This window comes from Cryptomeria japonica, chromosome 1 (assembly GCF_030272615.1).
Source record: "Cryptomeria japonica chromosome 1, Sugi_1.0, whole genome shotgun sequence".
In the NCBI taxonomy this organism is placed as follows: domain Eukaryota; kingdom Viridiplantae; phylum Streptophyta; class Pinopsida; order Cupressales; family Cupressaceae; genus Cryptomeria; species Cryptomeria japonica.
This window is the reverse complement of record NC_081405.1, coordinates 64,763,998-64,836,086: the sequence shown is the minus strand read 5'-3', so window position 1 is coordinate 64,836,086 and position 72,089 is coordinate 64,763,998. Positions and strand designations below refer to the sequence as shown.

The 72,089-nt window shown below is 36.0% G+C and overlaps 1 protein-coding gene and 1 pseudogene across 1 annotated transcript; both read right to left on the bottom strand.

Moving 5' to 3' along the window:
• Nucleotides 1-33,507: 33,507 nt before the first annotated feature.
• Nucleotides 33,508-34,499, bottom strand: LOC131065278 (actin-2-like; annotated as a pseudogene).
• Nucleotides 34,500-61,975: 27,476 nt separating this feature from the next.
• Nucleotides 61,976-62,975, bottom strand: LOC131065277 (putative receptor protein kinase ZmPK1). Its single transcript, XM_057999741.1, has 2 exons — nucleotides 62,267-62,975; nucleotides 61,976-62,211 (listed from the first exon to the last, which is right to left on the bottom strand). Exons 1-2 carry the CDS (start codon nucleotides 62,973-62,975, stop codon nucleotides 61,976-61,978), a joined length of 945 nt encoding a protein of 314 aa, XP_057855724.1.
• Nucleotides 62,976-72,089: the final 9,114 nt, after the last annotated feature.

Here is a 72,089-nt window from a genome sequence, read left to right as displayed (position 1 = left end):
TGCATTAATGTTTTGATAGTTTCTATATCTACACTGATTTTCTCTATGACCATACTTGTTACAGTTAAAGCATTTCCCATTAAATTTGTAGGCATTAGGTTGTCTTACCGGTTTGCTATGATCATGATTGTTTGCAGTACCGGATCTTTCACCAACTTCAAAGCCAAGTCCATTAGTATCTCCATTAGGTTTCTAATTTTTCAACATATCATCTAGTTCTTCTGAAATTTTCTTGATTTCTCCTTATGTTGATTTGCAGTAGCCAACTCATTTTCCAAGAAATCTTTCTGTCTCATGAGTTCAGTTTTATCATGTTCCAAGTGAATTAGATCTGTCTTCAACATATCATTTTCATGACTGAGTCTTATATTTTTATTTCCAGCATCATTGATTCTCCTAGCCAAGTCATCTTCATTCTTCTTTTTGTCTTCAATATCTTTACAAAATATCATAGTCATATCTTGCATCTCATTCATCAAGGTCATGTTTTCTTGCTTCATCTTGCTTACAAGATCATTAAGAGTTTCTTTTTCATCATCATCACTCTCTATCTTCTCATGAAGTTCTCTTCTTTTTCTTCTAGGAATAGTAATATTGTCCTGAAGTCCTTGAATGATTTCCTTTGCAGCCTTCAGATCATCTTCAACTTTTATGCATCATAATCTGCAAGAGTTGTTTCCAATTGCTTTCTCAAATTATCCACCTATACCGGTGTCAGAATCTCCCTCAAGTTGTTAGGCTTTTGAAAAAAGAGGACTAGCCTCTGATACCAATTGTTAGGATTCCCAAAGATACTGAGAGGGGGGGTGAATCAGTATCTAACTGGTAAATGGATCTTCTGAACTTATTAAGTAAGTTGCATTCCAAAACAGTGTACCGGTAAACCAGAATTAATGCAGTAAATAAGAACAATAAGCACAACATAGAAAGAACACCATAACACAAGATTTTTAGCAAGGAAACTTGGTGTGGGAAAAACCTCGATGGGATTTGTGACCCACAATATTCACTCACTCGCCAATAAATGAATATTACTTACAATAGGGGTCTGCACATGCAGGAGGGCCAACTACCTAAAAGCTCACTGCTTAATTACAAAAAGGAAGTCTCACTGACTTACAAAATGGATTATGCAAATCCAATATAATGTACTACTTCGGTTCAACATCTTCTATGCCAAGTTCAGTACCGGTTAAGCTCACAAAATAACCATAAACCTTACTCCAAAATCTGCCTTAATATTTGCATGTTTGCATCTGCCTCTTCTTACTTACTCAAATGATCTGTAAGATCTCATACTTATATATGAGTCCTATTACAATTCGCCTTGTTGGCTTACAAAAAGATATTACAATTAAATACAAAATACAATAATCAAAATCATGTCGGCTAGGGTGCCAGTAATCATCTTTGCCACTATCGGTAAACTATCTACTGGTGTAGAGTCTGTCGATCCCGGTGCCATAGGATTGCAAGGTTGCCACCAATGACAATACCTTCAATCACCTACAATTTATCATTGGAGTGTAAATTTTCCAACAGCACTGAGATGAGTGTTTCAGGATCCAGGATTGGAGATGAGGGTCGGACATGTGGCTTGGGATACCATGGCACAAAGAGGATTGGTGCTACCGATGGTGCTGGTTGGAGTGATTAGTGGATTCCTTTGTTTGGATAGGGCGACTCGAGGATTGGCTATGGGGTGGGGGCAGACACTAGAGACATTGGTGATAGAGCACACGAGGTTTGCATGGGGACCGTGTCTGCCAACACATTTGTATTATGAGTTGCATTAGTTTGTATACCACGGGTCAATAGGATTGGTATGCAGAGTGACCTTGTTGCAGGTGTGGGAATATGAGCATCTGCTGGTTGCACGTCTAATACACTTTAGGGGCAGAGGACATGGGCATAGTTTTGGTCACCTGTATGATATCATCACATCACAGCCATGGATTGGGAGGATGGAGTATTGGTGCAGGGTTAACGATGAGATAGACAGTGTGGTATGGAGGCCATACTTAGACTGTGAGGAGTGGGAGGATGATGCAATGGAGCTGCAATATGTATTCCAGAGTAGGTATTGGATTGGGTGGACTCCATATGTCATTGAGAGGCAGTTGATTAATAGGGTATGCAGGCAGTTTGATAGGATATAATGGATTCCACGGGATTTAGGGATGTATGCCCAGATAGTGAGAGATCTGATGCATTTGGAGCCATTCCTTTCTTATGATCAGGCTATGACACAGATGGTAGAGATGGTTCCCATTCCTTGGGAAATATGGGCAGATATAGAGGATACAGGGATTGATGTAGAGCTCACTACATATTGGGCAAAGCATCCATTTCCATGACTGATGCATCTAAGGGAACCAATAGATGGAGATGGTAGAGGTGATGGAGATTATAGTGGGGATGGCGGAGGTAGGGGCCGACGGCAGAGGTAGGGTGCAGTGGTAAGGAGGATAGTGGCTCTGAGGAGAGAGGGTGAAGAGGAGAGACAGGCTCAGTAGACTCACATAGTGAGGGGTAGAGGTGGATTGCCTTTATAGGTTCCAGCAGCACAGGTTCCCAGACAGGCGCAGGGATGGGGACATGAAAAAGGAGTAGCCACAGGGACAGGGTGAGGGGGGAGAGGAGGAGGATGAGCTACTATCCTTGAGGGACATCTATCAGGGATAGGCAGATGAGATCTAGGATCTAGAGAGGGAGATAGCTAGACTCAGGAGACAACTAAGGGACACTGAGTGGTAGAGGGATCAGGCTATTTAGCGCTTTACAGAGGCTGAGACAACACTAAGGGATGGGAGGTAGTCAGCAGAGGAAATAGGGGCCGGATATGCCTATGTTCTATAGGCAGGGGAGGAGATAGCCTACTAGAGAGACCTATACTATGGAGTGGTACCACCAGATCAATGGGCTAGGAGCTTCCAGAGACCATCATGAACTACGACGACCTCTGCAGGGAGAGAGAGGAGACAGGCATCTATTGGTGGGGTCATAGGTCCTCCACCACCACTAGATAGAGGGGGCATGAGAGATGATCCTGGGGTGGGTCCTTTAAGGGCTCAGACTCCATCGAGGCTAGCTGGTTTCGAGGGAGGGAGTTCATCATAGCCTTAGAGGGCTCCCTATGTATCCGTTTTGTACCATTTTGTATGATGATGTAGACACCTTCGGATGATTGTAGCCATATGATTTTGATATTATTGTATCATGACACTTATGATTTATATATATATGTATGAGATGATTCATCCTTGCGGTAGCTATATGCATGTGTACCTATGTGATTTTTCTATGTGATGCTTATGATATGGATGCTTATGATATGGATGCAAATATGTACATGATGCAATGCAATATTTTTGTTCTTTTATGTTTTTAATATGTTTATGAAAATGCAAATTTGAATGTATGAAATGCAAATGAATATGATAATGCAAATAACTATTTACATGATGAGAATGTAAAATGTGCTAACATGTGTTGTGTGCAGGATGTGATTCAATTGTGATATCTATATGTATGTATGAAATGCTAATATGTGGTAATGCAGGTGAAGCTACATGAAATGCAAATTTTTTTGGTGTGTCATTATACTCAATCATGTGATAGCAAGCTACACAAACTCAGCAAGGACTATGGAGGTCAATCAAGAAAGAGGGATGGAAGATAGAAGATATGGAAGTGAAAGAGCTTCTTGTGCCTTATCATCATTGAGCTTTATTAAGGAAAATAGGTTATGACAATCGATGTATATGTTCGACACGGAAAGTCATTATACCTGTTTGCATGGAGATCAGACAGTCACTAACAAGGAATTCCCTAGTTCACACTAAACTCACAATGTCCTCATATGCTTGGACAAGTCATAACATTACCAAGAGACAATCCACAGACAGCAAAGAAAAATAGGTGACAATACCCCATCCTTGCCTTTCTAGTCAAAGACATCTTGGAGATAAAATATCTAGTCAGAGACATCCTAGAAAAGCTAAAAGACATGTCACCAAAGATAAAATCAAAAGAAAACCAAGACTCGACACCAACATTCACTACAATCCTCAAGTTTAGTGTCTCTTGTCACTTGTATAAGTCTTATTTGATTGTGGTCACAATGTGTACTTTCACAAAAGGATAGATAGCACTAAACCATAATGTTATCTGAGTTTGTTGAAAGATTTGATTTGTTGAAGCCCATTGTTGTTGTTGTGTCTCATCTGAAATTGATTGAATCCATACAACTGATACTTTATTGCGGAGAAGATGGAACTTTATTGTGGATTGGCGATGTAAATGTTGCTTTATTGTGGATTGTGCATGGATAGACTGAAGAAAATTGGAAGAAATTGTACTCCTTGGAATGTGTGATGCTCTCAATTCCACACCCATCACTAGACATAGGATTTTCCTTAGCCATAGATAGGAACTGATTTATTATGGATGGAAAGGGGTGAAAAGGGAGGTTTATTAGGAATGGCTAACCAATCTTGGGTAGATCAATAACAAGCCATGATGGGAATGAGTAAATTTATTATGGATGAAGAGGTTGTGAGTGTGTGCAAAGTGAAAGGATGAAATGGAATGTTGAAGGAGGGAGGTGCAATGTCTCTACTCATGGCATCAGTGACCCAGTTTTCACCATGGTACTTGCCTAGGGTGCCACTGAAGTGGTTTTCAGCATTGGACAAATTATTTCTTTTTACTTTTTTTATTTTTAAATTTTTTTGTGTCACAAGGCACCTATTTTCCAGGTTTTCACCAAATACCGATTTTTTATGTTTATGATTTTTTTGTATTTTTGAATTAGGATACTCTAAAGAGCTATGTGTAAAACCTGCGAAGGTGCATGTTGTTGATAGGATCCTCCAAAGCTTCTTCATCTAGTGTTGAATGTTGATATGCACCGGATCCATAGACTATTGTAATGATGTAAGGACCAAGCCAATTTGGTTCGAACTTAACCTTCTTCTCTCTGTCTTGCTGATTTTTAGGATGTTCTCTGAGAATTAAGTCACCCACCTTGAATGTACGAGGTTTTACCTTATGATTGTAGTTGTGTCTATCCTTGACTGAATGATGTGTAGCTCGAGTGACTGTCTTCCTTGATAAAGGAACTGAGATAGAATTACTAGCATGTGGACAACAAAGGCCCGTATGCATGTCACCTAAACAAGTTTGGGCATCCCTAACAACAAAGTCCTTCGAGGAAGCTCCATTAAAGGTCCATGATGTATCACCAGAAGGGAATGGATGTGTAGAACAAGTTGATGAGTTATGAAGGCTTATGATTGCAAAAAGAAGTGAAAGTAGGATAGCATGATGGAGACTTGGGATCAAAAAGTGTTCATTTTGACTTGAAATTGTAGAACCTTTGCCCCCAGTTATTTTGATATTACGGGAGATCATCTCTTGCTCTTTTTCTTTCATAGGATTTTTATCCTTGACCTTGATTTTTTCAGAGTCCAATAGCTTTTGATTTTGATTTGGATTGAAAGATATTTCTTTATTTTTGACTTTTAGATTTTTCTTTCCAAAGCTTGATTTTTGATCCCCAATGAGTAAGGACTTTTGTGATTCTTGTTGATCCAAGTCTAGGAGTAGAGTGGAAATGGAATGAGTGGATGAAATGGTAAGGCTATGTGAGTTCTCAAGAGGGATGGCAATACACTCAATAGATTCTTTTTTGGAATCACTCTTAGGACTATTGATATCAAGAGTTGCTTGCACCACTAGAGGAGATTTGCATTCAGACTTAGTAGCCACAACACTAGGTGGTTCATACCCAATTCCTTGGCATTGCAAATTGTTTGTAGGTTGTTCTTGTTGACTAAATGTCTTAGGAGATAGTGGGAGTTGATCAACATGAAAGATATACTCACCAGATCCCATGTCTTTAATCTTGAACTTTTCTTTGATCTCTGCTTGTTTTGATGTAGAAGCTTTCAAGGATTCTGGATCAACATATGTTGATGAAGGAACAACCTCTCGATTGACTAGGATTGTTATTTCTGATCTAGGGTGCAGATTGTTGCAATATATGAATGGGTTTGGATCAGCTTTGATGGTCACTTCAACTCCATATGTGGAAACTTGATACATCGATGATATGTAGATGGGACTGCACTCATCTCATGAATCCATGGGCATCCCAAGAGTATGTTGTATGTGAGATCTAGGTCAAGGACTTGACAAACAACATCCTTTTTAAATGGCCCAACTCTGAGAGGTAAGGTGACTATGCCCTTGGATGAATGCTCTTCATCATCATATGCCTTGATGGTAATTTTGTTTGTAGTATTCACAGCTTTATCTGAATATCCCAATTGTATTATTGTGTTCAAAGTAAATATATTGAGACCAGCTCCTCCATCTATTAGGACTCATTTTATTCAATTTTTGTGTAGGAAGGCTTCAATGTGTAAAGGTGCATTATGTGGTTGGTTCACGGAGGCATCATCAGCTTCTGTGAATGTAAGGGAGTATGAAATGGAAAGGTATCCCACCATGGCTTGAAACTAGTCCACATTTAGATTAGTGGGGATGGAAGTTTCTCTCAAAGTTTTGTCAAGAATGGCCTTATGTGCAAGGGATATGCGTAAGAGCTCAAGGATGGAGATAAGAACGGGTGTCTTCCTTAACTATTCTACCATATCGTACTCAGGTTTGGCTGACAAGGAAGCAGTGTTTTTAGTTGGAGCACCTTGCAAAGTGAATTTACCTTGATGAGTTGTAACATTACATTCAGAGGTAGGTTCAGAAGAAGATCAAATGCCTTTTAGGACAACCTTGGGTCTTTGGGTAGAATTTTCAAGTTTTTTGTCTTTGATGATAATGGTAGAGACATAATTGTCCATTGAAATGTGATTGACAGTTGAATCCACAGTTATAGGATGCTCTGGTATAGTTGGTTTGGTCATCTGTGGCTTTAGTTTTTCTCTTGTCATGTTTTGGGAATGGTTCCTTAAACATCTCATGTTCTTGATTGGATGAGTGTCCTTCAATATCAATGTCCCCTCTATCAATAAGATCTTGTATGATGTTCTTCACTCAATGATAATTTCCTATTTTATGTCCTTTGCTCTTGTGATATTCACAGTATTCATCATCATTGCACCAATTTGGTTTGACCTTTGGCTCATATGGAGGCATAACTAGAATTGTTATTATTTTGTTTACCACTAGCTTCTTGAAAGTTGACTCAAGTGGTTCTCCCAATGGGGTATATTTCCTTCATGGTTTTGAAGTTGTTTGAGTATTCACTTGATTGTTTGTAGAGCTTGATCCAGAAAAAACGATTTTGGGTCGTACTGTATTGGCATCAACAACACCATTATTGATTGTGTTCTTGTTTTTATTCCAAAATCTTGGCTTGTCTTTTCCTTGAAATTCCTCTTTGTTTTCTTTGAATATTTTGACAATGCCTTCCTCAATTAGGACCTTTTTTGTTGCTAAGCCTTTTTCAATGACGTCCTTGAAAGTTGACAAACAAGCTTTTCTCAGGTCATAACCAATGTCCTTGTTGACATTTTGGGTGAACATCTCTACCATTTGTTTTTGTGGAATTTCACAAGAGTATCTGCTGGCTATATTCCTCCATCTTTGTAAAAATGATGAAAAAAACTCTCCATCCTTTTTCTTGGTGTTGCACAAAGTAGTGACTGATATGTCTATCTCTATGTTGTATGAGAAATGTTGGATAAATTCCTCTACTAAGTTACCCCATGACTTAATTTTAGGTGGAAGTTGGGAGAACCATTCCATAGCTTGATCACCTAAGGTTTGTGGGAATGATCTGATCAAATATGTCTCTTCTGCTGCTACCTCAATGCAAGCTGTGAAAAATTGTCTTATATGTGCCTTAGGATCCCCTTTTCCTCTATACTTATTGAACTTAGGTGTCACGAAATGTGTAGGAAAAGGAGGCATTGGAATGATTTAGTCAAATGGATAGGGACATATGTCTCTCATTGTATAAGCTGGTTTCGATATATTTATGTCCTCCATTTTCTTTTGTAAGTCCTTAATTTGCTGCTCCAAATTGTTCTTAGGTGGAGACCATCTTCTTGGACCATACCCCATGCCTGAACCACCAGGTGGAGGCAGAGCATGTTGCATATATGGATGATACTGATCATACACATGCTCATATGGAGGAGGTATAGAGTGATGTTGCATATAAGGACCATTTGATATAGAGTCATGATGAGGAATAGAATATTTGTTTTGTCCATGTATACCATACTCTATAGGCATGTCATGAGTTTTTTCTAGTGTGTTGCCCCTAAATTTGATGTGGGGTTTCCTTGTGTCCAAATTTTGATCATGCCTTTGGATATCCAATTGCTTTGGTGGTTGGTCCTTAGCATTGGTATGTGATTGAGTATATTTTTCTGCATAAGACTTCCATAGTGGTTTGCGAAGGTGAGTATCATATGCTTGACCATGTGTATGTGGGACCTCAAGTTTTTGAAACAAAGATGATGGTGATTTGGGCACCATATGTGGTCCTCTATTGCCTCCACTATTAGGCCTCCTTTGATCCATTTTGAGGTGAGGTTGTTGCAAAGGTCGATGTTCCATTATTTGAGACATGTCAAAATCATGAGGAATCTTGGCTCCACTTTGTGCCATCACTTGTAGAAAATATTGTCTATCTATCCTCATTATTTCCTCAACCAATCGATTAAAATACGGATCCATAAGAGAGTCTTCCACCTCTGCTGAATGTACGGAAACGTTGTCCATATTGTCATTGTGTGTATCATTATTGTTTGTAGTGTCCATGTTCTCACCATTTGGAATATTTCTATAGGCATCCATGTTAGGTAATGTGGTATGATCATAATTGAAAAAGACATCATTGTCATACTCATAGGCACTCATGTTTGTGGACTCTTGAGCCTCTTTAGCTTCTCTCCTAGATTTTTGGGAATGGGTTTCAACCATGAACTAGGTATTGACCAAGATGTGTGAGACTAGATGAAAATGGAAAGAGTATGGAAGACCAAGAGTTGGATGAAATGTAAATGAATATGAGGTTTACATGCAATGTCCAAAGTGTAAGACCAAGTATGTATGTAGTAGAGTAGGTGTGGCTTCCAAAGAGATGATAGTTTCTCTTGATGAGGTAAGTTGACCTTGACTCTAAGTAGGACCAAATGAGACCCAAAGGTGATAGACCTTGATGAGGGACCACTTAGAAAAATGTTGTTGTATGTAGTGTGTTGACAAAGTAAGATGAGGACAAGCAAGTGACCTTTTGACTCAAGTTTAGACAAATGTGAATGTAATCCAAGGTGTAAAGAAATGATGAACTTTGTGAGACCCAAAGATAGGTTGAATTTTAGATGAAAACCTGGAGAAATAGCCTAGGAAGCTCAAGAATTCTAAAACTGATTGCTCTTGTTTGCTGGATTGTGAGTTTTTTCAATACTGAACACAGACATGCCTGTATACTTCACAAATACAATTAAATGATACAGATGTGGTTGAACACTGCACAGATGCATTTCTAAGATTTTGTAAATGCAATTTTCTTTAGGATAACATAGACGCATTTCTGTACTTCATAGATGCGGTTAAATAACACAGACGTGTTTCTGTCAGACATAGACGCGTTTCTAGAGACTGGGTGCAATTTTTCCAATTTGTGAAGTTGTTGTTGTGACCAAATCTGAATTTGTTTGACTATTTTTTATGACAAAAGGACACAATGTTGATGAAGACTCAATGTTTGTAAGTGACTCAAAGAAAAGTATGTTGTTTGATGTAAAAATGTTTTGCATACACTTGAAGACACAAAAGACACAATGTTTTGATGTTTGATCTTGAATGTTTGATTGTTCAAAAGAAGACAAGCACAATTCTTATGGTTGGCCAGGACAATAGTTGTTGATCCCACATGGGGTTTCCCTCGAGGCTATGCTATTCAGAGAGGATACTTAGATGCTTTACCCCACTGGCTCCACCCTCGGCACTCACTTCTCTGTGGAAGCCAAGCATCAGTCCCCATGAAAACTCCCCATTGTGAACTTTGTATCTCTACTAAGAACCGTATGTGTGTGGGCCACTCTAGAGGTCTGACCTCCAACCCCAAAAACTAGAAAGATTTTGGCTTTCTAAAACAAAAAGGTGCTAGTAAGGGCATCCACTCATGTGGCCATACATGCGTCACTTTCAGCTCTATAAATATAGAGCCGGTAGGGGTCACGCCCTACAACTGATCAAATAAATTTGACCAAATGGGTTTATATTGAGACATAGTGTCGGTATGAACTAATCAACACACATTACCCATGGCTTTCACCATGGATACAATTATTTATAGTGGTTCGGAAGAGGTGGGTTTTCCTCGCTACCACTTGGGTCGTTCTCTCCTCACTAGTAGTCCTAATGACCACACGGGGAGACAGGCCTTCTAGAGATTAAACAAAAAGAGCCTATTGCTGAGGACACAAAAGACACTGGTTCAATTTTAGTGCACCAATTGAATTGATTGGTAATCTATGAAAACAAGGCACACAATAAAGATCAAAAACACTTCCCAAAATTCTGCAACAAAGATTTGTTAGTAGTTTTGCAATAATACCCCTCCTGGAAGCACACAAGTTAGGTAAATTTTAGATCCAAAAGACTATGAAATAGGGGCCTTCAACAAGACTTTTTTTGATAGATTCAAAGATCTAATTTTCCATGAGATATTTTACATCATAAAAAACATACCAGAAATGTAAGAAAATCCAAAAAATGTGCTAATTTGCTCCAAAAATTAATTTTTTATGAACTCATAAATAATTCATAGAAAATTCAAAATTGATCCAAACAATCTGAAATTTTTAATGGACACTTGCAAAAATGTCAAGCAGTTTGTGCGATATGATCAAAATAATGTAAAACCCTAACTTTTAAAGATCCGGTTTTTTAGGAATTATTTTGCTTCAAAATTAAAATCACAAACACTAGATCCTGTGTATACTTATGAGATATTTCCAAAAATGTAAGAAACTCCAAAAAAATTTCCTAATTTTCTCTCAAAATTAATTGTTTATGAAAATGCGTAAACAATTCATAGAAAATCCCAATATGCTCCCAAAACTCTGATTTTGTTACTGAGCCCCTCTGATAATGTTCTTGACCTACAAAACAAATTTGATGCCAAAATTCAAAGTGGTTTGTGAGATCTGAGCAAAATAATGAAAAACCCTAATTTTTAAAGATCTGATTTTTAAGGAAATATTTTGCATCAAAATTAAAATCACAAAGAACAAATCCTATGTATAATTCTAAGAGATTTCAAAAAATGTAAAAAAATCCAAAAAATTCACTCATTTTCTCTCAAAATTATTTTTTTATGAAAATTCATAAAATATTCATGGAAAACAAATATGTGCTCCAAAAATTCTTAATTTTGGATAACAATCTCTTGATATTGTCTTCAACCTGCCAACAAAATTTGGTGTAAAAATTTCGAACCGTTTGTGAAATCTTGTTAAGATCTTGATTTTGTGTCCAAAACCCTAGCTGCATAAGGTTATTCTCCAAATTGTTTTACAAAATAGCAAAATAGGGTTAGAAAAACCTGTAAAAAACACAGATCTAAGAAAAATACATGTCCCATGGGGCATGTGAAATTTTTTATGGTGAAAAGTGGAAACAACGATATTGAAAGACTAAAATAGATTCAACCATGAAACCGTAGCCTAACAACAACAAAGATCCACAATAACATATGAAGATTACCTAAGACAATGCAAATCAAATAAAATCTCAAAGATTATACCATCACATGTCTAATAGGGTTTGAATCTCCATTCTTCCTATATCTATTGATCTTGCTTGATATATTTGCTCTTAGATTTTATGTGTGCACAAGAGCTCAACAAAGAACGAAAAATGTGGTTGCAAGTAGGCTTCGTTGCATATGAAAGTTCGAAAGCATAGTTGGGGGTGCTAGTAGTTGAATAGAATGATTAGTATGATTAGGGTTGATAATGAAATAAGCATCCTCTTATATAGAAGACACTATAAGAAATGGAGGGATAAGATTGACAGGTGTAAAAGATAAATGGTCAGCTAAGATTAGAGGGTAGGTAAAAGAAATAATAAAATAATGAGAGGGTGGGTAATGTAGGAATTAAGAGATGAATGACATGTGTCATAGGTAGAAAAGGCTAATGAATTAATTAAATAAATAAATATTTATTTAATTAATAGAAGAAGTGGGATCAATTAAATAAATAAGATATTTATTTAATTTAGGAAAAGGATAATTTAAATAAATAAAAGTATTTATTTAAATGAGAAATAAGGCTAGAAGACGATAAATTAATTAATGAAATAAATAAAGATTTATTTAATTAATAGAAGAATTAGGCTTAAAATAATTAAATAAATAAAGATATTTATTTAATTAGACAAGACAATTTTAGGTGTATACACTATTTTCTAGCTATTGTTACAACCAAACTATTTTGTTATGTGGCTAGTGTTGGGAAAACGGTGTCTCAACCTTGCATTTACATGAGGTTACTATTTATATTAAGTTTTCATTTGAGCACAAAATGGTGTGAAATTCTCCTCGAATCTTTTGGTTGGCTAGATAAGAATTCTGGTAAAGTTACGTCACGAGATCACGGCTAGTTTTGAAGATATTAAATTTTTCATTTTGAAGGGGTCCAATGAAAGGTTTAAATTTGATTTTGAGGACGCTTCAAACGGTTCTTCAATCGGACACATGGTTGTCAAGTTATGGCCTCTAGAAGTTTGTACTGGTGAAATAGGAAATATAAAATACATCGAACACATAAATGAGCTGTAAAAAGGGAGGGACACGTCATAGGAAATCTAGAAGGGAGATAAGGTTGGCTACACCTTATTAGGTGGCTTTAGCCCATGGTTTTGTAATATTTTTTGATGGTTTCTTGTAATGTATCTCCTATATATGAGGTGTGTGAGATAGAGGTTGTGTGTAAGAATCTGATAGGTATTGAGTTACCTCTGAATCTCTAATTAGTGGTACTCCTAGGAAGAGCTTTCTCTGCAAGTATATTGTAATCTATTTTGATTTAGAAATAATATATTGGGCAACTTTTGGAGTGTAGGGTTTTTCTCCCGAAAGGGTTTTCCCCACGTAAATCACTGTTTTATGGTTTGAATGTTATTTCTATTTCTATTTTCTGATACTGTTGTGATGATCTATAAAAGAAAATTCATTACCCTTCTCTCAAGGTTAGTGTAGGAAGTTGTTCCGCTACTTAACTTCCTTACAAGTGGTATCAGAGCTTGATCACATTTCGTTTCAGTTGTGGGTTGTTGGGTTTTTTGAACTAATCCAGATTTGAGTGGGAGCTTGTGCAGAAGACACTTTTTGATCTTGTTGCAAGAATTTTTAGATGGCAAGTTCGTCAGGGAAAATAGAGGTGGAGAAATTTAATGAATAAATTTTGAGATGTGGAAGCTGAAGATTTAATATCTGCTAATAGATCGAGATCTATGGGATGTTGTTGATGCAGATGCCCAAAGGCCCTTAAATCCTACTATGACGGCTCAGTATGATTTTATGGACCAGAAAGCTAAGGGTCTAATCAGATTGTTCCTGGAAGACTCTGTTCTGATCACTGTCCAAGAAGAAAACAATGCAAAGAAACTATGGGATAAGCTTGGTGAAATGTATCAAATGAAATCTTTATTAAATCAGATTTTTTTTTAAGAAGAAATTTTATTCCTTTAAGATGGAAGAGAGTGGATGAGTTGCAGACCACCTAGAAGAATTCAATATGTTGGTGGCTAAATTAGTATATGTCGGTGTTAAGATTAACAAAGAGGATAAATGCTAGATCTTCCTTTGTTCTTTGCCTGATTCATGGGATTCTTTTGTTATGGCTATCGGTAGTACTTCTATTGTTTGGAAGTCAGAAGATGTGGTGGGTGCCCTACTTAGTGAAGAGATGTGAAGGAATGTATCCCACATTTTGAATTAAATCCCTAACTGTTCATGGAAGACCTAAGGAGAAAGGCAAGAAGAATGAGAAACACAATAAGTCCAAATCGAGAGGGAGATCAAAATCTCCTAAAAAATCCAAAGTCATTTGCTAGAATTGTGGTAAACCAGGTCGCATCCGTAAGGATTACAAAGAAGAAAAGAAGAAGAAAAAGATTGATTCTAATTCTGAGTTCGAGAAGGAAGATGGTCATGCATTTATTGCAGTTTTAGCGACTCATGCAGGTAATGATGCCTGGTTAATTGACTCAGGTGCATCTTTTCATATGACTGCCAATAGATATTGGTTTTCTGAATGTGAACAATTTAATGGAGATAAGGTGTACTTGGGTGATGATTCACATTTAGACATTGTTGGTTGAGGTAAAGTTAGAATCAAGTTTTCTAATGGTAAAATAAAAAGGATTAATGGTGTGCTGCATATCCCTGGTTTAAAATGAAATCCATTATTTGTGAGAAAACTGATAGATGCAGGTGTGCACATAGTCTTTTCTGAAGCAGGATGTAAGATGAGTAAGGATGCTATGGTAATTTCTAGAGGTGTTAGGTTCGGTATTGTTGGTGTTGGAAATAAGCCACACTTGGGCCGATGATGGACTGGTCCAAGAGGGGCTAGTCGCTCAGTGGTAGAGCACTCCAGCAGCATATGGAAGGTCCTAGGCTTGAGTCTTAGCTGGTCCATGTCTCAACATGGTATCAGAGCCATTGGGGCTTCATTGATTGGTTTTTGGGAGACATCGTGGAAGGCTTCTATTTTTGGATCTCAGGAACTATGCTTTTTGGAGGCATCTTAGTGTGTTTTTGACCACACCATTGCATCCGGGAGGTCGTTTTCATAAAAATAAGTATAAACTCGACCTATTTTTGTGAAAGTCGAATTTTGGGTGTGGAGGAATTTTTTGCCCAATTTGGGCAGTACGGTACGGATTTCGGATTTTTATTTTTTTTTAATATTTGCAAAAATTTCTATTATTCTGCAAAAAAAAATTCTTTTGAAAAAAAAAAAAAAATTCGAAAAGGCAAAAGCCATTTTTTTGAAAAAAACAAAAAAAAAAGTTTTTTTTGGGGGTCCAAAGACCCCCTACCCCATCGTATCATGCAAGTTGTAGCTTCTTGTGCAGTGGCCATCGTGCAGGTCCTACCATCGGTTGCCAAGCCTCCCATCACCGACAGTTCCCGCGACCCCATACAACAACACCGACGTGATCTATCGGCCCTCCAGCCACCGATACCCCGACGGTCGCTCCACCGTCGGCCCCAGCTGACCCCTAAGTCATCGGCCCCAGCATCCTTCGGTAGCCCGTTGGCCCATCGGCCATGACCTTTGGCAGCCGGCCTCATTGCTTTGGCCGCCACCGATGAGCTCCGTCCTTATCCTCCGACCCTCTAGCCAACCTCTGGCAGTCGGATTCCGACCGTCGCCAGCCAGTTTTCTAGCAACCCCCGACAGAGCCAACCTACCAGCCACATCAATAGGCCACATCACCCACCTCCACCTGCCATGTCACCCACCTCCGCCTTTTTTGCATAGTCAACATTTTTTGCACAGTCAGTGCCTAGTCAGCATTTTTAGAAAAAAATTTAGAACCCTCTCCGTTGAGTAGTTTGGATTTTTGAGTCAACTTTGGAGGCTCATAACTTGCTCAATTTTGGTCCTTTTTGGGTGCAATTTTTTTTTATTTGGCTAATTTTTCATGTGCTTCGTAGTGATGTGGTTATTTTATAATTTTGGTATACAATTGTTTCGTAACTTTTGGATTAACTCAGCTGTACCTGTCTAATCCTCAATTTTGCAACTTCAAAGGCTTCATTTGAGCTCATATGACCTCCTTTTTAGGTGCCATTTTTTTTGAAAATGCGTATTTTTTTGTCTACTTTCATAATCTATGATCATTTTTTAGAGAGTTTGAGTGGAGATTGTACTTTCAGATATTGGTCTTATTTGGCCTAATTGGTACTTGTAATTTTCTTGGATCTTAGTTTAGATCTCTTGAATTATTAGTTTGAGTCTCAGCCTTATTGAGGCATTTGTAAAGTTTAAATCAGAAGTTCTCTTTGCCATTTTTTGCAAGTGGCCCATTGTACACACACTAAGTATAAAGTGTCAAATCATCATTTTGGGGGGGTGTCTTTTGTGATTGTGCCTCTCTTTCCTTGTGCTCTTTCATTTTTATTACAATGAGTCCTCATAAATTTCCACCTTTAACTCCACATAATTATGCATCATGGAAAATTAAAGTATGGAGCAAATTAATAGAAAAAGGTCTCATGCATTACATAGATGGAACTATAGTAGCACCACCTGATCCTAAGGCTGATCCTAATGCTTAGTTAGAATGGCTCACTAAGAATTGCATGGCTCTTGGAAATTAGTACATTGAGAAGTGTACTACAATCAAAGAGGCTTGGGATATGTTTCAGAAATTGTATGGTCAAGTTGATGAAATAAGAGGTTACAAGATTGACAATGAGCTCACCAACTTGGATCCCAAGAGTTTTGATACAATCCAAGATTATGTCACCAAAGCAAATGAGCTAAGAGAAAAGCTTAAGGATTGTGGAATTGACAAAAAGGATGCTCAATTGATATTCAACTTGTTGGACAAGCTTGCACCAGAATATGTAGCATTTGTGTCTAGCTTCCAAACTCATCGTTTGACAGTGGGGAGTTCCTATATTATGCCTTCATTTGATTCTTTCGCAGAAATGTTGATATTGGAACAATCTAAGTTGTTGAACATGGGGATTCACAAGTCTTCAAAGTCTAGGGCTTTGGTGGCTAATCAAGGGAGTCAAGGGAGTCAAGGCAAAGATTGCAACAAGAAGAAGAAGCAATCTAAGTCAAAGCCACAACAGGAAAAAGGGCAATCATCCTCTCCATCGCAAGGTGATTTTTCATCCTCTTCCAAGAAGGGGACTCCACCTAAGAAGGATAAACCAACTTGTGCATATTGCAAGAAGTATGGTCATGATGAGCATCGATGCCATGCCAAGCAAGTTGATGAGTTGACAAATCTTCTTAAGAAAAACAATATCAACTTGCCATCTGCCTACACAAAGAAGGATTCATCTCCTTCCTCTTCTTCACAGTCTAAGGGAAAAGGGAAAGCATTTGTGGCTACAACAGGTTCTTCATAGCAGTGGATACTTGACTTGGGTGCCTCTTATCACATGGGTTCTACAAAGGAGCAATTTTCTTCATTGGAGCCATCTAAGGTACCTCATATTTACATAGGTGATGATACACAAGTAGAGGTTGAAGGGAAAGTTTCAGTTGACATGGATGATGGAACATTTGAGAATGTACTTTATGTTCCTAGCTTGTCTACCAACCTTCTCTCTATCTACCAAATCACTCACTATGGGAATGAGAAAAAGGTTGAGTTTACACCTGATTTAGTTGTGGTAAAGGAACTTGATGATGATGCCTTGGTATCAGTGGGACAAGTCAATGACAACTCAAGGATTTATTCATTCTCCCACTTTGTGCCAAGTTATCCTTCTAGGGCCTTGCTTACTCATTCAAATTCAGAAAGTAAGCTATGGCATGAGCGGTTTGGTCACCTCAACTACCACTATCTTCAGCAGCTCAGCACTAAAGACATGGTCACAGGTCTACCTCGAATCCATTTTTTAGAGGGTGTATGTTCAGGTTGTTCCATGGGCAAGCATCCTGAGGAGAAGTTTGATAAGGGGAAAGCTTGGAGAGCTTTGGAAGTTCTTCAACTTGTTCACAATGATGTAGCAGGTCCATTTTCAGAACCTTCATTTAGTAAGGCCCGCTATGTCCTCACCTTCATTAATGACTACTCCTGCTTCACTTGGGTCTACTTTCTTATTCATAAGAGTGAAGTATTTGACAAATTTCAGGACTTAAAGACTCGTGTGGAGAAGCAATCTAGGAAAGTGGTCAAGATTCTTCGCACAGATAATGGAAGGGAACATGTGAACAAAAAACTTGAGGATTTTTGTACATTTGAGGTGATTGATCTTCAGCATTCTGTTGCATACACTCCACAACAAAATAGAGTTGCAGAGTGCAAGAATCAAACTCTCAAGTAAATGGCTAGCTATATGATACATGCATGTTCTCTTGATCCCACCTTTTGGGTGGAGGCTATCAATTGTGCCACACACATCCAGAATCGGGTTCCTCGCAAATCTTTGCAAGGTATTAATCCTTTTGAGGCTTGGGCTAGTAGGAAACTGATTGTGAGACATTTCAGAGTCTTTGGGTGTCCAACATGGGCTCGCATACCTCCACAGAAACACAAGGCATTGGAACCTTAGAGTCAGCCTTGCATTTTTGTAGGATATCCTGAGGGTGTTAAGGCATATAGATTGGTGGATCCTGAGACACCTGAGGTGTTTATTGAGAGGAGTGTTCACTTTGAGAAAATCTCTCCTAGCTTAGCCTCTCTACCTCCTCCACCTTCCTCCATTGTGGATAGTGATGCTAGTGATTCAGATGATGAGACTCCTTCAACTCTGACTCACAGAGTTACACCTCCGCAGGGTCCACTTGCAGTTGAGGAGCCTCGTTCTCCACCTCCACCTAGACCTCATTGGGCTCAATAGACACTTGAGTTTGTAGCTTCTCTTTTTGGGGATCCTTCAGATACACAAAGGACTCGATCATAGCATCAGGATCTTCCACATGCATTCATTGCTACCGCTTCTGATCCATAGACATTTCGGGAAGCATCAGTGGTTCATGAGTGGGACCAAGCTATGGAGGAAGAGTATAGTTCCTTGATGGGGAACAACACATGGGATTTAGTCCATCTCCCTAAGGGGAGAAAGATGATTTGATGTAAGTTGATTTATCGAACCAAGTTTGCAGTGGATGGTATTGTAGATAAGTATAAGGCTCGGCTTGTTGCAAAAGGTTTCTCTCAGGTTCCAAGTGTTGACTATACTGAGACCTTTGCACCTGTAGCCAAGATGAACTACATTTGCCTGACACTTGCTATTGTTGCAGCTCATGGTTGGGTTGTACATCAGATGGATGTGAAGAGTGCTTTTCTTCATGGTGATCTTGAGGAGGAGATTTATATGGAGCAACCACAGGGTTTTATACAGGATACTTCCTTGGTTTGCAAACTAAGGAAATCTCTCTATGGCCTTAAGTAGGCCACCAGGACTTGGTACACCAAGATGAATTCCTTTCTTCTCTCAGCAGGGTTCACTAGGTTTCATTCTGATCTGAATGTCTACATTTTGTGACAAGATGACTCTCACTTGATACTTGTACTCTATGTTGATGATTTGATCATTACAGGGAGCACCACATCTATCATTAGCAGGGTCAAATCTGCTTTGCATGACAAATTTTCTATGACTGACTTGGGTCCTTTGCACTACTTTCTCAGGATAGAGATTTCACAGTCACCTTCCGAGATTACTCTATCAAAGCCCAAGTATGCTCTTGATCTATTGCATGCTTTCATATGGCTGATTGTAAGCCTACACCGAATCCCTTTCTTTCTCGAGTCAAGCTTAAGGCTCAATATTCTTCTCCACCAGTTGATGCCACCTTGTATCGTCAGCTTGCGGGTAGTCTCATCTACTTGACTCATACATGCCCTGATATTTCATTTGCAGTTGGCTAGGTTTCCCACTTCATGCAAGAACCACATGGGCTTCATTGGAAAGCCACCAAACACATCCTTCATTACATCCAGGGTACACATTAGTATGAGATTTACTATGGAGCAGGCATAGGACTTCGCTTGGTTGGTTACTTAGACTCCGATTGGGCTGGCAATCTTGATGATCGTAAGCCTACTTCAGGTTAAAGTTTTCACCTTGTTTCAGGCCCCATTTGTTGGCAGAGCAAGAAGAAGCATGCTATTTCTCTCTCTTCGACTGAGGCTGAGTATTGAAGAGCTGTTAATGCAATGACTGAGACCATTTGGCTTCAACGAATTCTCACAGAGTTTGGGTTCACCACTCGATGGCCGATAGTTCTACATTGTGACAGTCAAAGTGCTATTGCCATCTCGAAGAACCTGGTCCAACACCAGTGGACCAAACACATCGATATCCATATGCACTACATCTGAGAGTTGATTTAGGAGTAGGTCATTGATTTGCAGTATTGTCCTGCAGCGAAGCAGGTTGCGGACATATTCACCAAACATTTCACCGAGAGTAAGTTCCAGCAGTTGCAAGCTGTCTTGGGGGTGAGAGATGTCTCATTAGGGGAGGTCAGCTGACTTCTCCTTCCTCTCTTATGGGGGGACTTTTTCCTCTTTGAGGTTTTGTCCTTCTTCTTTGAGAGTCTTTTGTACATTAATCTCTCTTTTAGGGGGGAGTTTTTTCCCACTGGGTTTTCTCCCTTTCTCTGTTTGTGAGAGATTGCATTGCATAGTTTTGCTTGCATTTTCATATTGTACATGAGTACCTATCATGGCCTAGGAGCTAGGACCCATCTTGCATTGTTGACTTGAGTCTTCATTCCCCTAAGTTGCACTTAAGGGGGGTGTTGGTGTAAAGAAATATTCATCATGGATATTATTACACTTTACTTAAGTTAATTTAGGATAGTGTATCTCTTCGTAGTTTGCATTAGAGACACTCAGGGAAGTGTGCACATAGGGATGTAGCTTGTAGGAAAAATTCCACCTTTTGTGGTCTTATTTTGTTGTTACACTCCACATTTAGTGGGTCACCCACCTCTTGTGGAATATTATATTATTTCTCCTACCTACCCCTAGTATTTCTTACCTACCCTTGTTTCTCATTGAGCCACATGTCATGATTGTGTGCTTGTATATCCATATGGCCTTGCCTATATAAGCAGGCCCATATTCATTGTATTGAGATCCACTTACATCGAACCATCTTTGTCCCCTTAGGGAGATGGACTAAATCCCATGTGTTGTTCCTCATCAACGAACTATACTCTTTCTCCATAGCTTGGTCCCACTCAGGAACCCCTGATGCTTCCCAAAATGTTTGTGGATCGCAAGTGGTAGCAATGAATGCATGTGGAAGATCCTAATGCTTTAATCGAGTCCTCCATGTATCTGAAGGATCCCCAACAAGAGAACCCACAGACTCAAGTGTCTGTCAAGCCTGACCAAGTCCAGGCTAGGAGCTCCAAGCACATGAGAGGTGTGGCTGAAGGGGGGGTGTTGGTGTTGGAAATAAGCCACACCCGGGCCTACGATGGACTGGTCCAAGAGGGGCCAGTAGCTCAGTAGTAGAGCACTCTAGCAGAGTATGGAAGGTTCTAGGTTTGAGTCCTAGCTGGTCCATGTCTCAACATGCACTTTGTATAAGCTAGATGTATACACTGTTGAGTGTAATAGAAATTCTATAAAAAGTAAATCTATGGAAGATTTGAGGTTTTCACGTTCAGTAGATGGAAATGACTTTTGGATACCTAATGGTGCTCTTTCTTCTGAAACAAAGTTACTTGTAGAGAAGACTATGTTATGGCACCAGAGGCTTGGCCACATTAGAGAAAAGGGTCTTAGGACCTTGAAAAATAAAAACCTTGTTGAAGGTTTGAATGATTGTAATATTTAATTTGATTTTTGTGAGAATTCCATTTATAGAAAATAAAACCACGTTCATTTTTACTTGAGTTCTCATAAAACTTGTGGTGTTTTGGATCTTATTCATTCTGATGTGTTTGGTCGTGTAGATGTTCCTTTGATTGTAAAATCCACATATTATGATTCATTTATTGATGATTTTAGTAGGACATGAGAGTAAATATGAAGTTTTCAGTTGATTTAAAGAGTTTAAAGAAATGGTTGAATTGAAGATTGGAAAGAAAATTAAATGTTTGAGAACTAATAATGGGGGTTAATTTTTCTCTAATGATTTTGATAGATTCTGTAAAGATTGTGGTATTAACAGACATAAGACAACTCCATATTCTCCACAACATAATGGAGTTGCAGAAAGAATGAACAGGACACTGATGGAGAAGGCTAGGAGTATGCTGAGTGGTGATGGCTAGAACAAAATTTTTGGGTTGAAGTTGTTGCCACTGCTTGCTACATGATTAATAGGTCTCCTACATCAACCCTTGTTGATAAAATGCCTATGGAAGCATGGTCAGCTCAGAAGTCTTCATTGAGACATCTTAGAGTTTTTGGTTGTGCGGCATATGCACATGTGCCAAAGGAGAAGCAAACAAAGTTGGATAAAAAAGATGTGAAATGTGTCTTCATCGGTTACAGTTATGGTGTGAAAGGATACAAGCTTTGGGACCCTGTTGCACAAAAGGTAATTCATAGTAGAAGTGTTATTTTTAGAGAAATTAAGTCTCCTTCTGTTACATTGCAGCCATAATGGACTAAAAAGGAAGATTTGATTAAATTCTCTTCTACACCTGAAAGAGTTCAATCGAGACTCCTAGATAGGCAGTAAGTTGAGGAGAGCTCGTCTAGCTCTAAATCTTCAGAAGAGGAGGAAGAACCTCCAACTCAGCTTGTTTGAAGGTCTATAAGACATATACAACCACCTAAAAGGTATTCAACTGATGATTGGAGATGTATTTTTTCTTTGAATACTAGAGTGGATGAACCAAAATCTCTAAAAGAGGCATTAGGTATGAATTATGCAGAGCCTTGGAAGATTGCTATGGAAGAAGAAATGGCAACTTTAAAAAAGAATGATACATGAGATCTTGTACCATTGCCTAAAGGATGGAAGCATGTTGGTTGCAAATGGGTGTTCAATAAAAATATTGGTTTAGATGGGAGCATTGAGAAGAATAAAGTGAGGTTGGTTGCAAAAGGCTACTCTCAAGTTGAGGGTGTTGATTATGGTGGGATATTTTCTCCTATTGCAAAATTGACATCCATTAGATTTTTTCTTTCCATTGTTATTGCTTATGATTTAGAGGTTGAGCAAATAGATGTGAAAATTTCTTTCCTTCATGGTGATTTGGAGGAGGATATTTATATGACACAACTGGAGCACTATGTGGTGAAAGGTAAAAGTAATTTGGTCTGTAAATTAAAGAAATCCCTGTATGGCCTCAAACAAAGTCCTAGGATGTGGCACCATAAATTTGATACATATGTGTTGAGTTTGGGATTTGAGCATTCAAAATCATATCACTGTGTTTATTATAAATTTTATGGTGATCATTTCATGTACATTGCATTGTATATTGATGATATGTTATTCATTGGTCAAGGGAAAGGTACAATTTCAGAACTTAAATCTCAGATTGCTACTAAATTTGAAATGAAAGTTCTTGGTGTAGCAAAACACATTCTTGGGATGGAAATTAGAAGAGATGGAATGAATAGAAAGCTATGGCTAGGCCAGAGTAAGTATGTGAATTCAGTGTTACAGAGGCTCAACATGTAGGATTGTAGACCATTGTTTGTTCCTTTTATAATTGGAATGAATTTATCTATTCCAGATTGTCCTACATCCCCATCAAAGATGGAATACATGAGCATAGTTTCTTGCCAAAGTGCAGTTGGAAAATTGATGTATGTGTTGGCAATTTGGAGGAATTAATTATCTGTTGCATTGATGTTTTGTCATTGATGGTAACACCAGCTATTTTGGTTGTCTACCAAGTTCCAATTGGTTTCGGTAGAGTGGTTGGATTATGATATTGATCCGGTATGCTCCGGTATTCTTTGGTTTGTAGAATTGTTTTGGATTTGTCATTCATGCTATCTAGATGCATATCACGATCAGATGGTTCAGAATTTGATGACTTAGGAGCTATCATTTGTTTTAGTATGCCTTTTGGTCACCAATAAGGGTTTTATTGGCAGAGCTTTGTTGAAGATATCTTGATGCACATGATAAATGGTGTTGGTGCGGCTTCTAGATAGTTCTCAAGATGCTATTGGTTATCATGTTCATGTTCTTGTTGATTGGTGCTGTTGGATTTGGTTTATGCCGACCTATTTTGGGTCTAGTGTTATCTAGGTTATGGACCAGTTTATGTAACGTGTTGGAGGATGTTCCTGATGCATTACCGATGGGATTTAATGATTGGTTTAGATTTATTTTGGCCTAAGTTGACTTTTTTGATCATTGGATTATGGGTTTATGTTATGAACTTATTGTATTATCTTTTAGGTGGACGACCTAATTATTTAGCTCTCGGGTTGGTATAAATATGATGGAAGATCGTTTTGTAGATCATGGAATGGTAGAGGTCAAGGTTATGGGGTTTTCTGTGTGTGAATAATGTTGTAATCATATGCAGAAGGTTTGGTCAATCATAGGTGAATGAATTGGGTTGGTAAGAAATATTTAAGGCCTCTGGTACTGAGCTTAACCGAAACTGTACTCAAGCATAGGAGATGTTATCTTTGCAGTTCACTCTTGTTTCTAGCTTGTAGTCTAGATTTATTTTGTACTCAGTGAGGATCATTTTTGTGATGAGCAGTGCACTCTAGGTTGTTGGCCTTCCTGCATGTGAAGGCCCCTCATATTGTAATCACATACTTACCACAAAAGTATTATCTTACTATGGGTAGGTTTCTCACCGTGGTTTTTCCCTTTACCGGGTTTTCCATGTACAAATCTTGGTGTCATGTGTTATGGATGGATGGTAATTTTTCTATGATTTATTTTTATGTTTAATTTTTATATCAGTTATTCCAGTATTTTATTTATGTATTCTGGTATTGAGTTTATATGTTCTGGTAATAAGCTTTTGAATGCTTAAAGTTCTATAATCCGGTGACAACTGATTCACCCCCCTATCAGTTGTCCTCTAGTTATTTGAGTTGTCTAACAATTGGTATCAGAGCTTGGTCCTCTCTACAGAATCTTAACTGCCTGAGGAAGATCCTATGGCATCTAGCAGTTCAAGTTCATCAAGTTCATCTGTTGTTGTTTTATGGACAAAAATTCAGAGGCTTAATGGAATAAATTATAGTATGGAAGATTTGGATGGAGACTCATCTGAGATGTCTTGGAAAGGAGATTTGGGAGATCATTGAGAATGGTTATACACCTCATAATCTAGCATCTGGTAATCCTCCTCTGGCAGGCTTGGATAAGGACATTGAAAATGATTGTATAGCTAGACAAGCCCTTTTGTGTGCACTTTTTGATCAACAAATAATGGGACTAACTGACAAATTAACTACAAAGGCTATATGGGAAAAATTGGAGACTTTGAATGAAGGTGACCCTACTATTAAAATTGCTAAACTTGATGGTTATCAAGTGAGGTATGAGAACCTAAATATGGAATACGATGAAAGAATTACTGCTTTCATGGAGAGAGTTAATGAGATTGTTATGGGAATTCAACGTTGTGGTGGATATTTGAGTGAAGATGAAATAGTTTCTAAAGTATTGAGAGATTTGCCACCGGCATGTAAGATGAAGGCTAATGAAATTAAAAAGTTAAGAACTATGGCAACCACCTCTGTTAATAGGGATACCTTGGTTGGGAATTTATCTGCTTTTGAGCTTGAGGAATTCGAACCTTCTAGAGCTGTAAATCTGAACATGCTTTTCATGCATATACATCATCTATCGGCAAGAGTGATTAGAAAGCTTTATATTCGAAGGAACTAGAGGATATGAAGAAATAAGATGAAGAGTTTGAGCAACTTGAAGCCTTATTTGCTAGAAGAGTAACTAAAGGACCGATAGGAAGTAAGTATGATGGAAAACCACCTTTTAAATGCTTTGCATGTAATAAGATAGGTCATTTTGCATCTAGATGTCCTAAAAGGAATTTAAGATTTGAAGAAAGAGATAGAAGATCTTTTAGGCCTAACCATGATTACCAGAACAAGCATGAGTACAAGAAAAAAAAATCATGCTACTATATGGATGAGGAAGGTGTGACTAATTCTGATGATGAACTAGCACACAATTCAGCTAGTGGATCCGGCAATGGAAAGGAATGGGTATTTTTGGCTATCAAGGAAGATGATCTGGTACCTGAAGAGAAGGCTCTTGCTGCTAAAATTGAAGACAAGGATGAATGGGTAATTGATAGTGGATGTTCACATCATATGACTTGAGATAAAAGAAAGTTCTTATATATGCAAGAATTTGATGGTGGTCTGGTTAGATTTGGAGATGACACAACATGGATGATCAAGGGAAGAAGAAAAATATCATTGGATGGTAAGCGTAAAACTGATAATATTTATTATATTGAAGGTTTAAGGCATAATATTTTGAGTGTAGAATAGTTGGTGGATAAGTGATTTCAGTTATAGTTCAAGGATGGAAAATGCAAGATTATCAATAGATCTGGATTGGAGATTGCAACTGGTACACAGACTAAAGGTAATATCTTTCATTTGAACTCCATTGAGAAGACATGTTTTATTTCAAAAATTGATGAGATTTGGCTATGGAATAAGAGGTTGTGTCATGTGAATTTTGATTGCATTGTAAAGATCTGTTCTACTAAGGCAATTAGAGATATACCTAAGATTGTAAAGCCCTATAATCTGGTATGTAAGGAATGTCAAATGGGAAATCAAGTCAGAATTTCTTTTAAGAGTATACAAGACACATCTAATGATGTTCTTGATCTTATTCATACTGATTTGTGTGGTCCTGCTAGAATCAAAAGATTTTAGGGTGATAGATATTTCATGCTAATCATTGATGACTATTCAAGAATGATGTGGGTTACTTTTCTAGGGGAGAAGTCTGAAGCATTTGAAAAGTTAAAAATATTTAAAGCTAAAGTTGAGACAAATACATGATTGAAGATTAAATCCTTAAGGTTAGATCAGGGTTGAGAATTCACATCTGGTGAATTTAACTATTGTGAGAAGAATGGGATAAGGAGACAGTTGTCTGCACCTCGAACACCTCTACATAATGGATTTGTGGAGAGGAAAAACATTACTATCTTGGATGCATCTAGAACTATGATGATGGAAGATAATCTGCCTCATGTCTATTGGAGAGAAGCTATAAGCACAATGGTATACACATTCAACAGAGTTAATATCAAAGGAGATACCGATAAGACACCTTATGAGTTATGGTTTGGTTATACATCGACAATTAAGTATTTCAAAATATTTGGTAGTAAATGCTATATCAAAAGAGATGATTCTATTGGAAAGTTTGATCTTAAATGTGATGAAGGAATTTTTCTTGGTTATTCTAATGAAAGAAAATCATATAGATGTTATAACAAAATATTGCAAAGAATTATGGAGAGCACAAATGTCAAGGTGGATGAGAAGAATAAAAGTCAAATCAGAACTTATGAGAGAGAACCGATAGTGGAATTGATCATAACTAAACCGGTAGCACCTACACTAGAATAGAATGTTGAACCAGTTACTCCAGCTGTATCAGAAAATTTAAGAGTAACTAAAGATCAAGACAGAGGAAAAGAAAATCAAAAGACTCCTAGGTATGTAAGGTTGAATCATTCAGAAGATCAGATCATTGGAGACAAAAACAAAGGAGTGATGGCAAGAACAAGGTTGGTAGTTGATGAGGTATGTTTAATTTCTCAAGCTGAACCAGCATCAGTAATTGAAGCTTGTAAAGATGAATGTTGGATGAAAGCTATGTAAGAAGAATTAGATTAGATAGAAAAGAATAACACATGGACTTTAGTTCCCGGCCTAAAAATAAGAATGTTATTGGAACTAAATGGGTTTTTAGGAATAAATTGAATGAAGATGGAAAATTTGTGAGGAATAAAGCTAGATTGGTTTGTAAAGAATATTCTCGGAAGAAAGAAATTGATTATGATGAAACCTTTGCACAGGTAGCTAGGATTGAAGTTGTGAGATTTTTTTTTGCTTATATTGCATATAAGAACTACAAGGTTTATCAGACGGATGTTAAGGGTGTATTTATGAATGGAGATCTTGAAGAGGAAGTTTATATTGAGCAACCTAATGGATTTTCACTTTCAGATGATAAAAACATGGTTTCTAGGTTAAAGAAAGCTTTATATGGATTGAAACAAGCCCCTAGAGCTTGGTATGAAAGACAGGATAAATATCTTTTGAAGTTTGATTTCGCTAAAGCTAATGCTAACAGAAATTTATATTCTAAGATTAGTGATGATGACATATTGATTATTGAAGTCTTTGTTGATGATATCATTTTTGGAGGTTAAGATAAGTTGTGTATGAAATTCTCTAACAATATGTAGAATGAATTTGAGATGTCTATGATTGGGGAGATGAAATTTTTCTTAGGTTTGCAGATTACTCAAATTGATAAAGGTATTTTCATCTATCAAACTAAGTATGCAAGGGACGTGTTGAAGAAATTTGGTATGGAAAATTCTAAACCGGTTGGTACTCGGATGGTTACAAGTGAGAAATTGACAAAGAATGATGTATTTGCACCAGTAAATCCTACAAGGTACAGGTCTATGATTAGAGGTTTGTTATATTTGAATGAAAATAGATCGGATGTAATGAATGCAGTTTGTATTGTATCAAGATATCAGAGTGGTCCTATAGAAAAGCATGAGAGTGTGGTGAAAAGGATTTTCAGGTACTTATAGGGAACACCTGAATATTCTTTGTGGTATCCTAAAAATGATGGCTTTACATTATGTGCATATACAGATGTAGATTGGGATGGAGATGTTGATGACTGGAACACATCTGGTGGAGCTTTCTTTCTTGAAAAGAAACTTGTTTCATGGATCAGCAAGAAGCAGTCATGTAAATCTTTATCTACTGTTGAAGCTGAGTATGTTTTTGCTGCTACTAACTGTACACAAGTTCTATTGATGAAGCAAATGTTGAAGGATATAAAGGTGGATTGTAATGAACTAGTAGTTATTCACTGTGATAACTTTGCTACTATTGATATATCAAAGAATTTGGTATTTCATTCTAAGACAAAGCACATATTTATCAAGTATAACTTTTTGAAGGAGAAGGTGGAAGCAAATGATGTCAGACTGGTTTATGTGAACACTAAAGAGCCGATTGCAAACATCTTCACTAAACCTTTCCCTAAAAAATTATTTGAGTACTTCAGAGACACATTGGGAGTTTCTGCTCCTCCAATAGAGACCTGAGTGATGTTGATTGGCATCAGTCTGGTATGCATTATCAAAGATATTACTCATTCTGGATTGATGTGGTGATGATACTACTTTGGGGGAGTAGTCAATTGTAATAATAAGATGATTTATGGCTTTTCTTTGATGTTCATGTCCAACTTTTGGCATTGATGTCAAAGGGGGAGTGATATATGTGAAAAATAGAGCTTAACAGAATATCAGTCAAAGGGGGGGAGATTAGAGCTTAACAAAGATATATTCATTAGGGGATTTTGGTTCAGAGCTTCATTGCTATATCATTTTATGGGAGATTGTTGGTTGTCTTCCATACGGGGAGACTTGTTTGGCATTTCTTGGCACTTGGATGTTTTTCACCTCTGGTGTTGCCATCAATGCCAAAGGGAGAGATTGTTGGCAATTTGGAGGAATTTATTATGTGTTGCATTGATGTTTTGTCATTGATTGCAACATAGGCTGTTTTAGTTATTTATTGGTTTCCGGTTGGTTCCAGTAGAGTGCTTGGATTATGATATTGATCCCGTATGCTCTAGTATTCTTTGGTTTGTGGAATTCTTTTGGATCTATCATTCATGCTATTCAGATGCGTATCACGATCAATTGGTACAGGACTTGATAACTCAAGAGATATCATTTGTTCTAGTAAGCCTTTTGGTCACCGGTAAGGGTTTTACCATTAGACCTTTATTGAAGATGTTTTGATGCACGTGATAAGTGGTGTTGGTGCGACTTCTAGATGGTTCTTAGGATGCTATTGGTTATCATGTTTGTGTTCCTGTTGGTCGGTGGTGTTGGTTTTGGTTTATGGTGACCTATTTTGGGTCCAGTGTTATCTAAGTTATCGACCAGTTTATGTAACGTGTTGGAGGATGTTCCTGATGCGTTACCGGGGGGATTTAATGATTGGTTTACATTATTTTCTGCCTAAGATGACTTGGTTGATCATAAGACTATGGGTTTATGTTATGAACTTATTGTATTATCTTTTAGGTGGTTGACCTAATTGTTTAGGTCCTAGGTTGGTATAAATATGATGTAAGATCTCTTTGTAGATCATGGAATGGTAGAGGTCAAGGTTATTGGATTATCTATGTGTGAATAATGTTGTAATCATATGCAGAAGGTTTGGTAAATCATAGGTGATCGAATTAGGTTGGTAAGAGAGGTTTAAGGCTTCTGGTACTGAGCTTAACCGAAACTATACTTAGGCATAGGAGATGTTATCTTTGCAGTTCACTCTTCTTTCCGGATTGTAGTCTCGATTTATTTTGTAGTCAGTGAGGCTCCCTTTTGTGATGAGCAATTATCTCTAGGCTGTTGGCCTTCATGTATGTGTAGGCCCCTCATATTGTAATCACATACTTACTGCAGAAATATTATTTGACTATGGGTAGGCTTCCCACCTTGGTTTTTCCCTTTATCGGGTTTTCCACGTACAAATGTTGGTGTATTGTGTTATGGATGGATGGTAACTATTTTTGAGATTTATGTTTATGTTTAACTTCTATATCAGTTATTTTGGTATTTGGTTTATGCATTCTGGTATTGAGTTTATGTGTTCCTGTAATGAGGTTTTGAATTCTTAAAGTTCTATAATCTGGTGACAACTAACTCACCCCTCCTCTCAGTTGTCCTCTAGTTATTTGAGTTGTCTAATAGTATGCTATGGTTTGTACCAAACCAGACATTTCCCAAGTAGTGGGAGTCATGTCCATATATATGTCTAATCCTAGTAGAGTTCATTGAGATGCAGTCAAAAGAGTCTTCAGATATTTGAAGGGTACCTCAGAGTATTCTTTGTGTTATCAATGTAATATAGTTAGAGACATGATTTCCCTTGATATTCATGGTTATATGGATTAAGATTGGGTTGGTGATATTGATAGCAAAAGATCCATCAGTGCTTATGTGTTTAATTTATTTGGTGGTGCAATTAGTTAGATGAGTAAGTGACAGGATGTGGTTGCTTTGTCCACTACTGAATCAGAGTATATGGTAGGTATTCATGCTTGTGAAGAAGCCATTTGGTTTAAGAGACCATGTTCAGATATTGGAATAAAACAAGGAGTCGTGACAGTTTATTGTGACAGTCAAAGTGCGATCTACCTAGCTAACAACCCAACATTTCATGCCCAGACCAAGCACATTGATTTTCAATATCATTTTGTCATAGATATGGTTGAAGGTGGTAGGGTGAAGTTGGTTAAGGTATAAATTTTGATGAATTTTGCAGATTCTTTAACTAAGGCTGTGAGCATAGAGAAGTTCAGATGGTGATCGGAGTCTATGGGCCTCATGGCCCCTAGAAACTAATTTGTTGTGTTGATACTCTCTTTTCTCATGCAAGGTGTTTGACAAGGGGAAGATGTGTTGGGAAAATGGTGTCTCAACCTTGAATTTACATGAGTTTACTATTTATAATAAGTTTTCATTTAAGCACGAAATGATGTGAAATTATCCCTGAAGCTTCTGGCTGGTTAGATAAGCATTATGATAAAGTTACGTCACAAGATCACAACTAGTTTTGAAGATATTAAATTTTCCATTTTGGAGGGGTCCACTGAAAAGTTTAAATTTGATTTTGAGGAATTTAGAGGCCCTGAAATTCCTTGAAAAGTGGGCATAAAAGGTGTAGCTATTTACGAGGTAATAAATCACTTTGCAAGCTTTCCAGTACTTCAAATGGTTCGTCAATCAAACACACGGTTCTCAAGTTATGGCCTCCGAAAGTTTGTACTCCTGAAATAGGAAATATAAAATACTTTGGACACATAAATGAGCTATAAAAAGGAGAGACGCGTCATAGGGCATCTAGAATGGAGATAAGGTCAGCTACACCTTATTGGGTGGTTTTAGCCCATGGTTTTGTAATACCGTTTGATGGTTTCTTGTATTGTATCTCCTATAAATGAGGTGCATGAGATAGAGGTTGTATGTAAGAATCTGGCAACTATTGAATTACCTCTAAATCTCTTATTAGTGGTACTCCTGCAAAGAGCTTTCTCTACAAGTACATTGCAATTCATTTTGATTGTGGAATAATATATTAGGCAGTTTTTGGAGGGTTTTTCTCCCGAAAGGGTTTTCCCCACATAAATCACTATGTTATGGTTTGAATGTTATATCTATTTCTATTTTCTGTAACTACTGTGATGATCTGTAAAAGTTTTTGGATTACCCTCCTCTCAAGATTAGTGTAGGAAGTTGTTCTACTACTTAACTTCCTTACAGCTAGCAAACGAGGTTTTATGCGAACCATTTTACAATATATTTTATTGGCCACAACAAAAAAATAACCTATTTCTGTATGCATTGGTTACAAGACTACACATATATAAATAACATAATATAAGCTATGAGGGTGGACTTGGATGAGAGAAGATTGTTGTGAGGAGATTATTGTAATATATTTCTATACAAAGAACTATGTATTCTTTCTAAGAAATAAAACCACTTGTTGTTATGTTGATCAGTTCAGTTCAACCACTTTAATCTCACTACCCAATGAACTAATGAGGGGGCCCACTTCTAGGGATGTCTGGTGTTTTTACATCTTTTATAGTTACAATAATGCATGTTTGATCTTCATAGTATAGTGTTTTATTCTGAATTAGTGATTGAGAAAGATTGAAGCATTCTTATTTATGTTCTTTATTAAATGTTGTTTCTATGGTATTTGCAAGTCTAGTTTGTGGTTCATTTAAATTCTAAAATCATCATAAGTTGTTGTTGTTTATGTCACCAGGAAGTGACAGTTCCTATTGCTAGAATTATATTAATTTGCACTAGGTTTGTTTTTGTCGTTGCATTTTGTTAGTTTAAATTTTTGTCATTCTCAAAATAATCTGAAAAAGACTCCTTAAACCCAAATGAAAGACAAACCAAACTAATAGTTGAGTCAAGTGTGATAATTTTCTACACTGACAAGAAGGTGTAGCTACCTTCATATAATTGGAAACAACTAGAATAAAAATGGGTATGCTTTTGACCTAAAAGAAGAACAAGATCTCTAACATCTGCATATGACACAAAGCTCATCTATTCCACACCCACAACAAAGAATCAAGAAAATAACAAAAACTCTTTACAACTAGTGTGAAAATTACTAGTTGATGAAATAGACACAACCATGATCTGATATAATAGAATGAATCACCAAAGAAAGATTGTAATTGACATAGGAAAATCATAATAAAACAGAGACACAAATGACCACAAAATCTCAAAAGAACTCCATTATTTCTTGAGAAAAATTAAAGAGGTCAAAGCCTCTTTATTTCTTTACAAAAGATCATGTTTCTCTCCCAGAAAATTCTAATATATCCCATTTTACAAAACCTGATAAAGAATTCCCTTTTCGAGCATAGGCTTCTAGAAATTGAAAAATCCCCTCCCTCTCCCCGAACTCCATTATTTTTTTACATATTTAAAGAAACCTTTCCATTTGTCCTTTCGGTTCCATAACTGTTTCTTTTAAATCCGTTATGGAAAGAAAAATAAATTCTCATCATCTTCCAATGGATATAGTGCGCGCTAATGTAGTAATTTCTTTACTCATTCGATTTGCAATTCCAGGAAATATTGTAGACCCACCACTGAGCATAACATTCCCATACAAGTCTTTATGGACATCCACATCACACTTCACAATGGAATTGTATGTAGTGTCATGGATACCATTAGCTTCCATTCCTATTAAAGATGGCTAGAACATGACCTTTGCACATCTGAACCTTTCTACACCAATGGTGATCACCTGACCATCACCAAGCTCATAGCTCTTTTCTAGTGAAGAGCTACTTTTTGAAGTCTCCAACTCATTTTCATAATCAAGAGACACATAGGCCAATTTCTCCTTCATCCCATGGACAATTTCTTGCTTTGTTCTTGTGGTGAAAGTGTACCCACGTTTTGTAAGGATCTTCATCAGTGCATCAGTCAGGTCATACCCTACAAGGTCCAGTCTGATGATGGCATGAGGCAAAGCATACCCCTCATAGATTGGGTAGTGTGTGTAACACCATCACAAAAATTTAATGTAATACCAGTTGTTTGTCCAGTTTCATATAGAGAAAGCACTGCTTGAATTGCAACATACATGGTAGGCACATTGAAAGTCTTGAACATTATCTGTGTCATTTTCTCCTGATTCGCCTTGGGGTTAAGTGGTGCTTTAGTGAGAAGAACAAGATTCTCCTCTGGGGTGACTCGGAGCTCAGTGAAAAATGCATGACACCAGATCTTCTCCATATCAGCCCAATTGGTCACAATATCATGCTCAATGGGGTATTTGAGAGTCAAAATACTCCTCTTGGAATAAGTTTCATCTCCAACATATGCATCCTTCTGCCGCATACCAACAATCACTATAGTATACCTCAGTCTACCAACAATACTAGGGTAAACAACATGATGGGCATCATTCCCTATAAACCCAACCTTAACCATTCCAAATCCATTGTTGCAGACAAGGAGTTGGATTTTATCAGTTTCAATCATTCTTGGACCAAATGAGAAAGGCACTTGATACTCTGCAAATACTTGGGCTTCAAGGGTAGTTAAGAAACCAAGCTTATCAACTCCTAATACTTTTAAAACCTCTTCAATAAAACCAATCTGGCATATACTCTATAATCATCAAATTCTAAGTGTTGGCACCTCTTTAAAACAGTCTGTCAAGTAACTAGGTGTATTGAATATGTTATTGCATTTTGTATGTAACCAGACTGGGATAGCAGTGAGAACTAAGTCAGGGAGTTTTGGATAATTCCAAATTGACTTACAAATGCCAATCCTATGTAAGCCCAATGAAAAAAATTCTCCAAAAATTAAGCTCAATGTAGTTGTCGGGGAGTCAAGGATAACATGACCTTTATGCCCATTGACCTTTGGTTCAAGTATTCAGGAATGGACTGACTACCCAACCATGAGTCGATCTTCACTCATTATAGAACATTTTTAGCAATTCCCATCAAGTTCTTATAAATTTCATTAACTTGTTGGTACCTTTGCATTTTATGAGCCACATAGATAACCCAATAATGATTTGAATTCAAATTTCTTGTAAGTTTCACATTGACGGTTAATCTTTTCAAGAATTGAATTTGATTTTGGATAAGTTTCAACATCAATAAGACTGTTTCCAACTATTCCATGACTTAGTAATATTTTCTGAGGACAATGAATGTGCACTGATTTGAATGATGTGGAATGACATGGCAGCACTTGAAATTTTTTAATTTGAGCTAATTTCAAAATCGAGGCAACACATTCATAATCACTCATCTCACAACTTTCATGCTTTTGTGGCATATAGTCTCGATACCTTTCACAAATTTATGTCCTGGATTGACACATAGACCAAGATGAATCTAATTGTAAATTCTTCTTATTCTTACCCCAATTTTGACCTATCAACAGGCAAGCCATATATATTCTAGTTCCATTTGAAATATTTTGGGGAATCCAAATGAGTCATATGTGAAATAAAAAAAATAAAATTGATATTTATTATTCATGAGAGAATACTTGTGTCTCCTTGGGCCTTTTTGAAATTTTAAAGGGTATATATTAAATATTAATTTTTAAATAGCATGATAAGGTGTGAAGAGGGTTGCTATTGAAAATATTTTTTTCATATGATTAAAGGGAAATTTTTTAACTGGAGCCATAATGACATTTTGAATACATATCATGGTTACAAATATTTCTTGTATCTTTGAGACTATTTGTACTACACTTGAGAGTGTTTGGAAAATTTTCAATGGCTCAAATGTGGAATCAAGTAAATGGAATTTAATAGGGTATACCAAAGGCTGGAGAAAATGGAGGTGTAGCATCATAAATTGTCATCGAGCCAATTTATACCTCATACTTGTACCCCTACTTTAGTGCATCTCCCCCTTATCTCCTATCTGGGTCCATTTATTTCCTTAACTCCCAACTTTTATGCCTTATGCACCTACCAAATGACTCTTTGGAAGTGTGTGCTCCTCCTTGGGCCTTGATTTTGGTCCCTGATTGAGGAGTACTAGGGCACCACTAGTGCCTTGGTCCACAAGCAGAGTATCCAGCACTCTGGTTCATCTCTTTGGGGCCCAATTTTTATGGAGGGGACGAGACCCATCTCTCTAGTGAGAAATGAATTTGATGGAACAATATGACTATTGGAGGTTGCCCTAATCAGTAATTTTACCTAGATCCTCATATATAAGTGCATTTGATCAACTTAATTCAATCCAAGCATCATAAGTATTTGACCTAAAGCATTCAAGCATTGAAGAGTTCATCATCAAGCATTTTTAGAGGTCTTCAAGGTTGCATTCAATCATTTTGGAGCAAATTACAACATTCATATGCAAGCAAGTGCATGTGATTAGGTTCTTGTCATGTTCATGTCATTTCATACAACATATGTGATTACAATAATGAAATAAAGCATCATTATCAGTCATTGTCGATCTGAGGTATATCCTTCCATTATTTATTTCAGTATTTGCAACATTTCATTCAAGTTTAATCCCTAAACTGGGGTTTGGCTTAGGAAAACCCCTATTTCCAACTTATTTCCCCTTCTTTCTATGTGTAGGAAGTAGGTACAGAGTTGAGATCTTCAAGATAATCTTTATTTACAGAGACAAATCTTTCCCCCATTAGAGTGCGAAAAGTTGGGCAAACTGAGCGACTAGCATACCAGTCCTAACAAATTAGGAGCTCCTTCTTGGAACAAGTCCAAATCCTCTTACAATCCTTAGATCCAGGTTTGTGGCTTGATTTGACCATTGTAGCTCACTAATTACGTATTTTTACATCAATTCAAACACATTTACCCTAATTTAAGCATCTTCAATAAATCAATTCAACTCAAGCAAAGAAAGGGGGTACATTCCAATTCCCTAGAATTATATTAGTATTTAGACCTCACAGTTTTACATTAATCTAATTCATATCTTTGCCTAATGTAATGGTACCCAGGTCATAAATTAGTGGTTTCTTCCTTCTATGGTGGAAACCCTAAATTTTTACCATTATATTTTTGGTGAACCCAACTCCTTACACCTTTAATTCTGATTTTTGATCTTAGATTTGAGTGTTTATTCAATTTAAAATTCAAATTTACATTTATAAATTTAATTTCCAATAGAATTTTAAAAATTTAGAGGTTGAATTCATAAAAAACTCTAATTTTTAATACTAAAATTGAGATTGTGGGTTGTCCAATTTGGATTAATTGTTTCAGATCTGATTTAGAAACATTTCAAAATTCATATTAAATTTAGTGATCTCATTTTAATCAACTTAAATTTAGTGGTTTAATTCATAAAAACCCTAATTTATTTTGGTTAATTGGATTTGTGGGTTACATAATTCATCATTTTAATTTTCAAATCTGATTTTAAAATTTTAATAATGGCTCATAATATATCTGATTTATTTTCTAATTCACATATGATTACTTTACTTTTAACTTATATTTATCATAATCATGTGTTGGATAATAACTTCTTTCATTTCACATTGCTTCTTTTCATTCATAGCACTTTGGCATATTTTATTTTTGGAATCTCAAAATTTATTCCTTTTAATCAATTAGATCTCAAAGCTTTCATTTAAAGTGCATGCTGCTTTATTGTGACATTTTTAGGAAAATGCATTACATATATTGATCACATTAAAGCTTTTGTAGATCCCAATCCTAGAGATATTCATGGAAAACTTAATACTTGTACCTCTCCTAGGGTATCCAATGCGAATGAAGAACAAGCTAATTATCCTATCAATGATCTCTATAAAGGAGAGAAAGTATTGAAGCGAAAAATGGCACCATCTTCCTCTCATGCACACACCCTAATGCAAGAGGGGCCAATATCAAAATATTGGTGTTTTAATCTCTCTAGATCCTCCTTATTCTCCTAGAGCCTATCTTAGTTATTAAAACAATTGTAGATAAGATGATGTTATGCATTTCATTCATGATCTATCTCCCAACATAACATTAAGAAAAGATGAGGCCTTAGATGATAAGGATCTTCCTTCCCAATCTACCAAAGAGGATATGCACGATGAAACAAAGGAAAATCCTCCACAAAATATTCCTTCTTGATCTACTTATCCCTTTGTTCCTTCTAAGAATGCTTACACAAAAAATTTCAAATAAATTTATTATAATGTTCCTCCCCCTTTTCAATTAAGAGATTCTCATAGGAGTGGCTTTAACATAATATCCAAACAAGGTTTTAGAGGACAAGGACTTGGAAAATTTGAAAGAGGAATTAGATTCCCTATAAACCCTCATATAAAAACTAGCACAAAAGGCCTAGGACATGATAATAAATCTTTTATGGATGACCTCCTTAGAATTCAAGACTTCAAAGCCCACCTTGCAAGACAAAAAACCTATGGTTCGGCTAAAAGTGTTTCTTCTTCAAAACCACCTTTTTATTCATATCACCAAACTAATTATCACACTACCAATGATTGTCCTAATTTCCAAAATGGAATGCAAGGACTCATTGATAGAGGCATAGTAAAAATCATAGATGACAATCCTTCTTCTTCTAACAATCCTAATTCTACATCACAACAGACAAAACCTATTCCTATTGATGATCAAGAAAGGTTAGCAGCTAGAATCTTTTATGAATTAGAGTATTACAAGAATGTTGTTTAAAAATTCATTTTGTGAAGTTTAGCAAAAAGCTTAAAGAAGGAAATGAGTATTGTCTATTTCATCATAGTTATTGTCATTCTCTTGGAAAAAATAAAAATTTATATAATTTGTTCAAGAACAATTTGATAAGGCTCAAATAAATCTTTCCATTGAAATTGCTCTCTTTATTGGTGAGGAAGTAGTTCCTAAGCACTCTTCTCACCCTCCATGTCGCTCCTCACCCTATGACACAAGTAGTTAACTTAATTTGGGGTTCTTTGTCATAAGAGGTGATGATTTTTCAATTTCAAACATCTTGTGGCAGCAACATGATTCATTCTTGCTTCTATACTCGGGGGCCAAGGACCTTATCCTTTTCTTTCTCTTTAAAGTATCACTATTCCCTTTAGGGGTTTCATTTTTAATATCATTTCTTACATGAAATGGTATGTCTCTTATCCCTCCTTGGGGGAGTTTGTGATATTTCTCTCTCTCTCTCTCTCTCTCTCTCTCTCTCTCTCTCTCTCTCTCTCTCTCTTTGAAGATTACTTCTTCTTTATAGTTGAATTTTACATAAATTAATGTCTTTTCTTACATTGAATATTCATGTGAGTTTATTTTGCATTTTCTTATGTCTAATCTCTCCTTAGTGGTTTTGTAATTCTTCTCATTGTCCTTAAAATTGGGGGTAAATGATTTTCTTTCTCTCTCTCTCCTATCCTTTCTAAGGATCTATTTTTCCTTTGTTGAGTGGTGTTTCCTTAGGTTTGATGTCATTCCTTGTGTGAAAGTATTTTCTCAAGGATTCTCTCTTATTCAAGAGGTGTATGTCCTTGGCTACAACCTATTTTTCACTTGTAAATGTATATATCATAATTTACCCCTCACATTGGGTCAAAAGTATGTCATCCTTCATCAAGAATCCCTTTCACCCAGCAATAGGGTAAAGGTATGTAAATTCTTATTATTGTTCCTTTCCTTTGGTAGAAAATATTATGTTTGTTCAAGAACTCCTCTTGGCACTAGATGCCTTTTGAGAAAAGATATCTTCTCCTCTGAGGATCATCTTTACATTTTTTTTGCAATATATCTCTTTTTCAACTATCTTATCCTTGCTTGTAAAATTATTCCATCTTTAGCTTAGATTTATGACATTGTTGCCTAAATGATATCTCCTTGGTGTTGAAGGTGGGTATCCTTGTTCTTAGCTTCCTTAAGACAACAAAATAGGGCTATGTTGACATCTTAAGGGGGGGGCACCCATATTGCCCTCCTTGTATTATATTGTACCATATTTTTGTATGTCTTAAATGGGGTGTTCATTCTTGAAACCAGAGAAAACAATCTTATACAAGATGTTTCATGCCTGAAACTAGACATATCATTTGATATATGTCCTAGACAAGGTGTTCATTCTCAAAAGAAGAGAAAAGAAACTCTTACACGAGACATCCTCGAAACAAGGCATGTATCTATCTCAAATGGGGTTACACACTCTTGAAACCAAAGAAAACAAACTCTTAAACGAGAGGTTCCTAAAACCAAACATTCACCCCTTGGCATTTACACTTTCACCCCTTGGCAGTTGCATTCGCATTACATTTCTTAAACAAGTTGAATCACACTCAAAATTAGAAGAAATAAAGTCTTACACATGATGCTATATACACTTGAAACTAGACATCACTTGCACACATGCATGAGGATGAGTGGAACTAGGAGATCACAACTAGACTATTTCTACTCTCCTCCCCATCATGTATCACCTAGAAAAAAATATCTGGGGGCAAGTATCCATGCCCTTTCTCATCATTCTTCTCATTGATCACATAGAAAAACACATCTAGTGTGTATCAGTGCTCTCTCTTTCCTTCTTCTTATAAGCTCATAGCTTTTCTATTGGTGGTTCATGGATGATGCATGCTTTTCTCTTTTATGTGATCACTTGTGTTCTTGAGATTATATTTTTCAAGAATAATATTAGTTGTTGATAAATTTTGGTATCGAGGTTGCTTTGGATAATTGACTTGAGGTCCTATTTCTGGTCTTTATCTTTTGTGTTTTGTGTGTGTTTTGCATTTTTTTATCTTTGTTTGCCTTTTGTATTTCTATCTTATGTGCCCTTGCATTCATTTGAGTGAGTTAAGATCCTAATATTGGGGGATTAGTTCCTTGAGATTAGTGATGTCTTATACTCCTTGTGATTGTGCTCCTTTGCTTCTCTCTTTCATCTCTCTTCCATCTACTTTACCATGAGAATTTGCATAGGCTCATACTCCAATTAAAGTGGTGGCTAAGTGTAGCATTGTAAATTGTCACCAAGCCAATTTACACCTCATGCTTGTGCCCCTACTATAGCACATCTCACCCTCATCTCCTATCCAGGTCCATTTAGTGCCTTAACTCTAACTTTTATTCCTTATGCACTTGGAAAATGACTCTTTTGAAGTGTGTCCTCCTCCTCGAGCCTTGATTTTTGTACTTAATTGAGGGAGACCGAGGTGCCACCAACACCTTGGTCCTCCTCTTTGGGGCCCAATTTTTACGGAGGGGGTGACACCCATCTCTCTAGTGGGAAATGAAGTCAATGGATCAATATGAACCTTGGAGGTTGGCCTAATTGGTAAATTGACCGAGATCCTCATATATAAGTGCATTTGATCAACTTAAATCCATCCAAGCATCATAAGTATTCAACTTAAAGCATTCAATCATTGAAGTGTTCATCAATAAGTATTTTCATAAGTCTTCAAGGCTACATTCAATCATTGTGGACCAAGTTACAACATCCATATGCAATAATCTGTGTGTGATTAGGTTTTTGTCATGTTCATGCCATTCATAAAACATATGTGATTACATTCAAGAAGTAAAACATCATTATAAGTAATTGTAGATCTGCGGTATATCCTTCCATTATTTATTTCAATATATGCAACATTTCATTCAAGGTTAATTCCTAAACCAGGGTTTGACCTAGGCAAACCCCTATTTCCAACCTATTTTTCCTTCTTTCTATGTGTGGAAAGTAGGTACGGAGTTGTGATCTTCAAGCTAAGATTTATTTACAAAAACAAATCATTCCCCCATTGGAGTGCAAAAGTTGAGAGAACTAGAGTGATCAGCATATCGGTCCTGATAAATCAGGAGCTCCTTCTAGGAATAAGTTTGAATCCTCTTACAATCCTTTGATCCATGTTCATGTCTTGATCTAATGACTGTAGCTCACTATATATGCATTTTTACATCAATTCCAACACATTTGCCCTAATTTCAACATCTTCAACAAATCAATTCAACTCAAGGGAAAAAAGGGTACATTCCAATCCCCCTAGAATTAGATCAGTATTCAGACCTCTTAGGTTTAGATCTGTCCAATTCCTATCTTTCCCTAATGTAATGGTGCCCAATTCATAAAATAGTGGTTTCTTCCTTCTATGGTGGAAACCCTAATTTTTTCACCATTACAGGAGGCAAGAGGAAATTTACCACCCCAAGCTAGCTTCCTGCTCAAGGATGGTTTATTGCACTAGAAGCTCCTTATTTGTGTCCTTGAAGAAAAGAGGAGGCTTGGCATAATGTTTGTCCTTTGAAAGAGAAAGGAGGGATTAGCTTTTTTTTTTGGTGTACTTGGTGAATTCACATTTTCTTGTTGATTTGTATTGTAGAAGAGATATTGTTTCCACAACACTTTGAGGAGATGTGGAATTTTGGAGGAAATATGTCTCATTATGTACAGAGGTTGGGAACACTTTATATTCTCTCATGTTGTGCAGATGGTTGCAAGTTGCATAGTTAGGAGATTCACTAATGAAGTCAGTTCAGTGTTTCCTAGATGAACGGGGATGATTGTTGAAGGAACTTCATCAAAGTATTGAGAAGGATTGTGTTCAACCCTTCTTATGTTCCAATTTATTTTGGAAAATTGTAATAAGGTGGCAATGATGGAGTATATTACACTAAGTCATAGGTTAGTTTATATTAATAAATGAAAAAGGTAGGTTAGCTTGGGAAGTTATTCCTATAGACAGAGTTTATATGAAAAATAAGGCTTTATAAGCCACTAGATTGTAATGCAAATGTCATCAATTTCATTACAGATTAATCAATACAAAATTTTGTATGTTATGTTAGTTTAATATTTATTTTTAGCAATGGTTTTGATCACATTACATCTATGTTAACTCTACCATTTTCAATAGCTGAAGTAACTTGCAAATTGTTGCTATTAAAATAAATTCATGTTGTTATTGAAACTAAAATATTTTTGAAGATTTAATTTTACTCTCTAGTGCTTTTGAAGTCGACAAAAACAATCTCTTGACCTTTTTATCTATCCAAATGTGCTATTTGACATAAAATACACACACAATGAAACTTTCATATCAAGCTATCTTATTTTATTTTTCATGGGTTATGATTACTTGTGAATAAAAATGTCCCTACATCAATATGTCTAATAAATAAATTGTATCATGAGCTTGGGGTCCATAAATGTTTCTTTAATGTCAAAATTTTCATGACCTTAGTTCTTTATTGTTATGAAAATGAATTCATTGTGCTTATAGTTAGATAGTTTGATGATGCTCTAGATAGATAGAGTGTAAATAGATGAAATTGGAGATTGTTATTCAATTCTTGATTATGTTGATAATTTTAATTTTAGCTTCATCTTAACTAAAGATGATAACCTTAAATTGATACTTTTTCATATGAACATCACTAGAATAAATGTATATCATCATTTTGATGTGTGATTATTTACCTTCAAACAACAAAATTTAAATTTCGTTTATTTTATTTGAATAAAATTATTATAATATAATCCATTTAATAATAAAAAATATTTGTTAATAATAATAATTTAAAATACCATCATAAGAACTGTGTAAACACGACTTGTTTGACTAGATTGTTATCCTCTCTTTCCTACATTCTAAATTACGATTTGTTGGAACTAGCCTCATAACCTAAGTCGTAATTGAGGCAATAAACCATCCTTCGAATGGTGAGTGACTAATAATAATCCGTCCAAGAAAGAGTGGGAGGCGTAGTATAACGGTTCACCTCTGTTGTTGTGTTTAAGACGGATTTTGCAATGGGAGGAGGGAGTTGTTCCTTTTGTTGGCGTCTAGAATGGTGAATATGAGAAAATTCTAAGTTGTTTAGTACTAACGAAAAGGGAGAAAAGATTAGCTGGTCGTGGGATAAGAAATCACGGTTAAGATTTCAGAGGCATGGAGAGAAAATAGAGGTGGAGTCTGACGATAACATCACATAGGCCGTGATAAAGGACTAAGAGTGCGGCAGTCGAAGTCAATGGGAGTATTAACAAGAAGGATATCTCAAAACGAAGGGCGAAATACGTGATTACAGGAAGTAACGGCGGGAATGGCGGGGGAAAAGGAAGGAGGAGAGGAGGGGGAGTCATAGAAATTGGGGGGAGTCATAGTAGTCGTCAATCCAAATCATAGGTAGACGTAACCACGGCCGACACTTCTCTATCCAAACAACCAAGGAAAAAGCTCTCTTGTTTGTGCATTTGCATTAAGACTTGCTAGGGAACCCCCGTTACTTGGAAGAACATCCAGTATTGCTAACATTGTGAAACAAGGAGAAGAGTTAGGATGGATTAAAAACCTTCCTTGTAGGGCAACAAGGATTGGCAAAACATTACCATTGCAAGGGAATTGGATAGACAAAAATATATCAGGTGCCGCTGAGCGGTACGGATGTTTATAAGTAATGTTTGCGTATTATTTATAGTAAGTAAAATCATTTTTTTAATATTACCATTAACTAATTGATATTTACGGAGGCCAGCGCTGCTTATATTGGGCTACTCATGGCGAGCAAGGAAGGGTTCAAGCGGGTTTGGTTGGAGAATGATTCATTTAACATCGTCAAATGCATTAAGGGATGTATGGTGCCTAACTGGACTATCTCAAACTTAATCAAAGATTGTCTTGAAATGATAGCCAGCCTGGAGGATTTCAAGATTACGTACATTTTCCGGGAAGGAAATAAATTGGTGGATCATTTGGCCAACTTGGTGGTGGGTAACGTGGCGGTTAAATGGTGGAGAGGAGAGGAAACTTTCCCGAAAACCCTGTGCGACCTAACAAGAAATGATACCAAGCTCTATGCCGTTTCCAATGAAATTTATGATGAAAGATTATGATCGGATGGGAGTCGTTGGGGTGGTATTTCGAATTATTACCGCTTTGAGAAGTGTAAGAATGTTTAGTTTGCCCTGTTTATGGTTTGCTTTCCTCCTGGTTTTTCTGGAATCTCTGTTTTGTTCGAGCATCAGAATGGGAGGTGAGAAGAATAGGTTTGAACCCACAACCTATGATAAATGGCAAAAGAACAAGGAGCATTGGGAGGAAATATCTAATGGCGGGATAGTTCCTTTTTTGGAAAGACTGTATGGTAATTCGACCATTGTTATGGAAAGCTTTGTCAAAGGGTGGATTAAGGGTGTGCTAACTGCCTTTGGTGCATAGTTTCAAGTTTACAAAAATTTGGTTGCCACTATTACGGGCCTGGATATGAAAGGCAAAAAATTCTATAGAGACATGAAGTCGGGTGAGGAGGCTATTGCTATCTTTTATGATAAGGAGAAGGAAATACTGAGGGTTACAAAGATGGTGGATGATGACTATAACAAGAAAGAGTTGATTTCCCTCTGGTCTACTATGGCAAAATTTATGATGAGGTACATCACCCTGGATGGTAGATATCCTAGTATTTTTTCTCATCATTTTACTATCTTAAACCATTTTAGGCATGGTAGATTGATTTCCATTCCCTTTTATCTAGTTTCGTCCTTGGAGAATAGTTTAGTTAAACACTCTAAAAATCAGGATAACCATATGATTCATGAAGGGCTTATCTTGTTGATTATGGAATACGCCCAGGCCCATGAAATGAAACCCTCCCCCAAGGATAAAACCCACATTTCCTTTTCTAACCCTGATGTGCAGTTGGTTTCTAAAATGAAAATGGATGAGGATGATAGTGGTATGGCTATGGACTAGCGGGATATCAAGGATATGGAGGAACCTGAGTATAAAACAAAAATTGAAGGGGAGTTTATGGTGACCCTGGGAACTCATAGCAGTAGGAAAACCAATCCCCCAAGGTGGGCGGCTAGTAAGTTTAAATCTAGCAGTAGGAAAATGCAAGACCTGGAGTCTCCCACCAAAAAGAAATTGAAACTTACCAAATCTATTAGGTCCAAAACCCTGGACCACGAGATTAGCTTAGACATCCCATCAAGGTGGATGATGAGATACAGGGGAGTGTGATTAAGGAAAATTGGAGTATGAGGGAGAATTTTCTATTGGAGGTTACCAAAAGTCAGGAGAAATGTTGGAAGTGGGTGGAGAAGGAAATTGGATCCGTAAAAGATGGGATTAAAGGTATTGTTGACACCTTCACAAAATCCCTTGGGCCCAACAAGTCTGAGATGATCATGAGTATGATCAAGAAAATTTTGCAGGATGTGAAAACCATGAAGGTTAACCAAGAGTGCAGAATTGAGAAGGTGGAAGAGGATGTGAGTGAGATTAAGGAAAACCTGAACAATATGATAGAAATCAGTATGCAGGCGATGAACAATAGTGTTGATGGCTTGGAAAAGATTAATTCCATGATGACTGATTATAGAACCAGGACCATCGCCAGTTACCCTCCCATGGGTGAAAAGAAGAAAAAGATTGCTTCGGAGGGTGAATAGAGTGCTATTTTTGGGAATATTAGTTTAGGTCCATGTACTAGAACCAAGAGCCGGAGCCAAGACCAAGGAACCTCCAGATTCATCATGGAGGACTTGGAGAAGATTAATAGGAGTATTATTCAGAAAAACTCTAAATTGATGCACTCTCTTAGTTGAGGGCATGGTCTTGTTTTTTGGTTCTATTTTTTTGTTTTCTGTTGTCAGTCTATGTGGGGCTAGTCCCCTACTCTGCTTAGTATTTTGGTCTAGATGGTTGCTGGCGTTGGTTTGTAATACTTTGCGTTTCAAGTCCCTATAAAACATGTTTATCTTTATCAAAAACTAACTGATATTTGCGTCACAAGCTTGTGTAGGAAAATTCTGTTAGCACATTCTTCTATATAAAACTTTCATAACATTACTTATGTTTTCTTCTAAAATTATGAACTTTCATGTGTATAAGTTAACTTGGCAAGTATTAGATGTAAATTATTCCTACAATTCTAATCATTTTTCCATTCAAATCAAAGTTCAAATAACAAATTATATCCAAAAATAGGAGTGGCGAGAAAAATATGTCATATTCTTGAAAAAAAAAGATTACAAAATGACTACAATGCATAAAGACATGTTTTATGGAAATAAAAAAGATGCCCTAAGGTAAATTTAGCAAGACTAAAGAAAAAGCATGAGGAGCTAAATAAAGCTCAACTGAAGCTAAACTAAAGAGCCACTAAGTGAACTTAAGCAAGAAAATATATCTAAAATTAAATATGCTCTGGCAATTGATTAAACATGTTTTCTAAATTTAAGAATTTATATGGATAAGAATGCTTAATTTTGATTACAATATTGCTAATAAGATTACTCTTGAATATGAATTTTATATTAGATTTCCATGTTTGACTTTGTTGACAATAAGATCAAGACATCAATGGTTTGTAGTTAATCCTTGTATAACCTTCAAATATTTTGAAAACCACTAATTATTTTTATTAATTTAGTTTAAATTAACCTATCAACATGGATAACCCAACAATAGAAAAAGGTATAATATTTCATGAGTGCATAAAAAAAATTGAATGCTTGTTTAGTACAACATTCTTGACAACTCTTTATAATGTATAAGTTTACAATTGATATTATATTCTAGATAGAAAATTTTATTCGTATTCTTAATTGCATATAGCATGTTTATGTACTTAAAACATGTCCTTTAATCTTAATTATCATTGTCATGTATAATTTGCACCTAGTGATAATTTTTTTTACTATTAAATTATACTAAAGCTATGCCTTAATTAACATGACCAATGTTCTAACTAATTTAGGCCCTCTCTCAATTTTCCTTCTTCTTTGGATTAAATTAGTACTAACATGACTAGTGTATTTTCATTTATCTACTATTGTAATTGACTTGTAGGATCACCCATTTTGGCTTTGTAGACCAAAAGAGTAAAGGAGTTAACTACTTTTATTAGTTGGTCCATAGTTACTTATAATCTAATCATACGATTCTTTCTTTAGAGAAAGGTCTTCAGGTCCATCCTTCAAGATTATTGGGTATGAAATTTTGATCACCAATAAAACATCCACAAATACCAATTTAAAAAATAAAATACTTGTTTCTATGAATTATTGCATCCAAATTTTTGGAAAATGTTATTTTCTAAAATGCCTCTACACAAAATTCTCTTATTTAGGTTATTTAAAAAATTGTTTATTAAAACGTATGTCAAATGAACAAAATTGATAATCCCATTTAAAATAATGAAAACACTTGAAATGATTCACCTAATCTAATAGATATCCAATAGGAAGAGTATATATGACAAAATAAGAATAATATTGGGCTTGAAAAGAATTTACTAATTATGGCTCTCAAATATGAATATTTTTGTATCCCAAATGATTTAACAATTCAATAGTAGAATGTTTTCTTAATCGATAAGAAGAAAATGATAAACTAGATTTCCAACTAAAAACAAATTAGTAACTTGTTAGTGAGTAAAATATAATGACAAAGCTACTTAAATGTATGAAATTGATAACAAACTACAAAAATATATATAGGATAAATATTGGTCCTAGATAAGCGTTATTGCTTTGAGCATATTTTTTAAAAGGATAAAAAATTCTTTCATGCTAACTCAATAGCTAAGTTGTGCTCAAAGAGGTGTTAATTTTTATTTTTTTATATGATTTAAGTGTTAGATTTTCTTAAACTTATGTGATGAACTAAATATAATTTCTTTTGTAGAGTTGTTTAACTTCTATGTTCTTAAATTACTCTAGAAATTTTATTTTTGTTTACTTTTAACAATGTTAACAAATGACTTTGAATAATTCCTCCAATGACAAAAATGAGTGGGAGCGGGAGTTCGAGGGTTTCTTCTGTAGATGGAGATGATGCAGGGGATGAAGATGGAAATGGCGACACTCTTTTCTTTCACCCTATTCTTCCTCATGCCTTGGCTCTTGCGGGGCTTTCTTCCTGGTCGGCGATGGTGTTTGGGTTTATTGACTGCAGATAATGGGGGGGCGAGTCCTCAGTGCTATAGGATGCGCCTATCTTGCATCTTGTTTTCTTTTGTGTCGTTCTTTCTGTGGTTTGTGGGTTTCTTCCTTGGTTTTCCGCTACTCTTCTCAGTGGGTTTGGAGGTTTGTGGTCGCTCTCCTTGGGCGACGGTTTTTCTATTTGGCTTCCCCTGCCCTCTTTCCTCTTCTCCATGGGGAGGTGTTTCTGTTATGGGAGTTGGTTTTGTCTAATGGTTGTTTCTCTTGTAGAGATGCTCATGGCTAAGGAAGGGGGTGTTGTGAAACGGGCCATGCTTGGCTGCAATAGGGATATTTGGGATCTAGGTGGTTTTTCCTTGGATTCCAATGTTTTTGTTCTCCTTTTGGTTCGTTCTTGGGGGGCTCTTCCTCCTTCTTGGATTTGGGTTGTGGGGCTGCAGGGGACCTTATGCCCTATTTTTATTTCTTCACTATTTGCCCTCCTACTCCTATTTCTATCACTCTTTCCTTAGCCATCTAGTTTATTTTCAATATTTCCTTTTGAGGTGGTCCCGTGTCATATTGAGGTTGAGATGATGGGTATTGGAAATATGCAGTTCCTATTCAAGTGTAGACGATGGTTGTGATTCTTGTTGGTAGAAGTTGGAGGGAGGCCTTGGAGGTTCTGTATCTTGTTTGGCTTGGATCTGAGTGTGAGCTCATTGTTCTCTTCACCCATTTGCTCCTTATTGAGGTGGTGATACTGAGGGAGGGCATTTTATCAGATCCAGGTGCTTCCTCTTCTATTTTGGAGGATCTTTTTCATGAGGCAGGTGATTTTCTAGTTGTTGGATCTTTTCTTTAAAGCTCTTTTATGTCTTCTCCTATAGAGGTGGAGAGTGTAGTGGTTCTTTCTTGTATGGATGCTATCTTGATTAGGCCTTTGTTTCAGCTCAAGGTGGTTGAGGGTACCACTTCAAAACCCTTTGATGTGGTTCTGGGAGCCATTTCAAAACCCATTTTTAAGGTTAGGGAAGCCTTTCAAAATCCCTTTGTTTCTAGTCAACTTGTGTTTATTCACCTTGTCTTATCTTTTCTGGCTATTTTGTTGTCTGAAGTCTTTGTCTTAGGTCAAGGGAGCTGAGAACATCCCTATTTTTTGGCTGAGGATGCCTGCTAACCCTCATCATTTTCTCATAAGTTTGAGGCTATAGCCTAGTTGGTGTGGCCAGCATGATTTGTATTGATTATATCTTAAGTTTTTGGTTGATTCTTTTTGCTTGTGGCAGTGTTGGTGTTTGGCTGGCTTTATTTAGCTCAGTTGTGTTTGGGATACTAGTTTTCATGGTTTATTATCTATGGGAGTGATGTATTTTGGGTTCCAGATCCTGGTCAAATCTAATGGTTTTGGGTCCCTCCAAAACCTATTGTAAGGGGTTTCGGGTCCGTCGAAACCTTTTTTTCACATAATAAAAAAACAAATGACTTTGAATATCATAAGAGTTTGTCTTTGCACATGTAATCTCAATATTAATGAAATGGATTTTGCACAAATTAATGTATATTAATTTAATTTGGTTGTAATTTTGACATTACTAGAAAAATTTGTAAATTTTGGGTTATATTTGAGTCACAATTATTTAATTAGATTGAAAATATGATTAGAGTTGAGCTTACTAGACTTGTTTGATAGAACCTTTCATATTAAACATCTTAAAAATACATTTATAGACAAAATTAAAATAAAAAATAAATAAAAATATACAAAATATATATTTTTTATCACTAATATATTTTATTTTAACAATTAAATGATGATCTATATATAACAACAAAATTAACATTTGAATATAGATCAAATATACTTTGTAAAATATATTATATTATATCATATTTATAAAAGAATACATAACATCTCAATTTGTTTAAAATTAAAAACTAGAAAACTAAACCACTACATTAATGTAATCCTGTATCCATCTAATCTTTTTCATTCAAATATATAAACTTAATTACTATTTAATAAAATCTAACCCACCTATTCATTAAAAGAAAAAACTGACTAGATACTTGTCATTCAAAGTGATGCCTTATTTTGAGATGGCTATTATTTAACATGTTAAATGATGCCTTATTGTTATCCTACTTTACATCTAGAGGTAGTTGTTTTGATTAATAAAAGAGAGATAGGTCTGTACTGATACATAACCTCAAATCGACACCAAGAGCACATAAGGGATGCACAACCAGCAAAAAAGAAACCCCTGCCAAACATAGCAAAAACTAATAGGATGAACAAAAAGAAGCACTTACACTAAAAAACCAACATACAGAAATAAATTGAGCCCACCAAAACACAAAACAACCACTCAACACATACATAAAATGATGGTATACTGCTTGGAAATATCCTTGTCCTGCCAATCTTGAGACACACTAAGCAGTTTATCAGAAAATGAAAGTTTTTTACTCGAACAAAATCCCAAAATCAAAAGAAATCAACATAGAGTTAAAATGACCTTGACAAACGAAGCGGTGGAGCCAGAACCCCTAGCCAAGGACTCAATACATCTTGAGATAGCTTTTATTGAGTGGCCTAAATTCCACTTCGTGTTTCTTGTTATTTTTATTGAACCTTGATTAAAATAGGTGAAACTGAATTTAGAGTAATGCTCTTATCATCTGTGATTGCCGCGTCTCTACCATTCTTGGTCTTCTGAGAAAGCAATTCGACGACCCGGCTCATGGATGGTCTCAAATCTGGGTTTTCTTTAAGACAAAGCAATGCTGTTCTCACCTCTTGTGTCTCAATGATTCCATTCAACTTGGCATCCAAAACTTCCTCTGAAATCTTTCCCTCATCCATTTTCTTAGATATCCATTGAACCAAATTCCCAGACTGATTGGATGCATTTCTGCCTATTACGATCTCTAAGAGTACAATCCCAAAACTATACATATCCCCCTTTGCCTATTAGGAATAATTAAGATTGTTTAGAAAATAATAGAATAATTCTAGAGTCTTCCAAGAGCAGTTTTAAATAAACAGAGCTGTTTTAAAAAGAAGTTTCCAGAGTTTAGAGTTTTCTAGAAAGCAAGAAGACTCTAGGCTTCAAAGATGTAATAGCTATACATATGTGTGATTGAGGACAACTGTTGTACACAGGTTTTTGAATTGAATATATATATATTTTCTAACCCTGTTTTGCCCTGTTTTTTATCTGTTTATTGTTGTTGTTATGTTTTTATTTTTTGGGACTGTTTTTACGTGGTATCAGAGCTAGAAAAACGTTGCTAGAGGGATTTGCTGCAAGAAAATATATTGCTGGAAGTGGTTGTTTGTAGGGTTGATATATTATTGGAGTGATATTTGGTTGCAAGGCTATTATATTACTGGAGTAATATTTGTTTGAAGGCTGTTTTTTTGCTTACATGGGCTCTTCAAATGAAGTTTTGCCTATTTTTTATGGAAGTGGTTTTGCAGATTGGAAGATTGCAATAAAAAATGCTCTAAGAGAGAAGGATTTATGGTGGATAGTGAATAAAGAAATTGGAGAACCTCAACAAAATGACAAAGAAAAGGAGTTGTGGAAATGCAAGTTGGAGCAAGCTAGAGGTATTATTGGTAAAGCTTTGAGCCCTAATTTGAATAGAAGATTTATTGATGTTGATAATCCAATAGAGTTGTGGGAGAATTTAGAAAAGGATTATAAAGATGCAAACATTGTTAGCATGTTTAGTATAGAAGAAAAATTGATGAATTTAGATCCTTCTGATTTTGAAAAAATGTTTGATTACTTCAATGAAGCTACCTTTTTAAATGCTCAGCTCAAAAAAATAGGTGTTGAATATGCAAAAAAAGATTTTCAGTTGATTGCAATGGTTGAAAGTAAGCTTCCCTAGCCATATAAGGTATTTAAGGAATCAAGGAAAAGGGTTCTTCAACTAAATCCTAATACCCCCCAGCAAACTTTTGATCAATTTTGCAAGTCTGTTTTAGATGAAGAAGTTCAGCTTATTAAAGAAGGACATATTAAAAAGAATCATGCATATACAACCAAAAGTAATTTTTTTAGAAATGATGGAAAAAAGAATTGGAAAGGAAATAATAAATTTCAAAATAATGAAGGTTCTAACCTTTTTTCTAGAAATGATGGTGTAAAAAAGAAAGCTGGAAGAAAACCCATTATTTGCAGGTATTATGGAGGTAAGAATCACATGGAGAAATTTTGTTTGAAGAAGAGGGACAATGAAAGGCAACAATATAAGCCCAAGCAAGAAATGTTTAAGGATGGGAAGAAGGATAAACATAGCTTCGTAGCCATCTCTTTAAAAAGGCAAGAGAAATCAAATAAGGAGGTAATTGCTACACCCGAGAGTAAATCTAGTGTTAAGGGGGGATACTTTGCTTTAGATTCTAATAAAGAATGGATTTTAGATTCGGGGGCATCATCTCACATGACTGGGGATAGATCTTTGTTTATTGATTTTTATGAAGGGAAGAATTCAGATCAAGAGATTTCTATTGGCAATAAAATGAAACTTCCAGTTTTAGGAACAGGGACTGTTAATGTAACAAATGGGTCTTTGAAGAATGTTTTACTCGTTGAAGGATTGGGGGTGAATCTTATTTCAGTATATAAAATAGTTCAAGCTGGATATGAGTTTATTGTCACTATTGATCAAGTTATTGTTAGAGATAGAAAAAACCCAAGCAATATAATTGCTATTGGTAGAGTTGACCATGAAGAGAATCTATTTAAATTTGTGGGGTTTGTTGATGATAAATTCACACTCTCTCGTGCTTTTATTGCTCAGACTGATTATATTTCAAAACTTTGGCATGCTAGACTTGGACATATAAATTATAGAAAATTACAAGATATGGTTAGAGGATTAACAAAAATGTCAGCTTGTGAAGGTGTGTGTGAAGGTTGTGTGTTAGGGAGACATCATCGAGATCCTTTTGATTCAGATAAAGCATGGAGAGCTAAGCATCCTTTGCAACTCATTCATAGTGATTTATGTGAACCAGGCTATCCTTCACTTTCAGGTGCAAGGTACCTTCTCACTTTTATTGATGATTACAGCAGGAGAGTATGGGTTTATTTTCTTGAAAGGAAAACTGAAGTATTTGAAGTTTTTCAGAAGTTTAAGGTATTAGTTGAAAATCAAAGTGAGAAAACAATTAAATGCTTAAGAACCGATAATGGGGGTGAATATTGCAATTATGCATTTGAGTCATTTTGTGAAAATTATGGTATTAAGGTGCAAAGAACAGTTCCTTATACTCCTCAACAAAACGGAGTGGCTGAATGAATGAATAGAACTCTTTTAGAAATGGCTCGTTGTATGTTGCATTTTAAAAGTTTACATAATAAATTTTGGGGTTTGGCTGTTTCTTGTGCTGCACATATTATAAATAGAATTCCCACTAAAGCTCTCACACATATCACTCCTGAAGAAGCATGGCGTGGTAGGAAAGCTCACATTGGTTATTTTAAAGTTTTTGGGTGTATTGCTTGGGCACACGTTCCTGATGAAAAGAGAAAAAAGTTAGAACCAAAGAGTCATAAGTGTTTGTTTATGGGTTATAGTGAAGAATCAAAGGCTTATAGGTTATATGATTTGACAACAAACAAGGTCTTTGTTAGTAGAGATGTGAAATTTGATGAGCATTCACAACTTACAGCCATTCCCTCTCACTCTACAACAACAAATGCTTCTCATTTTTTAGATATTTTAGAAAGCAATGGTGACTACATTGATGAGGATACAAATGATGACAATACTATTGAAAATGAAACAACTAATGCTTGTAATCAGACATTTTCTGTAGGTCGTGATGATGAAGAAGGTGACTTTTCAGCTAGACAAAAGACAAGGAGTGTTGAAGAAATATATAGGCAAGGCTCAAAGATCCAAGGACGGAATGGTAGTGCTCTCATGGCCAAAGTATTGCATGTAAATGACCCAAGATCATATGAGGAAGCTAGTGGGAAGATAGAATGGGAGCAAGCTATGGAAGAAGAATATGATGCTTTGGTGAAAAATAAAACTTGGGAACTTCTGCCACTTCCCAAAGGTAAGAATGTGATTGGTTGCAAATGGGTTTATAAAACAAATTTTAAATCAGATGGTGCTATAGAAAAATTTAAAGCTAGATTGGTTGCTAAGGGATTCAATCAAAAGAAGGGTGTTGATTATGAAGGAACATTTGCTCCTATCATTAAAATGAATACAATTAGAATTATTCTTTCTTTGGCTGCAAGTCTTGGGTGGCATATTCATCAAATGGATGTCAAAAATGCTTTCTTAAATGGAGATTTATATGAAGAAATATATATGGATCAACCACCAGGTTTTGTACATCAGCAACATCCTAATCTTGTTTGTAAATTAAAGAAGTCAATTTATGGACTTAAGCAGGCACCAAGGGCATGGAATGAGAAGATTGACAGGTATTTTCAGCTCCATGGGTTTAAAAATGTAAATCAGATCCAAATCTTTATGTGAAGAAAGTGCAAAATGACATTATTATTATTACAGTTTATGTAGATGATTTGCTTATAGCTGGACCAAATATTGGGTTGATTCATGACTTAAAATCAGATCTTAAGGGAACATTTTTCATGAGTGATTTGGGTGAACTAAATTGTTTTCTTGGCTTGCAAGTTAGTAGGCTTCATGATGGGTTGTTTATTTCTCAAACAAAATATGCCTTGGATCTTTTAGAAAAATTTCAAATGGTTGAATGTAAGCTAGCCCCTAGTCCTTTTCAATCTGGAGTTAAGCTTACTAAGGAATGTACTTCCAAGAAGGTGGATGCTACTTTATATAGATAGCTTGTTGGTAGCTTGGTTTATCTAACACATTCTAGACCAGACATTTGTTTTGCAATCAATATGGTATCTAGATTTATGCAAGAACCAAAAGAAAGTCATTGGTTGGCTACCAAAAGGATTTTGCGATACATTCGTGGAACCATTTACTATGGTATACATTATAGAAGTCTTCAGCTTCTTTGATTGGCTTTACAGATTCAGACTAGGGAGGTGATATAGATGACAGGAAATCTACTGGTGGTTATATTTTTCAGCTTGGGTTAGGTCCAATTACATGGACCAGCAAAAAACAAACAACTACATCATTGTCCTCATGTGAAGCAGAATATAGAGCAGCAAAAGAAGTTGGAAAGGAAGCAGTTTGGATTTGCATCCTTTTATTTGAGCTTGGTTTTGGACAAAGTTCAACTACTCCTTTGTATTGTGATAATCAAAGTGCTATACAAGTTGCAAATAATCATGTTTTCATGCTAAAACAAAACACATTGAGATTGATGTTCACTATATTCGGGATCCTGTTCAAGCCAATTTTGTTAATCTCCAATCTTGTCCAAGTGAAGACCAAGCAGCTGATATATTTACTAAGAGTATGCTTCAGGCCAAATTTCTGAAATTACGGGGTATGCTAGGCATGATTGAGGTGAACATTAAGGGGGGATGGTAATATAATGTTCCCCTTTCTTTTGATTTTTCTTTGTATTCTTCTAGCCAATCTTAAGGGGGGATGTTACGATTAATTAAGATTGTCTAGAAAATAATAGAATAATTCTAGAATCTTCCAGGAGCTGTTTTAAAAAAACAGAGCTGTTGTAAAAAGAAGTTTCCAGAGTTTAGAGTTTTCTAGAAACCAAGAAGATTCTAGGCTTCAAAGATGTAATAGCTATATATATGTGTGATTGAGGACAGCTGTTGTACATAGGTTTTTGAATTGAATATATATATCTTTTCTAACCCTGTTTTGCCCTGGTTTTTATCTGTTTATTGTTGCTGTTATGTTTTTATTTTCTGGGACTGTTTTTACATTGCCATGGTGGGAAGGTTCTTCACCCATTCAGGAGCCAAGTATCCCCGAGTTCCACGAACTCTAGAGAAGGTCAATGCTGTTGATAAGTGATGCTACTCTAGCATGCAGCTCCATGCAACTCCAGTTTGGACATGAAGCTATCCATTCATCACCATGCATAAGCTATTTTTAGTTAATAGTTTTTTTTGTTTATTCATGCAAATAAAGCATGTACTCCAGCATGCATGAATCCTTAGGACTATTTTTAGTTTTTCTTTTTGCATGAGTTTGTTTTTAGTAAATAAAGCATGTTGTGCATGCACTTATTGTATTCTTAATTTAGGCAGTAGTTTGTTTTTTTTAGTTTGAGAGCCTTAGTAGCTTTCCATGCAAAGCTAGGAATATATTTAGAACTGTAGTTATTATTTATTCTTTTAGACTGCAAATTCTTTATATATACAGCCTCTATGTAATTTTTTAATTAAGCTTCAATAAAGATATTGGTGTTTTCTTTTTTTTGTTGTTATTGTTTGCTAATCAGTTGGTTCAGAGAGGATAGGTCAGGTTTAAAATTCTACAAGTGGTATCAGAGCGGATAGGTCAGGTTTAAAATTCTACAAGTGGTATCAGAGCAGGTAAAATTGTTTTGGGTTAAAGTTTTATTGTTGGAATTTCGCCAAAGTTAATCATGTCGAATTCTAACCATATGCCCGTTCCAGAATTTGATGGGAATGATTATGATTATTGGTGCATTAAGATGCTGACCTTTTTGATTGGAAAAGATTTGTGGGAGATTATTGAATCAGGTTATGAAGAGCCAACTGATTGGAATGCCCTTACAGCCAATGAAAGAACAACAAGAAAGGAAGCAAGGAAAAAGAATTCTCAAGCTTTGTTTCACATTCAGATAGCTCTTGATAAGAGTTTATTTCCAAGAATATCAGGAGCAACAACTGCCAAAGATGCCTAGAAGACTCTACAAGAAGCTTACCAAGGTAGTGATCAAGTTAAAGTGGTCAAGCTTCAGACATTGAAGTGAGAGTTTGAGAATTTGAAGATGCAAGAAGCTGAAAGTATAAGTGATTATTGTGTCAGAGTCAAAGATGTAGTCAATAAAATGGCTACACTTGGAGAAATTGTAAGCAATGAAGTTTTGATTAAAAGGGTGTTGAGATCTTTGACACGCAGATGGAATCATGTAGCAATAATCATAGATGAAAGCAAGGATTTGACAAAACTATAGTTTGATCAACTAGTTGGATCCCTGATGTCTCATGAAGAAAGATTGAAAGATTCTTTTGAAGGTGTAGAGAAAGCGTTTTCCTCTAAATTGCTAATCACAAAAGATGAAGATACAAGTAGCAGTAGTGCCAAAATCAATCAAGGCCAAGGTAAAGGGCAAAGCCAAAATTCTTCAAGAGGTAGAGGAAGAGGTGTCTCAAGAGGAAGTGGTGGTTTCAGAGGAAGAGGTAGAGGCAGATTTGATAAGAGAAATGTTCAATGTTACCATTGTAATAGGTATGGCCACTTTGAAAGAGAATGCAGACTGAAAGAAGGTAAAAGTGCTAACTATGCTCAAGAAAGTAGTGACAATCCTCCTGATCACTTATTTTTATCTTATGCCAAGGGTGAAAATACTAGTAAAGATGTTTGGTACCTAGATTCTGGATGCTCTAACCATATGACAGGGAATGAGAAGTTGTTCTCAACAAAGGATGGAAGTTTCAAATCCAAGATCCAGCTTGGTGATGATAAATCATTGGAGGTTGCTGCCAAAGGAGCTATGGAGGTCCAAACAAAAGCGGGTATAAAGAGTATTCATGATATTTATTATACTCCACAATTGAAGCACAATTTGTTAAGTGTTGGGCAGCTATGTGAGAAAAATTATAAAGTAGTCTTTGAGAATAAGACTTGTACTATCTATGATAAGAATAAGGATAATAGGGTGATCACTGTTGTTCCTATGACAAGAAATAGGATGTTCCCCTTGAGGTTTGGTGAACATAACAACAGTTTGGCAAATATGGCTTATGAGGATTCAAGTTGGTTATGGCATCTCAGGTATGGGCATTTAAATTTTCAGAGTTTGAAGTTTCTAACCTCACATGCATTAGTTTCTGGTTTGCCCAAGGTTGAGGAACACAAGGAGGTTTGTGAAGGTTGTACTAAAGGAAAGCATGCAAGAGTAAAGTTTCCAAAGGGCAATGCATGGTGGGCTCATCACCCACTTCAGCTTGTTCATTCAGATATATGTGGTCCTATGCAGACTAAGAGTTTGGGTAAGTCATCATATTTCATCACTTTTATTGATGATTACTCACAAAATTGTTGGGTATATTTTTTGAAGGCCAAAGATGAAGCCTTGGATACATTCAACAAGTTTAAAGCCCTTGTGGAAAATGAGAAAGGGTGCAAGATCAAATGTTTAAGGACTGATCGTGGAGGAGAGTTTTGCTCAAAGGCTTTCCAAAATTATTGTGATTTTAATGGCATCAAGAGGCAACTTACTACTGCATACACACCTCAACAGAATGGAGTAGCTGAAAGGAAGAATCGTACTGTGGTTGAAATGGCAAGGTGCATGTTACAAACCAAGGGATTGAGCAATTCTTATTGGAGAGATGGAGTTGCTACAACGGTGTACATCCTCAACCATAGCCCCACCAGTGCACTAGAAAAGATGACTCCTTATGAAGCTTGGTATGGTAAAAGGCCTAATGTTAATCATTTCAAAGTTTTTGGTTGTTTGGCTTATGTGCATGTACCGGATTAGAATAGACAGAAGTTAGATGCAAAGAGTGAGTCATGTATTTTTATTGGGTATAGTGAGAAAAGCAAGGCTTATAGATTGTATAATCCCCTCACTAACAAGCTTATTGTCTCAAGAGATGTGATTTTTGATGAAGGGGGAGTTTATGGTCATAAAAAAGGCCATGTTGAGAAGCCAGAATCTATTTTGAATAATGATATAATTGTTGATATTGATCATGAGCAGCCATCTAATGTTTCTATATCCAGTGGTTTAACTCCACCAAGCAATCCTTCATCAAGTTCTTTAGTACCAAGTTCAAGTCCAGCTTCTTCTCCAAGTTCTACAAGGAAAGTAAGGAGATTGAGTGATATCTACCAAAAGAGTGAAAATCAAGTACATGAAGAAAACCCAATAGGTGAGACAGTGAATTTTGCTTTATTGGCCAAGGCTGATTTTGAACCATCATGTTTTGAAGATGCATGTACTAATGAGGTTTGGGTGAAAGCCATGGAAGAAGAGATGGATTCCATTCACAAGAATGATACTTGGGAGTTAACAGAACTTCCACATGACAAAAAAAGGATTGGCACCAAATGGGTCTACAAGACCAAATTTAACAGTGATGGGAGTGTTGAAAGACACAAAGCGAGATTAGTTGCTAAAGGCTTCACACAGAAATATGGAATTGACTATGAAGAGACATTTGCACCAGTTGCAAGACAAGAGACCATACGAATGCTGATTTCATTAGCAGCTCAGAAGAAGTGGAGCATACATCATATGGACGTGAAAAGTGCCTTCTTGAATGGGTACTTAGAAGAGGAAGTATATGTGGAGCAGCCACAAGGTTTTGAAGTGGAAGGAAAAGATAATTATGTCTACAAGTTGAAGAAGGCTTTGTATGGCCTCAAGCAAGCACCAAGAGCGTGGTATGTCAGGATTGATGGATACTTTCAGGAGAATGGCTTCCAGAGAAGTAAGAGTGATCCTACCCTATACTACAAACAAGAAGGTACTGATATTCTCATCATAAGTTTGTATGTTGATGATCTTTTGTATATGGGTAGTAGTTCTAAGATGAAAGATGAATTCAAAGCTGCTATGATGAAAGAATTTGAGATGAAAGATCTTGGTCTAATGAAATATTTTCTAGGAATGGAGGTTTATCAAAGTAAGGATGAGATTTTCATTTGTCAAACAAAGTATGCACAGGATATGCTGAAGAAATTTAATATGACTGATTGTAACCCTGCCTCCACTCCAAGTGCTCATGGAGTTTTGTTATGTAGAGATGATGGTGTTGATTTAGTTGATGAGACAACTTACAGAAGTATTGTGGGGAGCTTGATGTTTCTAACCCACACGAGGCCAGATATTGCTTATTTAGTTTCACTTGTTTCAAGGTATATGACAAATCCATCTAAAATACATATGAAGGCAGCCAAGAGGATTTTGAGGTATGTGAAAGGGAATTCAAATTTTGGTATTCATTACTACCCTTCTGAAAAGTTCAATCTAGTAGGTTTTAGTGATTCAGATTGGGGAGGTAGTATGGATGACTGTAAATCTACATCTGGAAATTATTTTTCTTTTGGTTCTGGTTTAATTACCTGGAGCTCAAAAAAGCAAAGTATTGTTGCCCTCTCATCTACAGAAGTGGAGTATGTTGCAATTACCTCAGCAGGTACACAAGCTCTTTGGCTCAGAAAAGTTTTGGAAGAAATTGGAGAAAAACAAATTCAGCCTACAGTAATTTATTGTGACAATGTGAGTGCCATCAAGTTAGCTAAGAATCCGGTTCATCACAGCAGAACTAAGCATTTTGATTTGAAATATCACTTCATACGAGATTTGGTGCAAAAGAAGGATGTCGAATTGAAGCACATCAACACCCAGGATCAGCTAGCAGATATATTCACCAAAGCGGTTGCGAAAGCTCAGTTTATAGCACTACGAGATAAGATTGTCAGCCCTCTCAACATCAAGGGGGAGTATGTTGATAAGTGATGTTGCTCTAGCATGCAGCTCCATGCAACTCCAGTTTGGACATGAAGCTATCCATTCATCACCATGCATAAGCTATTTTTAGTTAATAGTTTTTTTTGTTTATTCATGCAAATAAAGCATGTACTCCAGCATGCATGAATCCTTAGAACTATTTTTAGTTTTGCTTTTTGCATGAGTTTGTTTTTAGTAAATAAAGCATGTTGTGCATGCACTTATTGTATTCTTAATTTAGGGAGTAGTTTGTTTTTTTTAGTTTGAGAGCCTTAATAGCTTTCCATGCAAAGCTAGGAATATATTTAGAACTGCAGTTATTATTTATTCCTTTAGACTGCAAATTCTTTATATATACAGCCTCTATGTAATTTTTTAATAAAGCTTCAATAAAGATATTGGTGTTTTCTTTTTTTTGTTGTTATTGTTTGCTAATCAGTTGGTTCAGAGAGGATAGGTCAGGTTTACAATTCTACAAATGCTCGGTTTCTGTCCATGAGCTTTGCTAATCAAAAGTCGGATACCTTGGGACAAAATTTCTCGTCTAAAAGTATATTCTGAGGTTTCACATCGCAGTGCAGAATCCACTCCAAGCATTCTTCATGGAGGTAAGCCAATCCCTTTGCCGTGCCCACTACAATCGCAAACTTTTCTTTCCAACCCAAAGCTTCACTTTCTGTAAACAGATACTTGTCCAGCGACCCGTTCTCAACGATCTCATAAACAGGCAACCTGTGATGCCCCTCTGCACAGAAGCCAAACATGCGTGCCAAATTCATGGTGATGAACCCTGCCAATACCGCTTACCTCCGCCCAAAATCGGTCCAGTCGTTTCACCGCCATGACCTTCTCATCGGGCAAAACCCCTTTGTAGACGCTTCCAAAACCTCCCTCTCCCAGCTTTATCGTGAAATTTTCCGTGGCTTTCTTCAGCTGTGCAAAGATAAACTTCTTGAATCCCATTGGGATGGCGGAATACTCTTGACGATCAAAGTCAAAGCCGTTGTTACGCTCTCTGAGGTTATACAACCAGCCCAACGTGATGCAAACAATTTCTACCACTCCAATAACAATAGCGAAGCCCAACGGATACTTAATAACACTCTTCTTAGATCTCCTGTAATTCCTACTATCTGAAATAAGTGTCACCGAACTGCTGCTGTTGGTTGGGACCTCGCTAGGAATTGTTGAATTCAGAAGCGAGAAGTCGTTGATGGAGACCCTAATATACATGTCATTTGGTACACCAGGAGATCGATACCCATTGATAAGTTTTCCTTTTGGGTAGCGTTTTCCACCATTTGAAACGTAGCCGAAACCTGAAAATTGACTATCATTCATGCATCTCTTTCTACATTCTTCAAGACTGACCCCTTCCGCGTATCCGCTGAGATCGTTGCCATATAAATCTGTATGAGAGAGATAAACGAACTGGGCAGCGCCGGATCCAAGATCCGCAATTTCCACATTTCTCTCACAGCCCTTGAAACTGTTTGTGGGATCCTTCATGTGGAAACCTAAGGGACAAGTACATGTTGCCCCAGGGTTGTAAATACACAATCCGTTGGTTCCACAGAGGCCATGAACGGAGCATTCTCCCGGTACTACTATCCAAGAGACATTTCAGATGCCTCTTTCTTCTTGCAATGTATATAATCTCAGATTTCCATCGAAATCCAATGTCAGTCTTCTTTTAAGGTTTGGGCCATAATCCCAGGCGTAGAAAACAAACGAATCACTTGAGAGGAAGAAACCAGATAAGTCCAAAACGGCAATATGGCTCACGTTGTATTTCGCTCTTCCGTTGTCAAAAATAGCCTTGTCAGGATTGGGCCAGTAGTTTGAGACTGCGTATTCACTTTGATACCTTAGCCTTCAATTAACCTTAGTCAAATTTCTGTTTATTCAAAGTGTGAATTTGTTTGCGTGATGGTACTGTCTATGAAATAATCAACCCAATCAAATTAACTTACGTGAAGGATTAAATTTGTGTTTTGGTGTGCTATTGACTCAGCTTTCATTAACATGACTCTTTAGAAAAGTAAACATCGAGAGCAACTTATTTGAGCACATTCTTTTCTAAGAGGGACTATTAGGAAAGATAGTCCAATGATGGGGAAGAAAGAAGGAACATTATAAATGTATGTAAAGTATGTTTATAGTAATAATCTTTTAAAAGACTAAAAGATTTTAATTCAACAATATTTGTTTGAATGAATAACTTTACCATTTTCTTAAAAAGAGTTTATATGCAGTCTGATTCAAAAATTGTTTCAATGTAAATCCTTCCAAGAGATTGAAGCTAGTATTATGTATGTGAATGCAAATCAAAATAACATCTATAAAATAATTCTACTCTACAGAAATGCAAATAAAATTTGTTAAGAAAAATAGTCATACAAACAAACAAATTATACAATTATAAAACCCAATTATCAAACAGAAACGTAATTAGGCATTATGTAAATTGTCCACTAAAATTCATTTTCATATAGGTCACATATCTATCATAAGCTTCTAGTACATCAAGTGAAAAATAGCAATCATCAATTTAATCTTCTTTAAAGATTTTTTTTCTATAAATAATATTGAAACACATTGAAAAGTGGTGTGTTGCATTGGACAACCATTATTGATTGAGACACAAACTCAACTACATACAACAACATGGTTTTGTAGTTGGAGAGGTTTCAAAAGCTTTGAAAACTAAGATTTTACATAAAACCTTAGACATCCAAGAACATCTTTGTAGACAGCTATTTAAGCCATAGAGAAAAAATAGACAAAAGTTCTTTTAAGGGTTAATTGTTAAGATGTTTGGGTGGTTGAACTATATCCTAGCTCTTATAAGGCCTATTAAATGCAATGTAAAGAGTCATCCAAAACAAATAGCATTTTTCATATTGCTTGGTGTAAGCATGGTTTGATACTAGTAGTTATGTGCTCACCATTTCATTACTATCATGATAGATAACAATTTTTTAGACATAATATAAACATAAATATTATATCATTTGCATGACCTAATTATGTTAAAAGAAAGGTCTTTAAATTACAAACATTTGAGATCATAATTGGGACATAAGTTTAATCCTTACTCAAATGTAGACCAAAAAAAAAAAAGAGCTAGAACATAGTTTTAAAAATATTTTATTTAAATGAGTGAAACAAAACCTAGCATATGAGAAATTATATTACAATAGTGTAATGAATCCTTAGAGATATATATTTGATCATATGTATTAATTAATTAAAAAATTAAAAATATGATTTTTTTTCAATTGATTAATAAATATAATTTAATATCAATCCATGTAAGAAAAGCATTGATATTTTGCTAAAATTTTGATCATTGATTTAATGACTTGTACACTTTAAAATATAAACTAAAATAATGTAGTCATGTAGTCATCTGTGAGTAATTTATCTTTATTCCATTCTTTGGAAATAAAATCAGAATGAAAGTGAAAAACATAATAGACAATGCAAATATTAGTATTGTTCGATAAAGGTAATTTGATAATAATATTTTTGTTTCAACTCAACTTTTTCCTTGTCAGCAATAATAAAAGAGTATTCTTAACTATTGATATTATGAGTGATTTTTATTGTTTCTATTCTCACTCTTTCATTTTGTGATGATGAATCATTAAGTTTGATAAAAAAAAAAAGAGTGATTTTTATTATTTTTATTTCTTTGTGTGAATTTTTTAATCTAAATTTTAGATCATATTTGTGATCTATTATTAGAGAAATAGAAACTCAAAAAATATGATACAAAATATTATCCATGTCATTGATTGATCTAATATTTAAAACTTCAAACCAAAATTAAATTATTATTTCAATTATGAAACATGAAAGCACAAAGTACAATAAAAACATGAACACCAAATTCATGTGGAAAACCCTAAACAAGGAAAAAACACAATGAGAATCACACTCAAAATATGAATAGTTGATTATAATGTTTTAGGCTCAAGGCCAAGGAACTCGTTGAGCCTAATTGGAATTTCAAGACTAAGGAACACAACCTTAGGGCAAGATAGAAGGGACTTGCATAGCTGAGACTCACTATCTAAAAGCAAGACACAAAGAACAACATAACCTACAAAAAGGAACACACTATCTTCTGACACATACACACAATAGATGAATTGAAATGAGTAAGATCTATTGATCATTCAATTATCCTTTAACCATTGTGTCAAGGGACCAATATCATGGAAAACACAGTTGACATCAACAATTGTCTCAAAACACTATCACACTGAGAATATCATCATCAAAGCTCTTCACAACCTTCTTTTTGCACTTTTGTTACACCAAATCTGTTTGCACATCATTCACATTTATTTCACATTAATTCACACACATTCCATGCATCAACTTGTATAACCTCACATCTATATATGGGTGGCTGCAAGAAGTTGAGTCCCACTTTTGGGCAAAAAGTGGAAGTGTTTTCTCTGTTTTTCAATTTTTTTGTTGATTGATGTCAAAATTTGATGCACTTAGAGATTGAATCTCATAATACTTCATTAATAGAAAATGTAGTGCTCGGAGTCTACTTTTCAAATATGTAATTTAGTTTAATACCCACGTGTTAGAAATCCCTTTCTAGTAGGCATGTTTAAAAACCAATTTTTCAAAATGTTTGTTTCGGGACCATACCACATGTGTACGATCACCCCTTTTTATGCAAATAAATGACTTTTTGCAAATCCTTCTGGGAAATGATACCTAAGACACAAAATATTGATAAGAATATTTTTTCTTATTTTTTTATTGAATATATTTTTTATTAATTTTTAACTGACAATAAAGTATATTTTCAAAACATCGGGTGTACGACCACCATAAGTTGATGAAAATTTCATATTTTTCAATTTTTTTTTTTAATATTCAAAAGAATTGTATGTAGATCAATGTCATATAATTTATTTTTCTAAAATCCTGAAAACAAAAAAGTTATTAAAGTTTTAGTGAACCTTGGTATTTTAGGTTTAGGTTCCACTTTTGATTAATAAATAATAAAAAAATACTAAAAATAATCTTATCACTATGAAATTTACATTTATGAAATCAGGACACTGAAAACTCTAATGGGTTTCCGTTTCATCAAAAAATTCAATCAAGAAGGCCCTCAAAAAATTAGGCCAAAGTAGAAATCTAATGTCATTTTACCTTAGTCATTTTTTTTGAGGTCCAAGCATTACCTTGGTGGGACCAAGCCTATCCTGAAGCAAAAAACAATACTAAGAGTTGTTTCCCACCCCTACTTTTAACAAATGAGCGCCCATTTTTTAAATTCAAAAAATGGACACCCGTTTTGATTGGTACCATTGAAAGCGAAACGGGCACCTGTTTCATTAAATAATGGGTGCCCATTTCTGAAAAGATACGTTGGGCCAGAATCTGGCCCACAAGCACAAATCCCAATGACTGAATGATTTTTCAATCATTGCCTGATAGGTATGATCTGCAAAGAGAGTGTTTTGATTAATCATTCTCTTTGTTTGTCATATTGTCGATTTGGGAAGGAGATCGATTCGAATTCAAAATTTGGTGTAGCCATGGGATCAAATCATGCAAGAAGAGGCAAAGGAAGGTTCTGACAACTGAGGAGATTGCAACAAATAGGGAGAAGGAGGCAATGTGCCAACGAGAGAGAAGATCAAGAATGAGACAAGGAGCTTCAAGTTCCACAATCGTTTCAGAAGAGGAGAACATCAATGAGACCATAAATGCTAACGAAGGAAACATAATAGAACCATTTAATTCAGGTGCATCTTCTAATCCATTATTGGATACATGTATGTCTTCACAGCCCTATGTTTTTTCTCATGAAGAAATTGGTGATTTAGTAGAAGCAGGTTACTTATTAAATGAAATGCCAATTGAAAATCAAACCCCAAATGAAATTAGAACTCAAGTTGAAACTAAAATTGAAATCCAAATTGAAACCCCAAATAAAAGTAGATCTCAACTTGAAACTGAAATTGAAACTGAATTTCAAACTCCAAATGAAACTGAAAATCCACCTGCAACTAAAACCAAAAATGTGTATGTAGACATGGAAACACCAATTGAAAATGAAACATATTTGAATGATAATCAAACGAATGAAAATTTTGAAATTAAAAGTGATGTACTACACAACCTTCCTGGCTTGGTTTTGTAAATGTTTGTTCAATTTACAATTTAATATGCAAGATGTATTCTAATTTTATTCTTTATATCTATGTATTTTATCTCTATTATAATTTTGACTATCTTCTTTGTTTGGTAGGTAAGAAGAGTATTTATCAATTTCAATATCCTCTTTCTCAAAAGCCAAATGATATATATATATGAGAGGGGAGGATCAAGCAGTGCCTTGACCAATCATGTCTTATGGACATGACCGATCAAGACACTACTTGATCGCACCCTTTGGTATATAATATCAACCGGTGTGAAACATATTTGTCAGCCCGATATTAATCGGAGTTCATGTAACATATAACATATTTACCAACCAGATATTAATCGGGGCTAACATAACATATTAACATATTAACCAATATGCCAATCAGTATTGATGATGGCATTTTGGCATTGCAAATTAACTGAAGTGAATCGGTGTCTATGTTAACCAATACCGATCACTAACTAAGGGTTATATTCATTAATCGGTGCATACTATTCCACCCGATAGCAATATAATAATCTCTTGTTGAGAAAACATCTGATATAGATCAGGATAGATGGTTAATTAGATAACTATCATTGATTACCAATATGCCATGATATGATTATCGATATTGATATACATGAGGAATAATCATCAAATAAAATAGCTTGAAGTTTTTCTTAATGGTTAATCGATAGGATAAATGATTGAATGAGAGACTTCATTTATCTCTCATTCAATCATTTATCTTACCATAGCTACCATGCATTAAAACTCCCTCTTACCTAGGTAAGATAAATGAGAGCAATGTATCAAGCATCACAATTTTAAATGATAGTTGGCATTCTTTACACAATCTAACTTTCTAGGAAATCATATCACCTAATCACATGATATGAAGTATCACCTAAACACGTGATACAAAAGATCATCACATCAATCTTATGATGATAGGATATCACCTTAGCACGTGATATCAGTATTGCCTAAGCACGCAATACTTAAGGATAATCATATGAGAAAATATTTCATTCTCATCTTTATCCAATTTGAGGTAGGTGCACTAACATTTCATATAAATGTTTTACCACAACACAATCATGGCTCATCCATGATACACCATAGATCCAACATGATAACTGGTTTGGACATCATAAGATCGTCACCTTATAATGTCTCTATACAAGTGTTCATTATCTTGAGAGATCGTCACCTCTTAGATATGAACTCAAGGGATAAAAATCCAAAATGTCCTATCATGACACATAATTTTACACATTAAACATTTTATTGATATGTAAATACAGATTACAAAGCAAATTACCTTTCTATCATACCTAAACCTTTTCTGAAGTGATCAACCTTCACCTTGGAAAGAGGTTTGGTCAAAATATCTATCGTTTGATATCCTCTACAAACATACTCTAATTGTATTACATTTTTGTCTACCATATCTCACACATAGTGGTGTGGGATCTCAATATGCTTGGATCTGTCATGGAACATTGGGTTAACTGAAAGTTTTATGTAGCTCTGATTGTCACAGTGTATAATAGTGGGTTTCATAGGTTCTCCAAACAACCCCACAAGTAACTTTTTAAGCCATACTGCCTCTCAAGCCGCCATAGAAGCTGCAATGTATTCTACCTCAGTGGAGCTTTGTGCTATAGAGGACTGCTTCCTATTGATCCAAGATATCATGGTTGAACCCAGACTGAAGCAGCACCCTGAGGTGCTTTTTCTATTAGTTACACTTCCAGCCCAATCTGAATCTATAAATCCATGTAGGTTTATATCAACTTTCTCATATTTGAGACCAAGGTTTAGGGTACTTTGTAGGTATCTCATAATGTGTTTTACTACAACCAGGTGTATCTCCTTCGGTTCACACATAAATTAACTTAGAGCATTAACTGCATAACAGATATCTGGTCTTGTATTTACCAGGTACATCAGGGACCCAATCATCTATCTATATTTAGTAGGATCAATGGGTTGTGACTCTACTACTGCTTCTTTAAGTTTATGTAAATTGGTTTCCATAGGAGAGGTCATGGGTCTACAGTTTAGCATTCTGAATCTCTTCAAAATATCCAAGGTATACTTTCCTTGGTTTCGTATAATGTTGTCAGAATTCTGCCATACTTCCAATCCTAGGAAGTAATGAAGGAGTCCCAAGTCCTTCATATCGAATTCTTTGGATAGATCTTTCTTACATTGATCTATAAGGTGATCATTTCCTATGATTAATAAGTCATCAACATATAAAATCAATATTAGCATATCACCTTTATTTCTTTTGTAGTAGAGATTAGGATCTACATTATTTTTGGAAAAGCCTAGTCTCGAGAGATAGGTGTCAATTCTTTCATACCAAGCCCTGGGAGCCTATTTAAGCCCATAGAGAGCTTTTTAGAGTCTACACACATGAGACTCTGTATCATGAATCTCAAACCCTTTAGGTTGCTCTAGGTATACTTCTTCTGAAGGTTCCTAAAGGAGCAGCATACTTCTGAGCTTCTTCTATAGTTTTGGTGGCCCATAGTGGTCTTTTATTGAGGTTCTCTCTAGGTGGGTTTTGAGTTTCACCTACATTTTCCTCAAGATTCTCCCTCTGAAGGTTAGGAGCAGAGTCTTCCTCTATTCTAGGGGTGGGGATATATACTTCAAATTCTATTGAGCTTTGGGCTCTTTTGAAGGCTAAGTCTTCTTCAAAGATTACATCCCTACTCAATTCAATATTCCTCTAACTAGGTATATAGATTTTGTAGGCCTTGGAGGTTTCACTATATCCTACAAGTATTCCCCTTTTTCCAGAAGGCTCTAATTTTAATCTCTTCTCCTTAGGTACATGAATATAGATAGGGCATCCAAATATCCTAAGGTGGCTAATGTCAGGTTTTGATTTAGTAAATACTTCCTCAGGGGTCTTATCTTCAAGATGAGAGTGAGGACATCTGTTTTGAATATATACAATAGTGCTAGTTGCTTTTGCCCAAGGATTGACATTTAGATTCTTATCAAGAATCATAGCTTTGGCAGTTTCAACGATTGTCCTATTTTTCCTTTCAGCTATCCCATTTTGTTGAGGGTTATAAGGTATTGTTAACTCCCTCTTAATCCCTGCATTTTAAAAAACTCTTTAAATAATTATGATGTGTATTCCTCCCCATTATCAGTTCTTAGGGTTTTAATTTTATTTCCTGTGTAGTTCTCTGTTAGTGATTTGAATTGTTTAAACCTATTAAGGATCTCTTCTGATTCTTTACATTTTAGAAAGTAGATACAAGTTTTCCTAGAGTAGTCATTAACAAATATTACATAATACAAACATCCCCCTAAAGAAGGTATAGACATAGGTCTAGATATATTAGAATGAACTAACTCTAGAACTTCGCTTGTTTTCCTAGTACTATTTGAGAAACACCTTTAGCAATTTTACCTAGTGCACATCCCTCGCATGCCCCTGAATGATATTTCTTTAAATTAGGTAGGCTTGTGACAAGGTTTCCCATTTATGATAAAGCTCTAAAAATTCAGGTGACCTAGTCTTCTATGCCAAACTTCATTAGCATCTGTACTTTTATGGATTAGGGCTAGGTTGAGCTCTGTCCATAGCTCATACAAGTAGCCTTGTCTTTGACCAATGGTTTTATATTTCTTGAGAGATGAATTCTTTGACCAAGCCAACACCTTGTTGTCCATGAAGGTCACTCTGTACCCATTATCTTCTAGTGCTGATATGGAGACTAGGTTTCTCTTGATGTCTGGGACATATAGTACTCCTTTAAGTTGTAATGATATGACTGACTTTAGTTTGATGGTGCAGGTTCCAACTCCTTTGACTGGATGTGTGGAATCATCTTCGATTGTCACTTCCTCATCATTCTCCTCTATCATGGAGTATAGCACTTCTCTAAACCTTGTAATGTGTCTGGATGAGCTACTATCGATCACCCAGGAGTTAACCTTGTTTGATGCTTGGTTTGTAAGTGTTGAGTAGAGTAAATACTTCTCGAAGTCATCTTCCCTTTTAGATTTTCCTATTTTGGCAAATGTGGCTTGCTTAGCTCTTTCTGGACATTTGGCAACATAGTGCCCAAATTTGTCACATCTATAGCACTAAATCTGAGAAAGGTCCTTCTTGAAGGAGTTCTTGCTGTGACGACCTTTTCTCTTCCTGAATTGTGTCATCTTGCCTTTCTTGTTTGAGGTCGTATTTAGAACTTGAAGATCTTCATCTATATTCTTCTTTTTGATCCCTTTCTTATTTTGCCTTGACTCCTCTTGGAGATAGTCAACCTTTAGCCTATCAAATTTTGGAAGTTCATCCCTTGCACTGATGCCTTGGACGAATGTTTCCCATATGCTATGAAACCCATCTAGAACAATGAAGGTTAATTTTTTGCTTTGGATCTCATGTCCAAGGGTTGCCAGTTCATCCCTTA

Coding starts and splice junctions, on each gene's coding strand:
- LOC131065277 (XM_057999741.1), bottom strand. CDS start 62,975: ATGAAGGATCCCACAAACAGTTTCAAGGGCTGTGAGAGAAATGTGGAA. Junction 62,212..62,266: donor ATTTTGGGCGGAGGTAAGCG/GTATTGGCAGGG, acceptor GCTTCTGTGCAG/AGGGGCATCACAGGTTGCCT.